We start from the raw sequence: 60,948 nt of genomic DNA on the forward strand, positions 1-60,948 counted from the left end.
CCAATAAAGCCGGCAGAGTATTATGGGATGGCAGCTCCTCGGAGTGGGAATGGGGGGGTGGTTGCTATGGAGCATTTCCCGTGGGTGGCTATTATGGGATGGACTTGCCTTTGTGAACTATTATGGGATGCAGCTGACTGGGTAGGGTGGGGCTGCCCAGGAGGGCTGTTGGCTGCCCTGGGCTCTGCCCGCTCCTCGGAGGAGGGGAGGGTAGAGGTACGGGGGCGGGGAGCTTGGCGGCAGGGTGGAAGTGCAGAGACACATCAGACGCCGGCAGAAAGGAAAACGCGGTGGGGACCATGGCTGCCCACTTCATGCAGACGTTAAAGCCCCCGGCTGGGTCCCCGGGATGGTGAGGCTGTGGTTGGGCACTCCCGCCTCCAGGAGTCGGGGCTTCTGTTTGCTCTCAAAGCAAATACTGTTGCCTGCATAGTTGCGGGAGGGAAAAACGACACAGCCCTTTACACTGGGACTCCAGAGCATCCCAATGACTTGCAGTAAGAAAGGCACTTAAAAGCTTGATCCCGAATGCATCTTTTAATGATTCTGTGGTTTGGTGGTGACCTGGCAGTGCTGGGTTAACGGTTGGACTCTATGATCTTGGAGGTCTTTTCCAACCTTAATGATTCTATGACTTTTTTTTCTTAAGAAAAAACTTGCCATGTTAGTCCAAGTGTTGCAAAGCTAGGAGCTACCACCTCCAAGAAACACCTACGTGCATGGCATAAAGCGAGACCTATCCCTTAGTAGTTCGTCTTGGAGCAGGACCTGATACGTGAGGCACAGCCCCAAAGTTACCTGGCTGGTTGTTGCCTGGTTATGAGACAAGAGAAACCCTCTAGACACTCGTGGTAGCTTTGCAAACTTGCGTGTCCTTCTCTCAAGCAAACCGCAGTCCATGAGCAAAGGGGTTCACACTCAGTCCAATGGGGCATAGAATCCCTGGGCTAATTCACACTGTTCCTGGTAGAACAGCTGTTGCTGGGTGCAGCTGGAGGTAGAAGATAAAGCAGAATTCTGTCTCAGGATGGGGTTTGTTCGTTTGTTTGTTTGTTTGGGTTTTTTACTATCCTTCTCCTAACTGGGATGGGTCTCAGTGTTAGTGTTTGTTGCCAGCATGCACCAGCTTTAATACAGAATGCAAAGCCAGGCACCACAGAACTGCAACCCAGACAGCTCGAACTGGAAGGTCATTATTGCAGTCCCTTTGAGACCACTTGCTGCTTCTCTGACTGGTTCTAACTATTTGTTTCATGAAGAGGGGAGAAGGGCCTCTCTAAGACACATGCCAGCATTTTGAACTTAAAAAATGTAACTGATAGCCATCCATAACTTTTGTTATCACTTCCAGCTTTCATAATCCATCATATAGTAAATTCTATGTTAAAAGACTGGTGATGTTGCAAAGTCACATTTTTACAGTTGCAAAATAAGATTTGTTTCTTACATCTCACTAAATGCCTCCATCATCAAACAAAGAAGGTGAAGATAAACATGGAAAATTTGAATCTGACTGTCATCTAGAGAGGTTCTGAGTAACTGAAAACAGACTTGTGATGGAAAATATCAAGTAACCTTAGCTATAGGTATCAGTACCAAGTATGTCTGTGATGTGTTTTAAAGCAAGCAAACTAGCAAAGCATACAGAGATAGAGATCAACAGTTCAGATTTACAGGGGACTGAGCATCCCCAATCTTTTCTATCTTTTCCCCTCCATTTCAGTTCTCTGCTGCTGGCACTGCCTCATGCACTGTGCATATCTTGTGACACAGCGTGGCTCTAGCTGTGCCGTCATGCCATTCACCCTGCCCCCTCCTTCTCCTGGCAAAACTGGAGACCAGGCTCCTGCTGAGTGCTGAGCAGAGCCTGAACTGCAGTTCTGCTAATGGGAAGTAGATGCAGAGTCATGCTGGCACATGAGCAGTCCTCACCTAGGTGGCTGTTAGAGAGACAGGGATCCTCCACTGACTCTGGAATGTTCGTAACAAAGAGGCACACATGGCCTGCTTGGTGGGACGTGGTCCTGTTCTGGTTGTACATGCCATGTGTGGAGGCTCTTTGCCTCTTGTTCCAGCAGCAGTTTGCTGCAAGAGCAGCTTCTTGGACACTATAGGAGGGGTTCTTACCTATCCTCTACAAGACAAGGAGACTCCTTCTTGTGTAATTTTCTTCCACTGTCTGAGACCAAAGATACTTTCATTGTGCTAAACAAATAAGTTCATGCTTCCCTGTGAAAAGCAAGCAAACAAAAAACCAGAATGGGGGTGGTGGGCATGGTGAAGAGAACAACAATGAACTGGATCATTTAGATTTCCTTAGCTTGCCACAGAGACTTTGCAGTTATCTGGAAGTGGAGAAGAGTGTTTTAGGCAAAGAACTTTGTAGTGTTGGGGAAGACTTGCAGAATTCAGGGCTATTGCTTTGGGTTGTTTGGGACACAGGATTCCCACAAGATAATTTAAAATGTTGGAGGAAGGGGAGAGGAGAGGAGAGGAGAGGGTCGGAGAGGGTCGGAGAGGGTCGGAGAGGAGAGGGTCGGAGAGGAGAGGAGAGGGTCGGAGAGGAGAGGGTCGGAGAGGAGAGGGTCGGAGAGGAGGGGAGGGGAGGGGAGGGGAGGGGAGGGGAGAGGAGAGGAGAGGAGAGGAGAGGAGAGGAGAGGAGAGGAGAGGAGAGGAGAGGAGAGGAGAGGAGAGGAGAGGAGAGGAGAGGAGGGGAGGGGAGGGGAGGGGAGGGGAGGGGAGGGGAGGGGAGGGGAGGGGAGGGGAGAGGAGAGGAGAGGAGAGGAGAGGAGAGGAGAGGAGAGGAGAGGAGAGGAGAGGAGAGGAGAGGAGAGGAGAGGAGAGGAGAGGAGAGGAGAGGAGGGGAGGGGGGGGGAGGGGGGGGGGGGGGGGGGGGGGGGGGGAGGGGAGGGGGGGGGAGGGGAGGGGAGGGGAGGGGAGGGGAGGGGAGGGGAGGGGAGGGGAGGGGAGGGGAGGGGAGGGGAGGGGAGGGGAGGGGAGGAGGAAGGAAAGGAAAGGAGGAAGGAAAGGAAAGGAGGAAGGAAGAAAGAAAGAAAGAATATAGACTGAAAGTTTGCACCAGTTTCATACTATTTCCAAAGTAAAAGTTACTTACCTGGAGTTTGTTACTCCTTCCCTCTCAGAATGGTCTAGGGCAAAACCCTCTGCCTTACCCAAGGGAAAAATAAAAGGCAAAATGTCTCAGCAATTCTGAGACCTTCAAGGTTACTTGGTGGAAGCCGTAGGACTTCAACTTGGGGTCATGGCGAGCATCAGTATGGTCAGAAGAAGCCCTACAGGGTTGCTGAACAGAAAACTCAAGGGGTGAGTCCATTCCCATTAGCTACAAATGATCACAACTAGATTAAAGGAAGAGGAGAAGCATTCCTGCGGCCTTTGAGGAGCAGCAGCACATTTATGGGTACGTCAAATTATCCCAGTTTTACACAGACACTGGAAGATGTTGTCCAGGTTCCCAGTTGTTCATAACCTGGTAACTTGGGTATCACTGTCAGGCTAGAGCAATGCTCTGTCAGAGGAACGGCAGAAGTGAAGAAGAGTCAAACAAGCACATCTGTGTTCCAGAACTCAGATGAAGCCATAACAGTGGCAGCATCACAACATCCAGTATCTAAACCCAAGACCACCTCTGCTTTGTTATTGAAAATGAAAGGAGTCCAATACCAAATAATAACTGAGAGACCATAAAGTGACCTATAAGATCACGTCATCTGCAGCACCAGCAAGTCATGCTTATTGATCTATTGTATATGTCTTACACATGAACAGTTCACAGCAGCCTGGAAACTCTCCCTTCTTTCCAAAAGGCTCTGAAGTCCCTTACCCTCGACACTTGTCTCCCACACTGACATACTCTGGATGAAGGTTTCTGGCCAGGGTGAAACGTTAAAACTCTGCTCTTCCTGTTCCCTTGCAGATACATGTTTCTGTTGAAAGTGAAACTGAGAATGGGCTGCGTGCCTGATAAAAAGCCTGGGCTGGGGAGGCTGCCCGCGAAGTGAAGGAAGGAAGGTGGGGCAGGACTCTTCTCCTGGGTCTCCAGGCTGGGACCTAAACCCTGAGTGACCTGCAGTACTCCTGAAACTACAGAAATAATTCAGAGGCTGTGCCAGCATGGTGCTCGGGAATGGAGCCCACTTCACCCAGCTGTCTTCAGAAGTAGCGCCGGGCAGGAGTTAGTTTGGGTTTCCCTAATGTGGGCACAGTACCAAAGCGAGGGGGTGTTGCAGACATTGTCCCCAATGGAAGGGTGTTGTGGGGTTGTTTGGGACACTGAATCCATTAGCACAGGTCAGGGAGGTTGTGTTACACAGGTCTTGCTTTAACTGTTTTCAAGCAGAACGCTGCAAACTCAGAAGATTCAGTGAAAGGGGTAAATAAGCAAAGCACAGCAAGGTAAGGCAGCTCCCAAGCAGATGGAATTCTGCCTTGTGGGGTTACCAGCAAAGAAGAACATTGAGAAGTCTCATTTTTAAAAAGCCATTTCATCTACTTGGCCCTCCTCACAAATACTAAAAGTGAAAATTAAGGCATCTGCTCACTGAGAAACTTCAAGTGACAAAGGAAAAGGAGTTGGAGGTGAGGTGGGAAACCTTGGGGACATTCATGGTACCAACATGTTCAACAGTGAAAGAGTTCAGGGAAGAGGTGGCTTGTTGGGAAGCTTGGTGCTTTAGCAACTGAGGCCCTGGGGTATATGTTGCCTGACCAATAGTGAACATCTCTTTCCAGATCATAACCCTGCCAAGCAAGAGCATCAGGGAGCTCCTGCAGAGAGAGCCCCAGTAGCTAACTCCCTTGGCAGGGTCTTCACTCCTCTCACCACCTCTCTCACTCCTCTCACCACACTGCCAAAACACTGGAGGAAAGAGGTGCACTCCGAGTCTGGTGATCACTGTTTGGGGACAGGCTGCTCAGCACAGGATTTGGTGTGGGTGTCCACCTGGCTACTGTTAGGGAGGATTAGGGTTGTCAGTGCTAAAGAGTCCTACGGGGGCCCATATGAGTTTGGTGGTGATATTATCCCACTGTTCACTTCAGAAGCACTGGGTATTCCACTATTCTAGATCTCTGTGGAGAATGGATAGCATCTGTGGAAGAGTAGCATGGATCTTCCCTGACGATTTTCCTCTGTGGAGCCGGCAATGTGCCCTCCTGGCCAAGGAGGCCAACAGTACTCTGAGGTGCATTAAGAAGAGTGTGACTAGCAGGGTGAGGGAGGTTCTCCTCCCCCTCTACTTTGCCCTGCTGAGACCACACCTGGAATACTGTGTCCAGACATGGGATCACCAGTTCAAGAGAGACAGGGAACTACTAGACAGACTCCAATAGAAGGCCACAAAGATGATAAGGGGTCTGGAGCACCTCTCTGACAAGGAGAGAGTGAGAGACCTGAGACTGCTTAAGCTGAAGAACAGCAGACTGAGAAGGGATTTCATCAATATCATATTTATTATGTATATATGTATACATATGTATATACACATCTATACACAAACACATATATAAGTACATAAATATATAAATATATAAAGGGTGAGCATCAATAGAATGGGTCCTGTAGCTTTTCAGTGATACCCAGTGACAGGACAAGGGGCAAAGAACACAAACTAGAACATCAGTGTGATGAAAAACTTCTGTACTTTGAAGGTGATGGAGCTATGGAACAGGCTGCCCAGAGAGGCTGTAGAGACTCCTCTGGAGGCTTTCAAAACCCGCCTGGATGCATTCCTATGCAGTCTGATCTGGGCAAACCTTTAGCAGGGGGGTTGCACTAGATGATCTCCAGGAGGTCCCTTCCAACCCCCACCATTCGTGGATCCTCTGTTTCTGTGAGCCGAGATAAATGACATCGTTGTCATTCAGGAGAAGGCATAGACAGGGATAGTGCCTGTGTGTACCACAGCTGGCTGGAGGCATTTCTCTGTAAGCAAGAGGGCAAAGGACACAACAGCGTTTTGGGATCATACAGTTCAGTCTTTTCTGGCAAAGGGGGGAAGGACCTGCACGGTCCAGGGTCGCTCATGCTGTGAAGCAGCTTTGTGTGTGTTTTGTGTTACTGGAGCACACAGTGGCTATGGGCATGTGAACAAGATGGTGGAGATCAATGGCATCTCAGCAGAGAGGTGCCAGCATGGGAAAGTGGGTGACTGGGGGCTGTACCTGCAGGTAGGGGAAAGTTTGCTGATAGTCTGAAACAGGCTGGAATGCGGCAGAGGTGATGGGATGGGGCTGTGGAACACCTGCATGCCTGGTGTATGCACAGGCGTATTTTGAAACAGTTTGGCAGACAAAGCACAGATCGTGTTGCAGGATCTTCAGTGCTCCACTGCAGTCTGTAGCAGTAAATCCTCCACTCGTGTGCCAAGCTGTTTCACCATGGCAGGATGAAACGGACACATGCATCCCCAGGCGCAGGACAGCAGAAGGAGCAAGCGTAGTCACCCACCCCCACGTGCTTCCTGGGGGAGATGGACAGGGCTGTGCCTCTTTGTTGAGATGAATGGCATTATGAGGGTGCTAGACGGGACAGGAGACATTGTGGGATGTGATTTTGTTTAACAGGAAATTCATGATACCGTTGCATGTGCGCAACTAGAGTGTTGTTATACCTACAGATCCTTCTCAGCCATGTAAAGTGCCGGTGAGTGTCCTGGTGGAGGGCTGCAGCAGGGAGCAGCATGCGGTGCTAGTCATAGAGCGAGAGGGACAAATCGGGTACCAGATGCCATTATTGACAGAATCACAGAATGGTAGGGGTCAGAAGACATCTCTTCAGATCACCTAGTCCAATCCCCTGCTAGAGGAGGGTCACCTACAGTCAGTCACACAGGAACACAGCCAGGCAGGTTTGGAATGCTTCCAGAGATGGAGACTCTAGAGCCTCTCTACACAGCCTGCTCCAGTGCTCTGCCACCCTCAAAGGGAAGGATTTTTTTGTTATGCTTACATTGAACCTCCTGTGTTATTCCTGGGGTGCAGGTAGCTCTGTAGGTATCAGGATCCGAGAGAACAAGGGGCCTTTTGTTGCAGGCCTCTGTGTGCATGTGATGAAACAGAAGTCACTGCGGCTCTCCACTTGCATGGTGGCAGGGTGTCAGGGGCTGGGGATGGACAGCCTTGGAGCCCTCCTGCAGCTCTTGAGGCAGTGTGTGGAACAGGGCATCGCGGGCCCCACAGTGCAGTGCATGAAGGCAAAACCATGCCAGAGGCAGTTGAGGTGTGGGATAGGGAAGGGGAGCGAGTGGGGCATCCAACCCCAAGATCGGGGGGCCATCAGCAGAGCTGGGTGGTGCCTGCTGCAGGCGGCCTGGGGCCTATGTCAGTGGGTGGGTGGATGGCACGCACAGACCGAGTGATGCCAGCGCAATGCAGGCTGCATGGCTGGCCCCGTGCCCCAGGACCTTGACGACAGTTCCGAGGGCTGGGGGTGGGGGTGCAGACTGCGGGCAGCGCCCCAGGGGGGCGGGCAGGTGGGGTGTGGTGTGGTGGGCACCCGGGCAAGCTGGGGGGTGGGGGGGATTCGGCAGCCGGGTGGTGGAGCCCGGCTGCCGTGAGTATTATGGGATGCCTGGCTGGACCGTGGCTCCCGGCGACTATTATGGGATGTCTTGCCTGGGCGGGGGAGGGGAGTGACTATTATGGGATGCTCGCCCGGGGTGTGACTATTATGGGATGTTCCGGGGGTTACTACAGTGCGTCCCCCTCCCCCCCACCCCGCTGCCCGCAAGAGGGACGTGCCCGTTAAGGGGCGGCGGGCAGGCGAGGAGGGGACACGCCGCGGGGGGCGCCCTTGCCCCAACGCGAGGTCCCAGGTGGGGGGCGAGTATTATGGGATGCCAGGGCGAAGGGGTGCGAGTATTATGGGATGTTTCTCGCGGAGGGGGGTGTGTGGGGTGTTAGTATTATGGGATGTTCCTGGCGGGAGGGGTGATTATTATGGGATGCCGGGCCCCAGCAGTGAGTGGGAAGTTCTGAGGGGAGGGCGAGTATTATGGGATGTCTCGGGCAGGGGGTGTTGTCAGGGAGCCGGGGGCGGGGCTCGTTGCCGGGGTCCCGGGGCATATTATGGGATGGAGGCGGGAGCGGGGCGGGGCTTCACCGGGGTTTTTTCCCCTTTAAGAGGCGGTGCCGGGGTCGGAGCCATTTTCCCTTTAGCAGCAGCAGCAGCGGCGGCGGCGAGAGAGGAGCTGGGTGAGGAGCCGGGAGGGGACGAGGGTGCGTGGGGCCTTCCGCCGCTTCTCGGGGCGTCGCTGCTGGCGGGCGCCTCTTGCGCCCCGGCCGCGGCTGCCTGCCCCGGGGCCGCGCCGTCCCGCTGCCGCAGGACGTTTTTTCCCCTTTGCCTGCCCGACACCGCGCCGGGGATCCGCCACACCAACGGTCCCCGCGGCCCCTCGCCGCTGCCTGCCGCTCGCCTGGGCGCCTGTCCCCGAGCAGAGACCGCCCGTCCCCGCATGGCAGCCGGACTTCCCTAGCCCCACCCTGCGCCCCCGCCCGGGGACCGTGCCCCGGCGAGACGCTGCCCCCTCCCCGCCCCCCGCGCGCTGCCCCCGCCCTGCGGCGTGCGGCCCCGCTCCGGGCGGGGGCGCGGGTGCAGTGGGCAAGCGGAGCGGGGCTGCCGGCGCCGCCGAGCCTGCCCTGCCTTTTGTGTGGCGCCGGCGGCGGTGGAGCAGGAGGGCGAAGCTGGCCTGGCTCTCCGGCCGCGGCAGTGCCGTTCAGGGGCCGGTGCGTTAAGTTTGGAGACTGCCGGCAGCGCTAGTTCCGCTGCTGTCCGCCGTACCGGGCCCTTCTCAGGCTGTCCGTTACCTTCCTCGGCTCGCTGACAGCCTTCAGGCTGGCCCGAGATATGCTGTGGAAAGCCCAGCTGCCTTCCCTGTTTCGCCAACCTTCTCCCGGCCCAAGGTAGAAATAACCGAGGGCAGCTGGCGGCAGAGGACCGGAGAATTTTGCTGTAGGACAGCTGGTTTGGCTAACTTGCCAGAGATTAGTTGCTCGCTCAGTTTATTTAGTGTCTTCAAAACCTGCTTCATCACAACTCTCGTGCTGATACTTGCTGCCGATGTTGCTATTATCCGTAGGCTCCAAAGCCAGTAGAGCTGCTGTCTAAGCTTTCTCGAGGATCCTCTTGGTAGCACTATTGCTTGGGAAAACGGAGTTTGAGTCGGCTATAACTTTCTCTTTTTCTTTTCGATGAAGTACTGGCTTGGCTGGTGAGAAGATAACACCTTGTAAAAGCCCAGGCCTCCCCCTGCTTGGAGGACATGGCATCGGGCATTGGATCTCCGTCACCATGCTCAGGGGGCAGCGATGATGATGAGATGGAGATCCTGTTGAACAACGCTCTGCCCCAGCATCCTGGTATGGAGACCTTGCAGGGCATGCATGTGAAACGGGGGTGATGCTGGTCTCAAGCTGAATATGTAGTTCGTGATGGAATGGGTTTTGTTGTGTTGTTGGGTTTTTTCCTTACTGCTAGTCACATGTATGGGTTTGGTTTTGATACTCGGCTCCTAGTGTGACTGCAGAGTGCGAGGCTCGCGGCTTTGTCCGATGGAGCTGACTTGGTCCCGAGGCATACCAGCTTGTCAGTGCCCATGCTTTGAGAAGGTGCAAGGGGTGGAGGCAAAGTATCCAGCTCTGACGGGGTACCAAAATGCCTGCGAGTTCCGTGCTTTGTGAATGGGGAGGTGGCAAGGAGGGGGCTGTATGTGAAAGGCAGGGTGCCTGGGAACTCAGACCGGCTGACGTCCAGAGCAAACTGCCCTGGGCTGTTGCGTGACCCACTTTCATTCATCACCACACCCAATTATTGAGGTTTCTTATGGTTCTTGCTCCGTGCTGCCTGCTCACCTTTGCTTTTTTTGTAGTCTTTGTACCTTGCCTTTTCCCTGCTGCTTGCATCCTCGTTAGCAACATGAGACTTGAGTTAGAGCTCTGAGTACTCTCTTGGTTTGTGGTTTTTTGTTGCTGCTGTTGATGCTCTGTGGACCTACCTCTGGATTCTGTGTTTCCTTGTGAGAGGAAATAATATGCTGGATAGTAAGATGAGTTTGAGCTTTCCTGCTAACTCGTGCTGTAGAGTTGTAGCGTCAGATGAGAGAAACGTTGTGGGCTTTTTGGTTTTGTTTGGCCTTTTTTCTTAACTGTTGACTCTAGGGTTTTCTGGCACCTCTGAAATCTTAGACAGAAGGGGACTGTCAGCCTTGCAAGGAAAATTCTTGGTGAAGAAAAACTGTTAAAATCACTGCAAACCAGAGCTGTAGGTAATATGTTGGAAGGGATGGGACACTAGAGGCTTTAAATCAGAACTTGGGGGAGAAGAGGAGGTGGGGTCCCTGAAGGACCTGGTGGGAGCAAAGAGACATTCCTTCCTTGGGAATATGGCAGGGACCAGGTGCGGGACCCTAGGCTCTGAGAGCTCAGCTTCTGCTATTTCACCCCCGGCTGCCGTCGCTGCTGTGACCTGTGGTTTCCTCCGTCCTGCCCAGCTCCTGTGGTCAGGAGGCCATTTTCCCTTGGAGGCAGAAGGAGTGTGTGCGGTGGGCGGGGCGGCGAAGGAGGGCGGCTGGCAGTGCTGCTCCTGCAGCCTGCCACAAAGGGAAGGAAGGGCTGGCTGGCTGCCCCTGCCCCCCGGGCGAAGGGAGGGGGTGCACAGATGGGAGCAGGCGGTGGTGAGGAGCTGGCATGTGTTCCTCTGGGTGGGCAGTCAGCTCGCTAGCGATTGGTGCAAAAGGAAGGGCTTGAGAGAAGGTTGTGTCAAATTCAGGTGGAAAGAGTTACTGAGTAACATCCTTGCCGTGAAGGAAGACAAGTTACTGGGCTGTATTTTTGCGTGTGGGTGGAGGATGCTCTGTACTGCTGAAGAGGCTGGATAGTTGTGGGGTTTGTTTTCTGGAGGCCCATGGACTGAAACAGTATGCTAGCCAGGTTCCCAAATGTACTTGGCCATTTATTCTGTGTTCTTGCCTCTACCTGTTGGGTTACGGTGAACTCCTGCTTTCAGAAGAATGTTATGGAAATGGTGGGGGGAGGAGGCAGAGAGAAAACTGGGGAGGGTAACATCAGTGACTTCCTATGTCTCCTGTGATCCCTAACAGAGTAAGCAGCTGTGTGCTTCTTGCTACATACTTACAAATGTAGAAGTGCTTGCAAGTTGAGTGGTGGCTGTGAGAAGTGGGCTGTGCTATGACACACAGGTAGAGCTTGAATGAGACATGTTGGCTCTTCTTCTCCAGAGCCTGAAGAAGAGCCAGAAGAAGAGCTTCTATCAGAGGCTGAGACACCCAAAATCAAGAAGAAGAAGAAGCCCAAGAAGCTAAAGGAACCCAAAGTGCCCAAGCTCAGCAAGCGTCAGAAGAAGGAGGTAAGGGAAAGGATGCCTAAGGTCATGCTCTAAAATGTGCACACATGGGGTGAGGGTGCTTACATTTGTTGGCCTCTGGCAGCAGTCCTTTGTGTGAACCCTCTTGGATTCATCCAATCTTGGGAAGAGTGGTGGTTAGTGCTTATCCAGGGTATTTTCCTCACATAATGCCTGATCTTCTCTCTCCCTTCCTCCCCAGCTGGGGGACAGCTCTGGTGAGGGGAATGAGTTTGTGGAGGAAGAGGAGGAGGTTCTGCGCTCTGACAGTGAGGGCAGTGACTACACTCCAGGGAAAAAGAAGAAGAAGAAATTAGGGCCCAAGAAAGAAAAGAAAAACAAAGCCAAGCGCAAGGAGGAGGAAGAAGAAGAGGAAGAAGATGATGACTCAAAGGTGAGAAGCTACCCTGCTGACTAACTGCTCACTTCTCATTTCCATTTACCTGATATTGGGGATCACTGTGGTCTTCATTTTTGATGGCACGTGAAATTGGAGCTGTTTGTCCTTTCTTTCTCCATTAGACCTGCTTGACTTGGCCATTTTCCCCACTTTTCATTCCTTCCCCTCTTCTGCCTTTAAACACACAGAATGTCCATTGAATCCAAAGACTTTTCCCTGCTCCACTGATGTTCTGCTGAGGCAGCAATTGATTCCTCACAAAAAATCTCCCAGTCCTGACCCATTGGATCTGTAGATGTGTGGAGGTTCTCTTTCCGAGAGCAGAGCTAGAGCTTTTTCTCAGAGTTGCTGCCATTCTCTTTTGCACAGGAGCCAAAATCATCTGCTCAGCTCCTGGAAGACTGGGGCATGGAGGATATTGATCATATCTTCACGGAGGAGGATTACCGCACGCTCACCAACTACAAAGCTTTCAGCCAGTTTGTCAGGTGAACTACAAGCCTGCACTTGGAAGGTCTCTGAAGCAAAAAAACAAACAAAAAAGATGGGATGGGGACCAGGTTCTGTTTTTTGGGAACCTCAAGGCACTTTAGAGACACTAGCAAAAACTGAAGCAAAATAGTTGAGTCACATCTCTTATGTTGTGTGTGATGGAGATAATGCAAGTCCTCGCTCTTCCTTCCTTCCTGCACTAAACTCCATTTGACTTTCCAAGCCCATGAATATTTGCATTCTCCAGGAAGAGAGCAGGATGGGAGTGGAGACATTCATTGGCCGTTTTGATCAGAGATTAGCAAGGAATGCAGTTTGAGATGGAGGTGCTGACGAGGGTGGCAGTGGGGAGCAATAATGAGTTCTTGTTTAGGGTGGTTTGGTAACTCTTCCTTAATTGTCTGCAGGCCACTTATTGCAGCCAAGAACCCTAAGATAGCAGTGTCGAAGATGATGATGGTTCTGGGAGCCAAATGGAGGGAGTTCAGCACGAACAACCCCTTCAAGGGAAGCTCAGGTGCATCAGTGGCAGCTGCTGCGGCTGCAGCTGTTGCAGTAGTGGAGAGCATGGTGACGAACGTGGATGCTGTCCTGCCGCAGCCTCCTGTGGAAGTGCCACTCAGGAAAGCCAAGACGAAGGAGGGCAAAGGTGAGGTGAAGAACCTGGCAGCATGGTGCAGGGCGAGCGGTGTCAGGGTTGTAGTCCTTCTGACTTGCAGGCTCCTCTGTTCCCAGGACCCAACGCCCGGCGGAAGCCGAAGGCCAGTCCTCGTATTCCCGATATCAAGAAACCTAAAACAAAGAAGGTGGCACCTTTGAAAATCAAGCTGGGAGGCTTTGGTTCCAAGCGCAAAAGATCATCGGTAGGTGACACTGACTCCTGGGCTTGAAGAGGAGGTGGTGCTGTGCTAGAAATGCTGGGGTGCAGGTCTGCGTGCTGCCCCCAGCGTGTGTGCCTGAGCAGCTGCTTTCCCTTGCCTGCCTCAGAGTGAAGATGATGATCTGGATGTGGAGTCAGACTTTGATGATGCCAGCATCAACAGCTACTCGGTGTCAGACGGGTCCACGAGCCGCAGCAGCCGCAGCCGCAAAAAACTCAAAGCTGGGAAAAAGAAAAAGAAAGGTACCCGTGCTTGCTGCCAGTGGGAGGCAGAGGCACAGCTAAGGGTGTAGGAGGATCACTCTGGCCATTTAACAGCATACTTGTGGGAGAAGAGTTGTTTGAGAAGGAACAGCCTGATAATGTACTTAATAAGGAAAATATTTTCAGGAACTCTTCCTGGTCTAGCTAGTGCTGAGCTTTTCTGGCCTCAGCTACACCTTTAATTGGTGAAAGGATGCACAAAGGGGCTGGTTTTACTCCTGTGCCAGATCTTGCTCCCTGCTCTTTTACTTACACAGAGCGAGAGTTTGGCATTCTGGATCTCTGTATTACTGCATAGACTTTCGAGAGGACCTTTCCTTGCTGTAGGAAGCCTGTACCTGTGGCTTGGACTGCTGTAACTCCTCACCACCCTCTGCAGGTGAAGAGGACTCCACAGTGGCTGTGGATGGCTATGAGACCGATCACCAGGACTACTGTGAGGTGTGCCAGCAGGGAGGAGAAATTATACTGTGTGATACCTGCCCTCGTGCCTACCACATGGTCTGCCTAGACCCAGACATGGAGAAAGCCCCAGAAGGCAAATGGAGCTGCCCACACTGTGTGAGTTTACACTGTGTTGTCCTCAACAACTCTGCAAGAGATCATGGAGGGGGACATCAGGTGACTCAAGGCTGCTCTTCCATGGTAATAAAATCACAAATGCTTGATTTTGGGTTTATGGTTTTCCCTTTCATGTAGGAAAAAGAGGGCATTCAGTGGGAAGCAAAGGAGGATAACTCTGAAGGTGAAGAAATCCTGGAGGATGTTGTTGGAGATGCTGAGGAAGAGGATGACCACCATATGGAGTTCTGTAGAGTCTGCAAGGACGGGGGAGAGCTGCTGTGCTGCGATGCCTGTCCTTCATCCTATCACATCCACTGTTTGAATCCCCCTTTGCCAGAGATTCCCAACGGAGAGTGGCTGTGTCCTCGCTGCACTGTGAGTTTCTACCAGTACCATTCTATTGATACAAGAGATGGATCTAATCCCTTTGGAGTATCACATTTTCCCAGAGATGCTTGGGTCTCAGGAGATTCCATCCCCTCTCATGCTTTTCTGGGAGAAATGTCACACTTTTCCAGGAATTCCCTGAAGTAAGGGATTATAAATTATATTAGGTGCTTTGACTAGATGCTAAGGACTCCTAAGATGATGAACAAGAAAGGCTGTGCCAGTTGATAGTTGTACAGCAAAATGTTTTCTGTGTGAACTTCCACTGGAGGTGTGGTTGGATAGGCTGCTGGCCTTGTCAAGCCTACCAGTTTTTGCAGTTCATGTAGAACTTCAGAATTGGTGTGGCCCCTTTCTCAGCTACATTGGGATACTGACTTCAGTTTGGGGTTTTTTCAGCCCTGAGGGAAAAGAAAAAGACAAACTGCAGAAAGCTCAAAGCAATGCTGTAGGTAAGAAGATGAAGTCATCTGAGTTCAAACCAGCAAATTCCACAGGCATAGTGAAACTATAAGGAGGAGAACACTGGCTCTGTTTCTGCTCCTCAGCACACACATGCTAATTAATGTATGCTCTGATGTAATGGGCTCTGTTAACTTTTCAGTGCCCAGCTTTGAAAGGCAAGGTGCAGAAGATCCTGATCTGGAAATGGGGCCAGCCCCCAGTTGGCCCACCACCACCTCGTCCACCTGATGCAGACCCCAATGCTCCTCCCCCTAAACCCCTGGAGGGTCGACCTGAAAGGCAGTTCTTTGTCAAGTGGCAGGGCATGTCCTACTGGCACTGCTCCTGGGTGTCAGAGCTGCAGGTGAGTGGAGGGCTCTGAGCATCACGAGGGTGGGCAGCTGGTGGAAGATACCTTGGGTATTTAAGGGGAGAACACCTCTTAACCGCTTCTGTCACAACCGCAGCTGGAGCTGCACTGCCAGGTGATGTTCCGTAACTACCAGCGCAAGAACGACATGGACGAGCCGCCCTCGGGGGACTTCGGAGGGGAGGAGGAGAAGAGCCGCAAGAGGAAGAACAAGGACCCCAAGTACGCGGAGATGGAGGAGCGCTTCTATCGATACGGGATCAAGCCGGAGTGGATGATGATCCACAGGATCCTTAATCACAGGTAGGGGAGGTGGCAAGGAGGATTTTCAGCTAAGACCTTAAGCGGGGCTGAAGGAGAGCAGATGAGCTAAAGAGCAGCGTGGCTGGGACAAACAGCGGGGCTTCTGTTGTTTGCATGACCAATGTTGTTGTTCTGGTGCTTCATTGAAGGGCTCCTTTCCTTCTCCCCTCACTGATGTGACTGGGGGAGTACAGTCATTTTACTGTGCCTGAGGACTTACTGCAGACTTTCTTCTGCAGTGTGGATAAGAAGGGCAATGTTCACTATTTGATCAAATGGAGAGACCTACCCTATGACCAGGCGTCCTGGGAAAGCGAAGATGTTGATATCCAAGATTATGACCTCTACAAGCAAGCCTACTGGAATCACAGGTCAGAGAAGTATCTAGAAGGTTGTGTTCCTTTCCCTTCCATCACGAGAAAACATGGGGAGTATGTCAGCCTCTAGCACTGGCTGGACTCCTGTATGGAGGTAGCCAAGAAGCATCGTTGCTGCTGGTGCGTTATTCTTTCATATGGGACCTTTGTGTTTCTTTACCAGTTGTTGAGGGATCCAACCCTGTCCTTGAGACTGAGTTGGGTGATTGCCCTCCTATTCTTTGCAAGAATTTCTCCTCCATCTGTTAGAGAAGCCTTTAAATGTGCACATTCTGTCTCTACACAGGGAGCTGATGAGAGGTGAAGAGGGCAGGCCTGGAAAGAAGCTAAAGAAAGTGAAGATGCGGAAACTGGAAAGGCCTCCTGAAACTCCCACTGTGGATGTAAGTCACTTCTCATGGCTTTAAGAGCCTTCTGATGTAGCTGTTTATTCTGGGGACACAGGCAGGAAAATAGGAAACAGGAGTGAAGAGCATGTGGTTTAAAATTGAATAGGTTTTAAAACCTTCAGACAAAGGCCTCCCTTGTCTGTTGGATGGGACACTGGCAGGCACTCGGTGAAAGGCTTTGGTTAAAAACAAGCAAACCCAAACCCCAGAACTTTTTTGGCAGACACCTTTTGGCCACTTGGGACTTTTTTCTGCTGCTAGTCTGGTCTTCATCTGTGAAGTCTCATCTGTGCTGGGGTATAATTGGGTGACTGGAAAAGTAGATTTGGTAGCTGCCTAGCAAAGCTAAAGTATCTCAACTCTTCCTCCTTTCCACTGCAGCCAACGGTGAAATATGACCGGCAACCAGAGTACCTGGATGTGACAGGGGGGACCCTGCATCCCTACCAACTGGAAGGACTGAACTGGCTCCGCTTCTCCTGGGCCCAGGGCACAGATACAATCCTGGCTGATGAGATGGGTCTGGGAAAGACTGTGCAGACAGCTGTGTTCCTCTATTCCTTGTACAAGGAGGTGAGAGCTCAGAGAGCACTACCCAGGGAGATTCTGCCTGTGGTTGCCTTCATCTAATGCTCTTGCTTAACTCTTCATAGGGCCACTCAAAGGGTCCCTTCTTGGTGAGTGCTCCACTGTCCACAATCATCAACTGGGAAAGAGAATTTGAAATGTGGGCCCCGGATATGTATGTGGTGACCTATGTTGGGGACAAAGACAGCAGGGCTATCATCCGTGAGAACGAGTTCACCTTTGAGGATAATGCTATCCGTGGAGGCAAGAAGGCATCCAGAATGAAGGTACAGAACTCTGCTGCAATGGAAGCCTGAACTGACAGAGACTGGCTTTCAACAGCTGAGATTCAGATACTCGGGGAGCTCGAGGGGGCTACAAGAGGGCTGCGAAGGAACTGTTCACAAAGGCTTCAGTGACAGGGCGAGGGGCAGTGGTTTGAAATGAGGAGATACAGATTGGATGTTAGGAACAAGTTCTGCACTGTGAGGGTGGTAGAACACTGCAACAAGTTGCCCAGGGAGGTAGTTGATGCTCCATCCCTGGAGATACTCAAGGTCAGGCTGGACAAGGCTCTGAGCAAGCTGCTTTAGTGGAGGATGAACACTCCTAGAAGTAACTCGGTAGTGGAAAGAGTTGACTAAGATGGTATAGACTGTAGGCAAGTCCCTCTGTCTCTTCTGCTTAATCTGCCCAGACAAGAAGAGCCTGACTTGGGTGGCTGGGTTTTGTAGAATTTGGTCTTCATAGTAAAAGCAAGATGGGAGTTAAAGCTTTAATTGGGGACTTTGTTTCCCTTGAAATGGAACTGCATTAAGTACTGAGAGTAATTTAAAGTTCCACAATAAACCTCTCGAAAAGCTAAGACTTAAAGCTGAGCTGCTCCTTTCCATGTCTCAATTGCTGAATATCTATTTGATAAACTTTTCTATTACAACACTATTTGGTAACTGGGGTGTTGGAGAGAGGCAGAGGTGTGGTGCTGAGGCATGTGGCTTAGCACCAGACTTGGTAGAGTTAGATAATGGTTGGACTCCAAGGTCTTCTCCAACCAGAACACTTGTGACCTGTCCAGAAGCAGGAGGTGCTAACAGGGTTGGGAGACTTGCATGTGTGAAGAGTAATGGTGGATTCTAAAGGCTGGAATGGTGTGGGCAGCATTTTGAATTTGTGACAAGAAGCTGTGGGTGTGAAAAGTGTTTGATGTGCTGTTTGACCAGGGATCATCAACATCATTTGATGGAGAAACACTGCATCTGCTCTGTTTTGGGGCATTGTCCTGTTCCATTACCATGCTTCTCTTTTCTCTTTGTAGAAGGAGGCTGCTGTCAAGTTCCACGTGCTTCTCACCTCCTATGAGCTGATCACCATTGATATGGCCATACTAGGCTCTATTGACTGGGCCTGTCTCATTGTGGATGAAGCTCACAGACTGAAAAACAACCAGTCAAAGGTACATAGACCCGTGGGTGGTGTTATAGGCATGGCATGTGTGGGCAGAGAGCAGTCAGAAGATGAGGTAGCTGCTTGTGATGACATGAATTGGCCACACGTAGCCATTTGTTTAGCAGTAAATCTGTGTTACTTGGTTCTGGTGTGGCCCCAGAGAACAGCAGCAAAGGGTCTGGAGAACAAGTCCTCTGAGGAGCAGCTGAGGGATCTGGGGTTGTTTAGGCTAGAGCAAAGGAGTCTGAGGGAGAACCTTCTTGCTTTCCACAACTCCCTGAAAAGGAGGTTGGAGCCAGGTGGGTGTTGGTCTCTTCTCTCTAGTAACAAATGATGGGACAAGAGGAAACAACTTCAAGTTTCCCCAGGGAAGCTTTGGGCTGGCTACTAGAGGAAACTTCTTAACTGAAAGGGTTCTCAAACATTGGAACAGGCTGCCCAAAGAGGTGGTTGAATCCCAATCCCTATCCCTGGGGGTGTTTGAAAGATGCAGAGAACTGGTGCTGAGGGTATAGGGTGCAGTGGTGCTAAGGGTGCAGAAGTGTGGTTTAGCACTAGAGTTAGCAGAGTTAGATGGTTGTTGGACTTGATCTTAAAGGTCTTTTCCAACTGAAAGGATTCTATGATTCAAAAAACCAAACCAAACAAAACCAAGAAACAAACCAAACCACCTTAACATCCTTCATTTGAAGGTCATCATTGGCAACAATTTCACTTTTATACATGACTGGTTGCATCAGTTCCTCTGTGGTTGAATAGGCAATTGCTGTATGCTGGAACAGAGCAAAACCTAGCTGTCATTGTTGCTCTCAGACACAAGCTGACTTCTCTGAAAGCAGATTATAGATGTGCACTGCCTCTCTTCTGAAAAAGTTTAGCATGCTGAGCATAAAAAGCTGCAGAGACCCAGGAAACCATAGCCCAGTCAGCCTCAGCTCCATCCCTGGAAAGGTGATGGAACAATTCATTCTGGAGGTCATCTCTAACCATGCAGAGGAAAAGAAGGATTATCAGGAATATTTGTCACAGATTCATGAAGGGGAATCATGCTTGACCCATCTGATAGCCTTCTGTGATAGTGTGACCAGCTGGGTAGATGAGGCCAGAGCAGTGGATGTTGCCTGCCTTGCATTTGGCAAGGCATTTGACGGTGTTTCCTCTAACATCCTCATAGGGAGGCTTGAGAACTGGGAGTTAGATGAGTGGAGGTGAGGTGGATCAAGAGCTGGCTGAAAGACAGAGCTCAGAGGGTTGTGGTCAATGGTGAAGGGTCTAGTTGGAGGCCTGTGGTCAGTGGTATTCCCCAGAGGTCAGTACTGGATCCAGCCTTGTCTGACCTATTCATCAGTGACCTGGCTCCATCATTTTCCTCCAGTCCTGGCTCACTGGAGAGGTCCCAGGTGACTGGAAACTGGCCAATGTGGTCCCCATCCACAAGAAGGGACGGATGGAGGAACCTGGAAACTACAGACCAGTCAGCCTGACCTCAGTGCCAGGGAAAGTGATGGAGCAGATTATCCTGGCGGCAATAACTGCGCACCTGAAGGAGGGCCAAGGGCTCAGGTCCAGCCAACATGGATTTAGGAAGGGCAGGTCCTGCCTCTCCAACCTGATCTCCTTCTATGATCAGGTGACCCGTCTGGTGGATGTGGGGAGGCCTGTGGATGTAGTCTATCTGGACTTCAGCAAGGCCTTTGACACCGTCCCCCACAGTAAACTGCTGGCTAAGCTGTCAGCTCGTGGTTTGGACCACAACACTCTGTGCTGGGTTAGGAACTGGCTGGAGGGCCGAGCCCAGAGAGTGGTGGTGAATGGTGCCACATCCGGCTGGCGGCCAGTCACCAGTGGCGTCCCCCAGGGATCAGTGCTGGGCCCCATCCTCTTTAACATCTTCATTGATGATCTGGATGAGGGGGTTGAGTCAGTCATCAGCAAGTTTGCAGATGACACCAAGTTGGGAACAGATGTTAGTCAGTTAGAGGGTAGAAAGGCTCTGCAGAGGGACCTTGACCGACTGGACAGATGGGCAGAGTCCAATGGGATGGCATTTAATAAGTCTAAGTGCCGGGTGCTGCACTTTGGCCACGGCAACCCCATGCAGAGCTACAGGCTGGGGTCAGAGTGGCTGGAGAGCTGCCAAACGGAGAGGGACCTGGGGGTGCTGATTGACACCCGCCTAAACATGAGCCAGCAGTGTGCCCAGGTGGCCAAGAAGGCCAATGGCATCCTGGCCTGTATTAGGAATAGTGTGGCCAGCAGGAGCAGGGAGGTCATTGTGCCCCTGTACTCTGCATTGGTTAGGCCACACCTTGAGTACTGTGTCCAGTTCTGGGCCCCTCAGTTTAGGAAGGACATCGAGACACTTGAACGTGTCCAGAGAAGGGCAACAAGGCTGGTGAGAGGCCTTGAGCACAAGCCCTATGAGGAGAGGCTGAGGGAGCTGGGATTGTTTAGCCTGGAGAAGAGAAGGATCAGAGGCGACCTCATTGCCCTCTACAACTACCTGAAGGGTGGTTGTAGCCAGGTGGGGGTTGGTCTCTTCTCCCAGGCAACCAGCACCAGAACAAGGGGACACAGTCTCAAGTTGTGTCAGGGGAGGTTTAGACTCGAGGTGAGGAAAAAGTTCTTCACTGAGCGAGTCATTCGTCATTGGAATGGGCTGCCCAGGGAGGTGGTGGAGTCGCCGTCCCTGGAGGTGTTCAAGGGGAGATTGGACGTGGCGCTTGGTGCTATGATCTAGTTGTGAGGTCTGTTGGAACAGGTTGGACTTGATGATCCTTGGGGTCTCTTCCAACCTTAGTTACTGTGATACTGTGATACTGTGGCTGAAGGCAGAGTGGAGCCTCAGCCAGTTTGTGATGGTACCAAACTGGGAGGAGAGGCTGCCAGCCTGTCAGGCTGTGCTGCCATTCAGACCTGGACAGGCTGGGAGCTGGGCAGACGGGAACCTCATGGAGTTCAACAAGGGCAAGTGTAAGGTCCTGCACCTGGGGAGGAACAACCCCATGGACCAGGACAGGTGAGGATTTGACCTGCTGGAGAGCAGCCATGCAAAGAAGGACCTGGAAGTGCTGTTGGACAAGTTCACCATGAGCCAGCAATGTGCCCTGGTGGTCAAGAAGATCAGTGGTATTTTGAGGTGCATTAAGAGTGTGACCAGCAGGTTGAGGGAGGTTCTTCTGCTCTGAGGAGAAGCTTCTTTGCTTTGAGGGGGCTGGAGCAATGGAGCCCAAAGAGGTTGTGGGGTCTCCCTCTCTGGAGACTTTCAGAACCTGCCTGGACATTGCAATGCTGGGCAGCCTGTTCTAGGTGACTCTGCTTTAGCGGGGCGATTGGACAAGATGATTTTCAGAGGTCCCTTCCTACCCCTACTGCTCAATGATTCTGTGAGCCCAAGTCTCCTGTTTTTGGAGTAGGATCTCTGTGTTCATCTAGCTTTGTGACAGAACTGATCAGAAGGTACACAAAGGTGAAGATGTGGGAAAAGTTGTTCAAAACTGCCTGGGTAGATGGTGCAAGCCATAGAGCTGCTTTTGTCTGAGTTTGCACCTTAACTGACATTGCTTGACTGAGCTCAATAGATTTGACTGAGCCCCTCCCTTGTCTCTTAATTCTGGTCTTCATTTGTCTGTTCAGCTAGGAACAAGTTTTTACCATGAGGGTGCTGGAGCACTGCAACAGGTTGTCCAGGAAAGTAGTTAAGGTCCCATCCCTGGAGATGTTCAAGGTCAGGCTGGACAAGGCTGTGAGCAAGCTGATCTAGTGGGGGATGTTGCTGCAGACTGCAGGGGGGTTGGACCTGTGGAGGTCCCTTCCAACCCAAACCATTCTGTGATTGTGAAGTAGGCTGAAAACAATTATTACTGGAAATCTGGTTTTATAGCTTCTTGGAGACAAAATTATCTCAATTTCCTCTCTATTTTTTCTTTTTAAAATGGTTTTAGCTTTTTGGATCTTGGCCTGAGGCATCACAGCTGTACTTACAGTCCAGTTTCCAGATCTTTTCTTGGCAGCACTAAGCCTGGATGCCATCCTGTGCTTAGAGTGGAAATTATTTGAAGTACTAATGAATGCTTACTATTAATATTCATTAACTGAAAGAGTATGTAAAGGCTCAAGGTTGCACTGTGACTGATAGCTATAGTTGGTTATTCACCAAAGCTGTGAAATCTGCCTTTATCTAGAGCAGTTTCCTGTCCTGTAAGGACTGTTTGGCTGTCCTGGTCAGCCTGCTCTACTTGGAGGAGTCCCTGCTGACAGCAGGGGGGGTTGGACAAGATGACGTTTGAGGGTCCCTTGCAATCTGATGCAATCTGTGAATCTGTAGACAGGTCAGATGCTTCTTGACAGATTGTGGTTCTCTACCAAAGGTCTGCATCTAGAATCAGTAAATTCCATCTTTGATTCTGAGAGGAATACAGGTTTTGGACTATGTAAAAAAACTAATCCCTCTGGAGGCAACTAGAAGGCTCCTTCTGGTTTGGTAACTGAAACACAAGAGGTGGTGGTGGTGGTTTTCTTTGTTCTGTGGTTTGGTTTGGGTTTGTTTGCAGTCTAGTATGAGCTACTCTCATTGAGTTTGACTTTGTGTTGTGCCAAGTGTAAAACAAGGAAAGAAGTGGCCAGGCTGATAAATAAATTGCTGCTGTATTGTACCATGGTCACCAGCACAAACTGACACTTGTCCTTTACAGTTCAGTTCTTCAGCTGCTTGCTGCCTCTGACTTGAAATGGCTTCATTGTTGGGAAAACCAGCACAAATTACCTTAAAGATACACTGGCAAATCCTGAGCTCTTTCTCCTCTGCTTGTTCAGAGCTCTGGAACGCTGCCAGAGTTGATAGGAATAGGAAGAGTGACTTGGCTATTTCTAGAATTCTCAGGGCAGGGTAATTGTGAGAATGTGGAACACTGATTTAGCAAAAAAAAGGGTGGTGTAGCAGCGTGGACATGACTGGTGATGTGACAGAGCCCATGCCTTAGAGCACAGGACACCTACCAGCACCTGATGGCTTGTAGGATTTGCAGTAGTTCTGGTTTAGCTGTGCAGAGCCATGACCAAATGGGATCAGTCTAGGTGACCCTGAGAGAAGTGTGAACTACGTGGAGCTGTTACCCAAACAGCTGGTGTGATCTACACTGAACACTAGCTTGGTGTCAACCCATTTCTAGGATTTTTTTTTTTTCCTCTTTAGATATAAGCCCAAGGGTCCAGAGGAGGCCAGGGCTGGGGGCTGGTGCTGTTCAGCCTGGAGAGGAGAAGGCTCCAGGCAGATGCAGTAGCAGCCTTCCAGTGCCTCAAGTGAGCTACAAAAAGGCTGCAGAGGGACTGTTTGCAAGGACCTGCAGTGATGGGACAATGGTTTGAAATGAGAGGAGATTTAGATTGGATGTTATGAACAAGTTGTACCCTGTGAGGGTGGTGGAACACTGTAGCAGGTTGCCCAGGGAAGTGGTTTAGGCCCCATGCCTGGAAATCTTCAAGGTCAGGCTGGACAAGGCTCTGAGCCAGCTGCTCTGGTGGAAGATGTCCCTGCTGACTGCAGGAGGGTTTGGACTGGATGACCTTTGGAGGTCCCTTCCAACCCAAACCATTCTATGGCTGAGCCTCTGACATATTTGGGGGTGGGGAGTGTTGTGTGTTTTTTTTTTTCCCCACCATTTCTTCCCTGTTCTCTTTCCAGTTCTTCCGTGTGCTCAATGGTTACTCACTCCAGCACAAGCTGCTGCTTACAGGAACTCCCCTACAGAACAACCTGGAAGAACTGTTTCACCTGCTGAACTTTTTGACACCAGAGAGATTCCAGTATGTCTTGCAGTGCAAGTCAGCTTTGCTTGTCTTGTCACTCTGATCCCCTTCATTGATTGTATTTATTTATTTAACACCCCCCCATGTTACTTTAAAATCTTTTTTTCTTGGTGGCTTTTGCTGACTGTCTGTTTCTCTGCAGTAACTTGGAGGGCTTCCTAGAAGAGTTTGCAGATATTGCCAAGGAAGATCAGATCAAGAAGCTGCATGACATGCTTGGCCCACACATGCTGAGGCGTCTCAAAGCTGATGTTTTCAAGAATATGCCATCTAAGACTGAACTCATTGTCAGAGTGGAGTTGAGCCCCATGCAGAAGTGAGTGGGAGGATGAAGAGAGCACCTGCTGTTGAGCTACTGTTGCCCTGTTTTACTGTTCCAAAGAGGATGCTGAAACAGCCTTATCCTCACTATAGGCCTTTCTACCCAGTGCATGGGAGGAAGATTTCCTGCTGCCTCTGTAGCAGAGGGAAGACTAATCCTGTGCTCTGATGTAAGGGATAAAGATATAGTGAATGCTGCTGGCAAAGCCTAGGTAGCTGGCAGGTAATGCCAGGAGCTGTGCAGAGTTCAGCAGGAGAGTATGTTAGAGACTCTCATGAAGGGTGTTTGAGTCTTGTCTTTTATTTTTCCCCTTTCCAGGAAATACTACAAATACATTTTGACGAGAAACTTTGAGGCACTGAACGCACGGGGTGGTGGTAACCAAGTCTCCTTGCTCAATGTTGTTATGGATCTGAAGAAGTGTTGTAACCACCCCTACCTCTTTCCTGTAGCTGCTATGGTATGTGCAGTCATTTACTCTGTATAAGCAGATTCCCTGCTGGCTCTTATCAGGAGGATAGTTAGCTTTCTAGCAAAGCCTGGAGAGAGTCCCCTTCATCTTTCTGCTTCCATGGTTTCTCATCCTGTTTTATAGACCCTTTCCTTTTCCAGTGTCTTTACATGACAGGTAGGAGCATCTTGTGACTTGTGCAAGAAGGTGAAGACAGTAAGAATTAGGGACCAAGTCAATAAGAAAGATGGGCATCTAGAAGTGAAACTGCAAGAGAAGAGGCACAAGCTAGCTCTGATGATTGTGTGAACAGTGCTACGTGTTATGGCTGTGCCAAGCTAGATGGCCAGGTGTGAGTCAGTGTCTGATGAGCACAGCTAGGGTCTGTAGGCAGAGCTATGTCTCTTCAAGTTGTTTTCATCTCCATGCCTCACCCCTTATTCCCTTTCTCTGTTTTTCTCCTCAGGAAGCTCCAAAAATGCCAAATGGTATGTATGATGGGAGTGCTCTGATTCGAGCCTCTGGGAAGCTGTTGCTGCTCCAGAAGATGTTGAAGAACCTTAAGGAGGGAGGTCACAGGGTGCTCATATTCTCTCAGGTATGTGGGAAAGATCTTGAGGCTGGGAACTTCTGCAGAGCAGAGCCTGCTGATCTGATCTTCCCCTGTGCCTCCTCACCCTTCTGTGATGATGTTTTTCTGATCTGCAGATGACTAAAATGTTGGACCTTCTGGAAGACTTTTTGGAACATGAAGGGTACAAATACGAGCGCATCGACGGAGGAATCACGGGGAACATGCGGCAGGAGGCGATCGATCGCTTCAATGGTATGGGATCCGCCTGCACGGGGAAGCTGTGGCCTTGGGTGTGCTTAGCACTGTGTGCCATGGGTGTGGCCCAAGGCCCTCACTACTCTCCTGGAAGCTTTAATAGTGATTTTCCCCTCAGCTGATGTGGATCAGATGCAAAAATCCTCGTCTGAGTAATGCACTCTCCCTTGATTATTTGTTGTTCTCTCCTTTTTCTCCTTAGCTCCTGGTGCTCAGCAGTTCTGCTTTCTGCTTTCAACCCGAGCTGGGGGTCTTGGTATTAACTTGGCTACAGCAGATACTGTGATTATCTATGATTCGGACTGGAACCCCCACAATGATATCCAGGTGAGTCTGAAGGAGACCACTTGCTGTAGAGTAATCCTGAGGATGAGGGGAAGTGAAATCATCAGGAGGAGTGAAGGAATGTGAGACTTCCCCTCTAGAAATGTGCACAATTAGAGCAGTGAAGCTGGGTAGAGATGGGAAGTGAAGTAGTGGAGGGTTCTTCCAGGGCCTAGCCTTTGCTAATGTTAAGAGCCATCATGAAGGCAGCTGGGAAGCTTGTGGAGGTAGGTGGGGTGTATCAGGCTGCTACTTGTGTAGCTCCAGACTGTTCTGAGCACCTCTGTTTTCTAGGCCTTCAGTCGTGCCCACAGAATTGGACAGAACAAGAAAGTGATGATTTACCGCTTTGTGACGAGGGCCTCGGTGGAGGAGCGTATCACTCAGGTGGCCAAGAAGAAAATGATGCTAACTCATCTGGTAGTGAGGCCAGGGTTGGGCTCCAAGACAGGCTCCATGTCCAAGCAGGAACTTGATGACATTCTCAAATTTGGCACTGAAGAGCTCTTCAAGGATGAGGCTACTGAGGGGGGTGAGTTCCTGGGAGTAGAACTGAGGAAGATGGGGAGGCCTGGGTCCTTATTTAGCAAGGCACAGAGCTGATTGTAGCTCTACAAAGAGATCTAGGGTGGCATTCCCTTTCCTAGTCCCTTGAGATCCACACAGCAGCTATGCCTGTGCTCTTCCCTCAGGAGATAACAAAGAAGGTGAGGACAGCAGTGTCATCCACTATGATGACAAAGCAATTGAGCGTCTCCTGGATCGGAACCAGGATGAAACAGAAGATACAGAACTTCAGGGCATGAATGAGTATCTCAGTTCCTTCAAGGTGGCCCAGTATGTGGTCCGTGAAGAGGAGATGGGGGTGAGTATGAGGTGGATGTCAGCTGGTATCTTCTGCTGACTGATGTAGGATCAGTTAAGTAAACTGAGCTCTGATGCTTTCAAGGGCGAGCAGGCATGTACCTCCTGAGGTTGGGATCCAGAGTGTAGGGCTCTAAGTTTGTTACCTCTGTGGCAGGAGGAAGAGGAGGTGGAACGGGAGATCATTAAGCAGGAGGAGTCAGTGGATCCTGATTACTGGGAGAAGCTGCTGCGGCACCATTACGAGCAGCAGCAGGAGGACCTGGCCAGGAACCTGGGCAAGGGAAAGCGCATTCGCAAGCAGGTGAACTACAACGACGGCTCGCAGGAGGACAGAGGTATGGGCCCCAGCAACCTGAGGGAGAGCTTGGTGTGAGTGCAGGCTGCTGGCAGGTAACGGAGTAGCCTCTCAGGCTCACGTGCTGCTGTTCTTTCAGACTGGCAGGATGATCAGTCAGATAACCAGTCAGACTACTCGGTCGCTTCTGAAGAAGGAGACGAGGACTTCGACGAGAGGTCTGAAGGTAAGTGCTAGTGAAGCCAGAGATCCTGGGTGTGAGGCAGCTGGGATTTGGTTTAGGTGATTGATCCTCTTTGTGATGCTGTTCTGCAAGGGAGGTAGTCACACAACGTGGTGCTGTGTGCTTTCTCTGCTCCTTAGTTGCATTTTTCTCTTCAGCAGCTCGTCGGCCTAGCCGCAAAGGCCTGAGGAATGATAAGGATAAGCCTCTGCCTCCCTTACTTGCCCGTGTAGGAGGAAACATTGAAGTAAGTAGCACCAGGGTAGATGTTGGCATCCTGGCTGTGTCTGTGTGGATCTTGCCATACCTGTCTGACTTCTCCATTCTAGGTGCTGGGTTTCAATGCCCGGCAGCGCAAAGCCTTCCTCAACGCTATCATGCGCTATGGAATGCCACCTCAGGATGCCTTCACCACTCAGTGGCTTGTCCGGGACCTCCGTGGCAAGTCAGAGAAAGAGTTCAAGTGAGTCTGCATTAGGCAGGGATGGAGGACTGGCAACATCTAGTCCCTCTGGGGACAAATGAGAGTTGGTCCTTTTCTGACCTTTCCTTGGAGACTGCATTTCCTTAATGTGTGAGCTGATTCTTTGCGGGGAAGTGAAGCATAAGCTGGAAGAGACTGAAGGGTTGTTCCTAATTCTCTTCTTGGGACTTGACTCATTAGTCACCAGAAGCAAATGCCTGTAGAGGAGTGGCATGACTGTGAAAGTATGTAAAGAATACTCTTCCCAAGTCCTTTGTGGGCTTATGGTTGTTTCTGGCTCCAGACTGAGAAAGCCCTATGTCCTTTATGTATGTAGGAATTGTGTCCAGAAACTTCCCCTTGATGGAGCCTGGAACCCTTGTTCCTGTGGGTTAGGAGTCTTGGAGTGATTTTCCTTACATGGTGGAAGGGCTCTGATAATTCAGGTTGCCCAGTGAGGTGGCTGAGGCCCCATCCCTGGAGATACTAAAGGTCAGGCTTGACAAGGCTCTGAGCAACCTGACCTAGTGGAGGATGTCTGGGCTGATTGCAGAGGGGGTTGGACTAGCTGACCTTTGGAGGTCTCTTCCAACCCAACCCATTCTATGTCTGCAGCTAACCCGTTTTACAGTCTAATTATTTGTCCCTTGACTGCTGCAGGGCCTACGTCTCGCTGTTCATGCGCCACTTGTGTGAGCCTGGAGCCGACGGCGCAGAGACCTTTGCGGACGGAGTCCCCCGGGAAGGCCTCTCGCGCCAGCACGTTCTCACGCGCATCGGGGTCATGTCGCTCATACGCAAAAAGGTGGGTGCCCAGCAGCGGGGCAGCCTTTGCTTTCCATGCAGCTTCTGGTCACTGTGCTCCTCGGCTGGGTCCTCTCCTTCCACACGTTTTCCGTGTGTTGAGTGGTGTGTCTCCTGGTTTGAGGATGATCTTTGTAACTGTGGTGGGTTGAAAATTCCCCCCAACACAAAATTGCCAGACCACCCAGCTGGAGGCAAATGAAGCTGTATTTACAAGCAGAACAACAGTCTGGAATGAAATGCAATGAATACATACAAAATTGACATCTATTTACAATTGATACACAGCACAAGAGCCCCACTGGACAAACCAGGGGAGCTAATTGCTTTCCCCTTCCCTGTACACAGGGGACAAGAGAAGGAGCAGAGTTATTTGTTAGCCACAAGAACAGAGCCAAGGTCAGTAAAGGCCAGCAGAAGCACAAGTTAGTGTCTGCTAGAATGAGGAAGCTGAAAAGAAAGTTAAGGTATACAGACCACATTTGTTAGTAGTCTGTCCAATGGGATTGTTTAGAACTTACAATTATTTTCCTTCTCACATCCAATGGTGATTTACTTACATTCTACCACTTTCTGTTCAAGATCTGTGGAAAATTTTCCAGACACAGCCTGAGACTACCACAGTAACACTCCTCCAAAGAGATGCCTTTCCCTTCCTCTTGTGCAGGTGCAGGAATTTGAGCATGTGAATGGCCGTTGGAGCATGCCAGAACTGGCAGAGATAGAGGAGAACAAGAAACTTTCACAGCCAAGCTCACCCTCTCCTAAAACTCCAACTCCTTCAACACCAGGGGACACGCAGCCAAACACACCTGCCCCTGTCCCTCCACCTGGTGAGAGTTTCTCTTGCACAGCCCTGTGTCCTGACCTCATCTTTGTGCTTCCCCTCACCGGAACTGTGGTGGTGGGGCCTGGGGGTGGACACAGATCAACTTACCTCTCGTGTTAGGAGGGCTACCAAAGATGTGTGCAAGCCCTTAAAGGCAGGAGAGGACACCAGCTTTCCTTGAGCTGACACCAGTGAGAAGAGCCTAGCATGTGTAGTGACCAGTAAAGGGGCAGGGCATCTTCCCTGTGTTACAGAATGATAGGGGTTGGAAGTGATCTCTGAAGGTCATCCAGTCCAACTTCCCAGATAGAGCAGGGTCGCCTACAGTGAATCACATATGAACATGGTCAGGTGACTTTGGAATGCCTCCAGAGAGACTCCACAACCTCTCTGAGCATCCTGCTCCAGTGCTTTGCAGCCCTCAAAGGGAAGATTTCCCCCCCACCATGTTCATGGAACTTCGTAAGTTCTGGTTTGTGTCCATTGCCCCTTGTCCTGTCACTGGACACCACTGAGAAGAGTCTGGCTCCATGCTCCTGCTATTCACCATTTAGATATGATGAGCAGGAATGAGATCCCCCTCAGTCTTCTCCAGGCTAAACAGCCTCAGCTCTCTCAGCCTTTCCTCATCAGATGGATGTTCCAGTCTCCTTGGAATCTTTGTAACCCTTTGTTGGTCTCCCTCCAGTAGATCCCAGTCTCTCTTGAACTGAGGGGGCCCAGGACTGGACACAATACTCCCAGATGTGGCCTTACCAGAGCAGGGTAGAGCAGGAGAACCTCCCTTTACCTGCTGGCTGCACTTTTCTTAATGCACCCCAAGGTGCCACTGGTCTTAGCTGTGAGGAGGGTGCACTTGTGTGGTGTACCAGTACTCAAAGATCCTCTTCTCCAGAGCTGCTCTCCAGCAGATCAGCTGAGTGGTGTTCATCCCACTTTGATGGGCTGAATCTCTGGGAGTAAAGGAGATATATGCTTGGTAATGGTGAGGGGAAGACCTTTCTGATGGTTTCTCTCTTCCTTTTGTCTGCTGTGTGTCTCCGGGGTGGGCAATATACAGAGGAAGGAGTAAAAACAGAAGAAGGAGCTGGTGCCAAGGAGGCAGGAGAGTCATCTGAATCAGAGAAAGAGCTTAGTGCCTCTGCTGCTGAAACAGAGGTGCCTATGGAGGTGAGTGTTGGGTTGCTTGTTTACTTCCTGCAGATGTCTCTACTTCTGCCCTTTTCTGTTCAGCAGCTGAGACAGAGCTGAGTTCTTGGAAAGATATTTAAAGATTCTTCTTGGGTCCTCAGAACTGGTCTGGCAGTTCTGTGTGGGTTTGCTCTCCAGACTGCTGTGAGTCTCTTCTGTTCACTGCAGTGCTTTACCTTACCTCTCATTGATTTCTGTCCTCAGCAGTGTGCCCAGCCTGCGGAGACACCACCGCAAGAAGCAAAATCCCCAGTCAACTCCACAGAAACAGATGAAAAGAAAGAGGAACCAGAGGTGAAGGAAAGACCAGATGAGCCAATGGAAGTGGAAAGCAAAGGTATTTCTAGGGAAGTTGTTTAATACCTTGAGGAGCAATGAACCCCCTTCCCCTTCAAGTATTCTTCCCCTGCTGTTGCATCTTCTCTGCTTCAGCGCTTCATCTTAAATGAGCATAACTGCAGACAATCAGTGCTCCACTACTGTAAACAGGGGGTTAGGGAACAGTATTAGCTTTCACAGGCTGCAGAACAAAACTTTGGACTTTGTGTTCCCCTTCTCCCCTGCAGCTGACTTGGAGAAAGTGGAAGACAGGCCACCAACTGAGAATCCCTCTGAACCTGCTATAATTGCCCTGGATGAGAAAGGCAAGTCAGGATAATTCCATTCTCCTCAGCCTGCTCTTGCAAGGATTCCTCGTGGGTCTGACTTGCTCTGGTATCTGCCACATTCTAATAATTTGCTGTGTGTACAGATGAGAAGAAGGAGGATGACAAGAGAGATGTGGTGATGCTGCAGAACGGAGAGATGCTGAAAGAGTCAGCAGACGAAAGGCACAAGAAGGCAGTGAAGCAGCGCTTCATGTTCAACATAGCAGATGGTGGCTTCACTGGTATGAGAAATCTTTATGGACTTGAACTCCTTGGTTTGCTTTGGTTTGTGCTCATGAAATAACCTCCAAGGCTTTTGGTGTCTCTTGCCTTTCCAGAGCTGCATTCACTCTGGCAGAATGAAGAGCGGGCTGCAACTGTTACAAAGAAGACCTATGAGATCTGGCACCGACGTCATGACTACTGGCTTCTTGCTGGGATCATCAAGTATCCTTACCCTGATGAACCAGTTCTCTCTCCTTATGCATAAACTATCAGAGTGAAGGTGACTCTCCTGGCTCTGGTCTACATTAAGAGAAAATGCTTTGTTGTCTTTTCACAAGAGTGAAAGCTGTGGTGGGAGGAGGACATAGCTCTCATTCCTTTCCCTTGGCTCCTCTTCCTCTCCTCACTGCACCCCCTTTTCCCCACTCCCTTGAGAACTCTATCTGCCTGGGCTGTGTCCTCCCTTGTTCTCACTGCCTTTGTTTGCCTGAGCTCATCCCATCTCAGTCATGGCTATGCCCGTTGGCAGGATATTCAGAATGACCCACGTTACGCCATCCTCAACGAACCCTTCAAGGGCGAGATGAACAGGGGTAACTTCCTGGAAATAAAGAATAAGTTCTTGGCAAGGAGATTTAAGGTAAGGATATGTCTCTCCAGCTAGATGGACTGCTTAAGAAGAGCTTGATGGGTTGAATGATGAATGTTTCTGCAGTACCTTTCATTTTCAGAGGGGGAAAGAGTAAAAATCCTAGGATGATGCAGTAGCTCCAGGAGAGGCTCTTCCTTTACTCTAGAAATGGGGACCTTTGGTCAGTGTGTGCTTTCCTAATGGTTGTTGAACCACTGGTGTGCAGAAAGCTTCAATTTGTTCTCATTACAGCTTAGTGTGCCTAAGAACTGGGGAACACAGTATGGATTGATAAAAGGGTTGCCCTCAGTCTCTGCCTTGGCCTATTGTGGTCAATTCCAGACTTAGTTTTGGGAGTGATTTTAAGACTAACATGAACAAGGGCCATGTGGTTCTCACTCTTGGGGCAAAATGGTCATTTTAGTCTGGCTGATCAGTTCTGCACGACCTGATGGATTTGTCCAAATGTCCTTGACATGCCCAACAGCTTTTAGACTCTTCCTATAAGTAGCATGGGATGTTTCTCACTTGAGTTCAAAGAGAGTAAACTATCAAACAAGTTGGTCTGAGGAGATATGAGAATCTTCAGAGTCTTCTGTTAAATTGGAATGCAGCCTGGTTTTGTGTACCTGGCCTAGCTCATGGAGCTCTTAACTGGTTTGGGCAATTTAGGCTTTACTCAGTATAAACAGAAGCTGCTGAAAGGTTCAGCTGCACAATCTCACTAATCAGGAGGAACTAATCAGGAGAAACTGGATCCTTATTACTGCCTCATCTTTCAGCTCCTGGAGCAAGCACTGGTGATTGAGGAGCAGCTGCGTCGAGCTGCCTACCTGAACATGTCAGAAGACCCATCTCACCCATCTATGGCTCTGAACACACGTTTTGCAGAGGTGGAATGCCTGGCTGAGAGCCATCAGCACCTATCCAAGGAGTCAATGGCCGGGAATAAACCAGCCAATGCTGTGCTGCACAAAGGTGATGCAGGGTGTGGGATAGGTGCTTAGCATCTCTGCCCACTCTAGACTTTTCCCTCTGGGGTTGCCCCCTTTCCCATCCTAACAGACGTCTTGTGTCTCTTCCAGTTCTGAAGCAGCTGGAGGAGCTTCTGAGTGACATGAAGGCAGATGTCACCCGTTTGCCTGCCACCATTGCCCGTATCCCTCCCGTGGCAGTGCGCCTGCAGATGTCAGAGCGCAACATCCTCAGCCGGCTGGCCAACCGCAGCAGCGAGCCCCCACCCCCACCTCCCCAGCAAGTACGTACCCTCTCTGCTCAGTGAGAGCTGTTAGGGGAGGACTGGAGGCTCTCTGGGGAAAGCCAGGCTCCCTTGACCAGCCCTTGACTCTCAGATCATCTGTTCTCACCTTACAGGTGGCCCAGCAGCAGTGAGTCCCTGGCCCAGTGCTGTTGACCTTTTGGCCAAGCTGAAGTGACCCCTGTCCCCCTCTCACCCTATCCCTTTCACACTCTACCCCTCTGCCTGACATTCCTGACTGGGTGCTGTTTCCCTCCTGGAAGCTGCTACACAAGTCTCTGGGAGGAGAAGAAACTCCTCCCTCTGCAGCCAGCCTGTTAGAGCGAGGAGTGTGTTTAGGAGAGAGGGGGATGGATGATGGACTCTGTACATAGTGACTGGAGGCCCCAGCGCCCTGTCTGTTACACGGAGAACCTGGCTGTGGTTGCTTGCTGCCTCCACCTGGAATTCCAGGTTTTGTTTTGGTTTTTAGGTTATGTTTGGTGTTTGTTTTTTCTTTTTTTTTTTTAATTTGTGCTGTTTGGATTTGATTTTATTCTGTTGCTTCGTGTGTTTTTTTTTTTTAATTATTTTTATTATGTCTGAGTTTGTTTACTGAGATGAGTGTGCAGGCAAGACCAAGTAACAGCCAGGACTTGAGACAAAGCTACCTCCATCAAGATCCTTTTTAATACAAAAACTGACTCGATGTGTCCACTAATAAGCAGCCTGAAGACAAAAAAAAAAAAACGACAAACACAAAAAAAAAAAAAAGAAAAAATATAATAAAAACAAACACACACCTGAGAAAAACCTTGGTAAAACTGAAAAAATAAAGTTTCCTTGTATTTTATTTTGTTGCAGGGGTGGTTTCTGCTAGGGGGGGGAGTGTGACCTTTTGCCTCTTCCTGTCTTATTCCTTATGGAATCCTGTGCCTGCCTCTTGCCTGGGGCGTAGCAGCTTTCTCCTTGCATAGGCACAGGGGCAGAGTCTGGGCTGCAGCCTCCCCTCGGGCCAAGTCAGGAGCTGGGACCTCCTTTCGGGCGGGACCCCCTGTTTGGCCCCCGGCAAGCTGCTCTCGGCGGCTACCCCACGGCCGGCTCAGTCCTGCGCCGCCCGCTGACGCAGCGCCATGACGCAGCACGCCGGGCGTCTGACGTTGCCGGCGCGGCCACTCAGGCGGCAGCCGCGGCGGCGCTAGCCAGTGGGCGCGCGCGGAGGGTGGAGTCGGGGCGAGGGGGCGGAGTCGGGAGCTGGGACCGGCGCGGCGCGGCGCTGAGGTCTCCACGTGTGGTCGTCAGCCTCTTGCGGCCGGAGAGTACCGCGGAGCCATGGGGCGGAAGTTGGACCCCACCAAGGAGAAGCGCGGCCCTGGGCGCAAGGCCCGAAAGCAGCGGGGGGCCGAGGTGGAACTGGCCCGTTTCCTGCCACCAGGTAAGTCCGGCCTGGTCTGGCTCGGTGCCGCCTCGCCGCGGCCGGTGCCACTGGTGCAGGCTGCCTGACCACCGCCTGTCTTTCCTTAGAGCCAGAGACCGGCAAGAAGAAGCTCTCCAGTCACGGGCGGAAAAGGTGAGGGTGGCGAGCCGGCGGTGGGGAAGGAGGGGGTGCCAGGGTGGCCATGCAGGGGCTCACCGCCGCTTCCTCTCCCCATCCATCCAGGGCTGCGAAGAGGCGACTGGGAGCGCGCAGTACCTCGGCGGGAAGGAGGCCGCTTGGAGGAAACCGGGAGCCAGCGGGTGAGTGCTGGGGCTAGTGTGGTCTCCCTTGTCCTGCAGTCTCCCGGGGATTCCGTCCGCCTCCGCTTTTTTGGGGGGGGTTTGTGGTGGTTTTTTTTGGGGGGGGGGGGGGGGGGGGGGGGGGGGGGGGGGGCGGGGGCGGAAGGGTGCTGGGTAATGTATAATAGCTGACAGGTAAAATTTCATTATTTCAAACGAATTCTTCTTGATTTCTGGGCCCTGCTGTGCCGGGTGGCAGTGCTCCCTGAAGAACAAACCAGCAAAAGATCTTTTTGCTATACATTAAACCCCCTTCTGTTCCTAGCAGGCAGATTTAAAGCTCACTGTGTTATGAGCTGTGCAGCCTGGGAAGCTGTAGGAAGAAGGAAGATCAGATAAAGATGTAGGAAAAGAGGGCATTGTAATGCCTGGGAATAAATGCCATAAGGATTTTGTAGCTTTGGTTTTTCTTTATCAGTTGTAGTTAACTCTCTTTCAAGTTTCATCATGGGAGAGGTGAGAATATCTCTGTTTGTGGTGCTCTAAATTGACATGGAGAACAAGCAGTCACTTTTCTTGGACAGGTAGCTCAGGACCAGGTACCTCTTCTGTAGAACAACTGCTGCTTTTGAGAACAAAGCCTAACTTTGGACTATTTCTTCTGCTTGTAGCTGAGAAACAGGTATCTTCTCGGAAGGAGAAAGGTGCCATAAAGGCAGCAGGACAAACCCCTCGTGGCCGGTCTGGCTTTACTGATGGCAACTCAAAGTGGTTGGCTCCAGCCAAAGCCAAGAAAAGCCTGTCTAAAGGAAACAACGTGGAGTTATCCAGTGATGGTGAGGTGGAAGAGTGCAGCTGGGAGATGGAGGAGGATGAAAATGGGAGCAGTGAGGAGATGGTGGATGATTATGGTGCTTCATCATCAGACGAGGAAGAGGTAAGAGCTTTTTGCTTGATTTTGCTGGCTGAAGGGACCCATCAGATCTGAGGGAAAAGGATGACTTTAGAGGGGGTTGGATGGGAGTGGCATAGGGCTTCTCCCTTCACAGGAAGTCAAGCAAATGATCCCAGCATGACATTAGGTGCTTTTGTCTGTAGTCCTTTTTAATCAGAGCAAGTAAATTTCATAGAATGCAGGGAGTAAGGGGTACTGAGCTGTTTTATTAACCTTTTGTCTCTGTTTAGTTGCTGCCTATTGAAAAAGCTGCCCTGAAGCAGAAGTCTGACAGGTGAGGATCTGAGTACATCACCAGTCCACAGAGTCCTTCCTTGTTTGAGGAGGAGGCTGTGTTTGTTCTTGTGTGCTCTCTGCTGCCTAAGAAATGGTAGTTGTGAGGTGCCTGTTCTTGTCTAAAACATCCGTCCTGCTGTTTGTCCTTAGGGGAGACCTCAGTGAGGAAGACAGTGAAGAGGAGGAGGAGGAAGAGGAAGAGGAGATGGCAGAGGAGGAGAGAAAGCAGAAACCAGCACAGAAGGAGGAAGAGAACCTGGATCTGCAGCTCAACCTGGATGAAGATGAACAATTTAAGCTACCAAGTGATGAACAGATGGAGAAGGAGGATATCCTTTTTGTCTGTGACATCTGTGAGCCTGTGTGTGCAGGAGCATGGGGCCTGGGTACAGCCAAAGAGCTTCATCTGGACCTTCCCACAAGCATGACTTAGCAAGTGTTTTGTGCACAAGGTATTTTTAGATGAGCTGCCCTAATAGACAGCATACAACACAGGAAAGATGTTGTACCCTGTATGGAGCTTGGAGTTTGCCCCAGTTTCCTTGCTGGTTCTATTTTCATAGAATCATAGAATTGTCAGGGTTGGAAGGGACCTCAAGGATCAACTAGTTCCAACCCCATTGCCATGGGCAGGGACCCCTCACACTAGATCAGGTTGCTCAGAGCCACATCCAGCCTGACCTTAAGAACCTCCAGGGATGAGGATTCCACCACCTCCCTGGGCAACCTGTTCCAGTGTCTCACTACCCTCATGGTGAAGAATATCTTCCTAACATCCAATCTGAATCTACTCGTTTCTATTTTTTCCCCATTCCCCCTAGTCCTACCTGACACCCTAAAAAGTCCCTCCCCAGTGTTCTTGTAGGCCCCCTTCAGATACTGGAAGGCCACAATAAGGTCTCCTCAGAGCCTTCTCTTCTCCAGACTGAATAACCCCAACTCCCTCAGTCCTCAAAGCAGAGGTGCTCCAGCCCTTTAAACATCCTCGAGGCCCTTCTCTGGACACGTTCCAGCACCTTTAGATCCTTCCTGTACTAGGGGTTCCAGAACTGGACTAACTACTCCAGGTAGGGTCTCACCAGAGCAGAGTAGAGGGGGAGAATCAACCTCCCTCGACCTGCCAGCTATGCTTCTCTTGATGCAGCATGTAGTGTGTTCCTCTTACCTGATTTTCCTGATGGTGTGTCTAACGATAGCAGTTCCAGCATCCAAAGCTCTTGCTCTTGGGCTTTGGGGATTTGAATTTCCTGCTTCCCCCCCAGTACAACTTAATCTTGCCTCTTCCCATTTTCATTTGGTAGTTGGACTTGGAGGGTTTTTTACAACCTTGATGATTCTACTCAGTACTCCTTAGTTACCCTTAGAGGACTTGTCGTCTCCTTCCTGCCGTGGGGAACGTTTCTAGTATAAAAAGACTTCTTCTTGTCTTTTTCCTATTTTTATTCTGTTTATCTAAAAGAATTTTTTTTAATGCCTTGTAGCTCTGAGGCCTTTTGGCTGCTGTGATGCAGGAAGCCCTGCATGCCTGGTCAGGCTTGTAGAGAGCCTACGTGCCAGTGTGGTGGGTTGAAATTCCCCCCAACATGAAATTGCTAGACCAGCTCAGCTGAAAGCAAACAAAGCTCCATTTACAAGCAAAAAACTACACTTTAAAATGTGAAGGCTGATGAATATGTACAAAATATGCAATATTTGCAGGTGTTTGCAATTTATAAACAACACAAGAACCAACAGCTTCCCCCTCCCTGCTCCCTTCCCCCACTTGTACATGGTAGAAGAGAGAAGAGCAGAGAGTAGCTTGGTAGTACTTAGCCACAGCAAAGAAACCCAGCCAAGGTCAGCAAGCCAGCAGAAGCACCAGCTAGGGCAAGGAAGCCAAAAAAAAGGCGAGTTCCTGTACACAACTGACTTGATGTTGGATTCCAGGCCGCTGGGATGGTTTAAACCTTATCATTATTTTCCCTTGTCCATCCAGTGGTAATTTACTTACATTCTACTGCTTTTCTGTCCGAGATCGGTGGAAAATGTTCCAGGCGCAGCCTGAAGCTACCACAGGCAGTTTCTGGGCTGGTTACGATTCCTTAATGGTCTTTCTACCTGCTGAGCCTCCTGACCTGCACACCGTTCACCAGCGCATCAAGGGCAACCTGGAGGTGCTGCAGGACTTCCTGGCGAAGCGGGAGGAGGGCCGCTCGCGGCAGGAGTACCTCTCCGTGCTGCGCCGGGACATGGCTGCCTACTATTCCTACAGCGACTTCCTCTTGACGAAGCTCATGGATATCTTCCCACTCCCAGAGGTAGGCTACCGTGCTGCCCACAGCTCTGCTGGCTGATGAGTGCTTGGCTGCCTCCCCAGGTCTTCATTTTCCTCCCTGTTCTCTGTGCCTCCTTTCACCCAGCTGGTAAACTTCCTGGAAGCCAACGAAGTTCCTCGCCCCGTGACCGTTCGCACCAACACGCTCAAGACCCGGCGCCGGGACCTGGCGCAGGTGAGCAGGAGCCCGTGGCTGTCCCCTGTGCTTGCCTGTCACACGGGGCAGTGTCTCAGTCCTGTCTCCTCCTCCTCTTGCAGGCCCTGATCAACCGTGGTGTGAACCTCGATCCCCTGGGGAAGTGGTCGAAAACAGGGCTTGTTATTTATGACTCCTCCGTGCCCATCGGTGAGATCCCCGCTGCTGTCAGAGGGCTCAGCTGCTGGCTCCCTTTCCTTCCTGTGCCACCTTCTTTTCATACAATCATAGAATGCTTTAGGTTGGAAGGGACCTTAGAGATCATCTACTGCAACCTCCCCACTATGGGCAGGGATGCCTCTTAACTAGACTCAGCTGCTCAAGGCCTGATCCAGCCTGGCCTTGAACACCCCTAGGGAGGAGGCATCCACAGCCTCCCTGGGCAGCCTATTTGCAGGGTCTTATCACCCTCATACTGGAGAAATTCTTTCTAAGATCCAATCTAAATCTATTCTCCTTCACCTTAAAACTATTCCCCCCCCCTTATGCAAAGTCTCTCTCTAGCCTTCCTGTAGGATCCCTTCAGGTACTATAAGTACCAATAAGATATCTATAAGGTCCCCCTGGAGTCTTCTCTTCTCCAGGCAGAACCACCTCAGCTCCCTCAGCCTGTCCTCAAAGCAAAGGTGCTCCAACACTTCAGTCCTCGTTGTGGCCCTCCTCTGGACCTGCTCCAACAGCTCTGTGTCCTTCTCAAGATGGGGACACCAGAACTGTGATGCTGTATTCGAGGTGGGGTCTCACAGGAGCACAGTAAACACTTCTGTTCTGCTTTCCCTGCCCAGGTGCCACCCCCGAGTATCTGGCTGGGCACTACATGCTGCAAGGAGCCTCCAGCCTCCTGCCTGTCATGGCTTTGGCTCCACAGGAGAACGAACGCATCCTAGACATGTGCTGTGCCCCAGGGGGCAAGACCAGTTACATAGGTACCAGATGCAGCCTTGTGGGGGGATGCTCTGTGGTGGGGTTCCACTGGTCTCTACGGAAAGGGGCAACGGAGGAGGACTGGACTGCCCGGAAAGGCTGGGTGGGGGTGGCTGTCCTTGCAGGCAAATGCATGGTGGGGAGGGTTCAGCCCCTTGCTGATGTGTGTTGCCCTCTGGCAGCTCAGCTGATGAAGAACACAGGGATGATTTTGGCCAACGACAGCAACGCCGAGCGGCTGCGCAGCGTGGTGGGGAACCTGCACCGGCTGGGGGTCACCAACACCGTAGTGAGCAACTGCGATGGACGCCACTTCCCCAAGGTATGCTCCTGCCCTGCTCTGGTGGGTTGGGAATTCCTCCCCCACCCCCAAAACCAAATTTGCCAGACCAGCTCAGCTAGAAGCAAATGAAATCTGTATTTACAAGCAAAGCTACAATCTATGATGAAATGCAACGAGCAAGTACAACACCCACAGGATTTACAATATTTACTGGTATTTACAAGTGATGAACAGCACACAAGGACCCCCCTGGCCAGAGATCAGGGGAAGCTAATAGCTTCTCCCTTCCTGCCTCCTCCCTACCTCCTCCTTACTCCCCTGTACACAAAAGGGACAAGAGACAGAAGCAGAGAAGTGAATACCAGTCACAACAAAAGCACTGCAGCCGAAGTCAGGCAGAAGCTAGTTAGTATCTCCCAGCCTGAGGAGAGAAACAGATTTTGTACAACTAGTTTAAGTCCCTTGTCTCTCCAAAGGGATTGTATGGAACTATCATTATTTTCCTTTTTACACCCAATAGTGATTCATTTACATTTTGCCCCTTTCTGTGCAAGATCTGTGAAAAGTTTTAAAGGCATAGTCTAAAACTCCTGCACCTGCCGTGGGCTGCCCACACCCTGCTTGCCTCCAGCTGCTGGCCTTTCAGCAAGGCTTTCCTTCTCAGTAGCTGCTTGTCACAAGATGAGCAGAGCTGCTGTGGTGTGTGTTTGTTGTCTGATACGGAGGCAGGAAGGTGGGCAGGGAGGAGTGAAGGATCTTTCCTGCCTTCCCAGTCTTTTGGTTTCCCTCCTGGTCTTGGTCTTGCTCCCAGTCTTCACCTGTGAGTGTAATCCCGGCTGTACCTCTGCCTGCAGGTGCTTGGAGGGTTCGACCGTGTCTTGCTTGATGCTCCTTGCAGCGGGACTGGTGTCATTTCCAAGGATCCTGCTGTCAAAACCAACAAGGTGAGTGACCAGTGGGGACTCAAGTGTGAATTCTGAGAGGAAGGACTTGAGGGCAGCTCTGTTCTTCAGAGATGCCTGCAAGAGGCATGCTGATGTTTTTCTTCTTTCCTGCTCTGCGTGTTGTACCAGAAATAGGTTCTCTGGGGTTAGTTGTGCAGAAGACTCCAGAACCTGCAATGTCACACATGCTTTACTCTCCTGCCACCCCCCCACTAACAGCAGAGATCTGGGATGCTTCCCTGTGCCTCTGGCATCACATCCTTTTCCTTTCAGGATGAGAAGGACATCCTGCACTGCGCTCACCTGCAGAAGGAGCTGATTCTTAGTGCTATAGATTCAGTCAATGCTGCCTCAGAGACAGGAGGCTACATTGTCTACTGCACTTGCTCCATCACAGTAAGTCCCTTCCATGATCTTCTGTGGTCATCTCCTACTCAGGGTGCTGGTGAGGTTTGGATCCTAATGTTTGGTGTCTGGCAGGTTGAGGAGAATGAGTGGGTTGTGGACTATGCCCTGAAGAAACGCAACGTTCGCTTGGTGGCCACGGGCCTGGACTTCGGCAAGGAAGGCTTCACCAGGTGTGTGCACAGGGGATGCTCCCTTGGTGGCCAGGTGTGAGCTGAGGCACTCTACCACTTCTCACCCCATCTCCTCCTCAGGTTCAAGGGCCGTCACTTCCACCCCTCCCTCAAGCTGACACGGCGTTTCTACCCCCACACACACAACATGGACGGCTTCTTCATCGCCAAGCTCAAGAAATTCTCTAATGCCATCCCCCAGGCACCAAAAGGTAACTTGGTGCTGGAGCTCAGCTCAGCTGCTCTCGCAGGCTGCTTCCCCTCTGGAAGCCATGTGGGGTCTGACAGCACTTTCCTCTCCTTTTTTCAGATGAAGAACCTGCTGTGGAAGCAGCAACTCCGTCCGCTGTCCCTGATGCCACCACGGAGCCTCAGGCAAAGAAGAAGAAACTTGAGGGATCAAAAGTTGAGAAAGAGCAGAAGCTGCCACAGCCTGCTTTGAAGAAGAGACATTCAGCACAGGCACAGAGGAGACCTGTGAAGGCTGGCCGGCCCGCGCCCAAAAAGATGCATTCTCAAGTCCCTGCTAGGAAGAAGCACAGAGTGAAACCAAATGGACAGTGAGAGGAACTGCTTTTGCAGGTGCTGCTCCCCTCCTTGGAGAGCAAAGGCCAGAAGCTGCTGCAGCTGTGCATGGACCACCTCATCCTTCCTGCTCTGTGCAGGTAACCTCTGCAGCACTGAATGCTTGGGACAGCTGTAGCCATGTCTGCTCCTTTCCCTCTGCATCAAGGACTGATGCTCTGACCCATTAAAAGTTTTGTACTCTGCCCACAGCCTCACGTTCCCAGCCCACGCAGGATACAGAATTCACAGTCATAGAATGGTTTGGGTTGGAAGGGAACCTAAACATCATCCAGTTCCAACCCCCCTGCCATGGGCAGGGACACCTTGCACTAACCCAGGCTGCTCAAGGCCTCAGCCAGCCTGGCCTTGCACACCTCCAGGGAGGGGGCATCCACAACCTTCCTGGGCAGCCTGTTCCAGTGTCTCACCACCCTCACTGCAAAGAATTTCTTCCTAATCTCCAGTCTCACTCTGCCCTCAAGCTTCAATCCATTCCCTCTCATCCTGTCACTACAAGCCCTTGTCAAAAGTCCCTTCCCAGCTTGCTTGTAGGCTCCCTTCAGGTACTGGAAGGCTGCTCTAAGGTCTTCCCAGACCCTTCTCCAGGCTGAGCAGCCCCAGCTGTCCCAGCCTGTCCCCATAGGAGGAATTCTTCAACACAGCAGGTATCCCAAGCCAAAAAGAAGGAGGCTCCACAGTGCCCTCTCCTCTCCAGGAGACAGCAGCAGTGTTAGTGGGGAGAGGTGCTGGGTCCTCTGCTTTAAGCAGGCCTGTCCTGGCACGGGGTCACATTGTTTGCATAGACAGAGCCCTGAGAACCACCAAGGATGGAGATGCCATCACCTGCTCCAGTGTTGTGCTGACCTCCCAGAACAAAAGCTTTTCCTGATGGATAGCAATGTCTTCCTCCACTGGCATTCCATTAATCAGCTCCTCTTGCCAGGATTCCCCAGCAGACCAGCAGCTGGCCCAGCAAAGCTTAGCAAAGTGCTTGCTCCATGGTTTGTGGCATTGCTCTCACCTGTGCTCCCCACTGCCTTCAGACAGCAGCAGATCACCTTCAAGCCTGGCCCTGCTTGCCTCTCAAAAGCATTGCTGCTCAACTTCTCTGGTCAGTGGCAGAGCAGGGGAACAGCTGCTAAGGAGGATGAAAAATGTTTAAAAGGAGGTGACAGAAGGAGAAAGAAAAACTCACCTAAGCCCTTCTGGGACTGAGACCTGGCCAGGCTGGATTGATGGGCTGTGACTAATTATATGAGATTCAGCAAGGTCAAGAGCTGGGTCACAACCACCATGAACACTCCATGCTTGGGGCAGAGTGGCTGCAGACTGCCTAGCAGGGAAAGACCTGGGGGTGCTGGTCAACAGCTGGCTGAAGATGAGCCAGGGTGTGCCCAGGTGGCCAAGAAGGCCACCAGCATCCTGGCCTGGATCAGCAGTGGTGTGGCCAGCAGGAGCAGGGCAGGGATTGTGCTCCTGTACTCAGCACTGGGGAGGCCACACCTTGAGGACTGGGTTCAGTTTTGGGCCCCTCACTACAAGGAGGACATTGAGGGGCTAGAGCAGGCCCAGAGAAGGGCAGTGAAGCTGGTGAAGGGTCTGGAGAACAGGGCTGGTGAGAAGTGACTGAGGGAACTGGAGTCATTTAGTCTGAAGTCAAGGAGGCTGAAGGGAGACTTTCTGTCTCTCTATAACTCTGAAAGGAGGATGGAGCCATGTGGGTGTTGGGTCTCTTCTCCCTAGTAACAAGTGATAGGCATCAAGTTGCATCAGGGGAGGTTTAGGTTGGATATTAGAAGAAATTCCTTGACTGAAAGGCTCAAAGCATGGCACAGGCTGCCCAGGGAGGTGTTTGAATCCCCATGCCTGGAGGTGTTTCAAAGAGGCAGAGGTGTGCTGAGGGATATGGTTTATCACCAGCCTTGGTCAAGTTAGAGAATGATTGGACTCAATGACCTTCAAAGCCCTTTCCAATCAAAATAATTCTATGAAATCCAGTTATGGCTTCCAGTGGCCATTTGTGTGCCAGGGAGGATGCAGCCAGGTCACTGGTGGCAGAGGAGGTGGTGTGGGCAAGCCAGGGGAGACAGGCCAGTTAGAGGGCAGAGCTGGTGCTGGACACAGCAGGGTAGGAGAGGGGAACAAATCTGATATAATCTGCTTGCTGATGTGCTCTCAGGGAGTGGAGCTAGAAGGGTACTGGGAGGATGGAGGAGCCCTGCAGGCCTGGAGGAGAAGCAGCAGGGAAAATGCAGTAGGCAGACTCCTGGCCAAGGCTAGCAAAGCTCAGAGGGTCTGGGAACTTTCTGGAAGTGTAGACTGAGCCATACCTCAGACATCATCCCACTGGAGCCTGCCCTCCTGACAGAGTTCCATGTAGCTCAGGGCTGGGCATCTCCTTTAACTGACAGTTCAGGCCTTGGAGACCACACTCAGCTCTGCAGTGGAAATCCCAGGGGAAGGGGCCATGGGCACACAGCCAGGCAGGTAACACAGGTGCCCACTTCCACACCTCTTTATGTATCAACAAATTGTGCACAGGGTCCAACAGTTAAGGAATGGGGTGGGAGACCACACCCACCCTTTGTGCACTGTGGACCTGGGGCTGATGGTTGGACTAGGTGACCTTCAGAGGTCCCTTCCCAGCCCCTCCATTCTGTGAGGTCAGACTGGAAGGGAAAGACTGTAGGAAAATGCCTAAAGAAGACTAAAACAAAAGACAAGGAACCAAGACCCAAGGCTGCTTTGTGAATGCTGAAGGAGAAATGCAGCTGCAAGCCAAGCATGATATTTGAGAGGCTGGCTGCCCCCACACAACCTCCTCTGCCCTCTGGCTCGACATTGTCCGGCGGCAGCTCCCTGTAGGCAGGCTGCTGATGGAGCAGGGGCAGGGTTCCCTTTGGAGTGAGGACAACAAGGGAGGCTTTGGGAGTACAAGGAGAATGATGCCACAGTGGGGTCAAAGTCAGCTTTACGAGGTTTAACAAGGCTAAGTGCCAGATCCTGCCCTTGGGTCACAACCCCATGAATATTCCAGGCTTGGGGAAGAGTGGCTGGAAAGCTGCCTAGCAAAGCTTAGCAAAGTGCTTGCTCCCTGTTTTGTGGCATTGCTCTAACCTGTGCTCCCCAGTGCCTTCAGACAGTATCAGATCACCTTCCCACCTGGCCCTGCAGGGGCCCCAACACCTGGGGGTGTTTGTCAACAGCTGACTGAAGATGACCTGGCAGTGTGCTCAGGTGGCCAAGAAGGCTACCAGAATCCTGGCCTGGATCCGCAAGAGTGTGACCAGCAGGACCAGGGCAATAATTGTCCCCCCCTGTACTCAGCTCTGGTGAGGCCACCCCTTGAGGACTGGGTTCAGTTTAGAGGCCCTCACTACAAACAAGACAGTGAGTTGCTGGAGCATGTCCAGAGAAGGGCAATGAAGCTGAATGGTCTGGAGAACAGGGCTGGTGAGGAGTGGCTAAGGGAAATGGGGTCATTTAGTCTGGAGAAAAGGAGACTGAGTGGAGACCTCCTCACTCTCTGTAACTCCCTGGAAGATGTTGGAGCCAGGTGTGGGTTGATCTCTTCTTCCTAGTAACAAGTGATAGGATGAGAGGAAGTGGCCTGAAGCTGCACCAGGGGCAGTTTAGGTTGGATATTAGGAAAAATGTTCTCAAACACTGGAACAGGCTGCCTGGGGAAAGTGGTGGAGTCACCGTCCCTGGAGATGGTCAAAAGTCCTGTAGACGTGGGACTTCTGAACATGGTTTAGTGAGCAGGGTGGTGTTGGGTTGATGGTTGGACTTGGAGGTCTTTCTCAGCCGTCATGATTCTACGGTTTGATGCCGTTTTCCAGGGGAGCAGCACTGGGGAACACACTAAAGGCAATGCAACCCCACGAATGACTTGAAAGCTACCGCAAGCACAGGCACAGCGGGAGCGGGCCGGGTTCGTGACGGGAAACGGTGCTCAGTGGGACTTAAGTCTGCGGTGCGGGGGGACACACACCTCCCCAGCCTTTTGCCCCGGGGACCCCCGAAACCCACCGGAGCGGAGAACGGCGAAACGGAGCCGCTCTTCCACGCCCCCCCGACCGAGGGGCCGGGTGAGGGAAGGGCGGCTTCCGCCTTGTCCCCTCCTCTGCTCGCTCCGCCCGGAGCCGGCCAGCGGGGCCGGGCTGGGGAGCAGCTCGCCGGCCCCCTCGCCGCCGCCAGCGCCGCATCCCCGCCGCAGCGGAAGCCGCACCCCCGCCTCCGGGGCCGGCCGGGTGCAGTCATCCCCTAGCCGCCCCCCCCGCCCCGCTTCAGGCGCATCCCGCCTCCGCTGGGCCCCTGATTGGCGCCGGTGGCCTCGGCTCCCCCCTCCATCTCACTCCCCGTCCCGCCGCCGCCATGAACCCGCTCTTCGGCCCCAACCTCTTCCTCCTGCCGCAGGAGCAGCAGGGGCTGCCGGGCTCCGAGCTGCCGCCGTCGCCCACCCCGCGTCCCGCCGAGACCCTGGGGGGAGAGCTGGGCGCCCCGCCGCCCGCCAGCCCCTTCCCTCCACCGCCCGCCATGGCCCTCCGCAACGACCTGGGCTCTAACATCAGCGTCCTGAAGACGCTGAACCTGCGGTTCCGCTGCTTCCTGGCGAAGGTCCACGAGTTGGAACGGCGCAACCGGCAGCTGGAGAAGCAGCTGCAGCAGGCACTGGAGGAGGGGAGCCGGGGCCGTGGACCCCCGCGCCGGGACCAGGCGGTGCAGACCGGCTTCGTCGGCCCCATCCGCACCCTGGGGCTGGGACTGGGGCCGGGCCGGGCGCTGGGTACCCCCGGCTGCCGCCCCGGGGCCCCCGGCCAAACGCTTCCTCCTTTCTCGGCCGGCTCCCGCTTCATGCCCGGCACCATCTGGTCCTTCTCACAAGCCCGACGGTTGGGGCCGGGGCCGGAAACCACCCTGGTGCAGGGGCCGGGGGTCTCCTGGGTCCACCCGGACGGGGTGGGTGTGCAGATCGACACCATCACCCCGGAGATCCGTGCCCTGTACAACGTCTTGGCCAAGGTGAAGAGGGAGCGCGACGAGTACAAGCGCAGGTGAGAAGGGGCCAGCGAGCGCAAGGGGGCCGCGGGAGACCACAACCAGCACCGGGGAGGCTGCGGGGCTCTACCCGGGGATGCTGTTGTGGGAGCGGCGGGCAGGGGAGGGGAAGAGACAGCCCTGGCCTGATTGCCTGAGCGTGCGGTCTCTAGGCAGCGTGAGGTGAGGCTGTTCGGCAAAACCGAGGACCCCCGAGAGCATTCGCTATGCCTGGGTCTCCTCGCTTGGCCTCTTGGTGTTTGAATCCTCTTGGCATGCTCCGTGCGCCTTTTCCCGTCTTATCAGCCCAGCGCAAGAGGCAGAAAAGGTTTTCCAAGCAGGGAAGAAATAACATGACTCCAGGGACTGGCTTTTTAAAGGGGAGGGGATCTAGAAACGTTCAGGAAGGAGGAGCGGTCAGAAAGTAGGTAAGGAAGGTGTGCAGCAGACAGTGAGTTAGGCTTGGAAGGGGCAGCTGGGAGGAGGAGAGTGCTCAGGACACGTAAGAAAGGTGCCAAGAAGCCCCTCAATAGGGCAGCTGGCTCCTCCAGGCCCTTCCCCAGTGCTCTCCCAGCCGGTGCCTCATCGGTGGCAAGCCATGCGTGGAGCACCCTGCTCTGAGGCTTTCCTCCAGACCCAAAGCGGCCGCAGCTTGGCACGTGTCTGGGTGTAGGGCGAAGCAGAAGGCCAAGCCGATCTCTTGGCCCCTTCTTCTTTCCTATTCACAGGCTGGGTGCTGCTCTCTTGCATCGTGCTGGTGGTGCTTTTGTTTCAAGCCAGTTTCCAAGGCTGCTGCCAGATCCGCGTGTGGGATGACATCAGGCTGTGGGTCAGGGTGTGGGGACTGGGTGAGGCTGTCACTGGTGACTGACACTAGGATTTACTTTGTTTGTTTGTTTTGAAGGAAGGTTACTTTATGATGCTTTAGAAGCAATTAGAAAGTAACTGCTAGGTACCTGCAGGAACAAAGTGGTGTGCTCTACCTACCAGAGCCATGCACTGACCTGTGCTCTAAAGCCATGATTTTTAGTGCTGAGACCAAGGCTGGGAAGCTAAGCTTTCACCTGATGGTTTTGGCTTTATAAGGCTTTGGCTGAGCAGAATTAGCTGGTGGATGTTCCAAAGGCACCAAGCAAGGCATACAGAAGAGAAGAGTTGTCATCTCTTCTTTCCCACTGTCTGTTGCCTGTACCTTAGGCCTTTCCTTATTAAGCTGGGGGTCAGGCTCCTTCTCTAGGGGTGGGCAGCTGTCCTTGCCTTGGATTTCAGGTCAGAGCTGGAACGACCTTTTTGACCCAGAGGAATCAAACCTCATCTGTTCAAAGCCAGAGGGGACCAAGCTGTGTTTGTCAGGGCTGGTGAAACTTTGGGAGAAACCAGAGCTTCTCGGGGTTGCCCCACTCTGGCTTCGGGGAAGGCTGCGAGGGGGGAGACGGAGGGAGCTGGGACGCTGCGGGCAGACGGGAGGGCACCACGAGCTGCTGCAGGCCAATGTTGGTGGTGGGATCTATTTTTGGACTGTGTTACCAGGAGCTGGGGGAGAGCTGACCCCACCCCCAGACCTCTTCCAGCACTGGGAGCTTTAATGGGTGCAGCCAGGTCCCAAGCAGGGGAATGGGATAGAGGGATCCCATTTCCAAGCCCTTCCCTGTGCTGTGGGCTGACACTGTCATCCCCTGGGAGTGGAGACCTTTCTTCCACGGTGAGCTCTGATCTGCCATGGTGACAGTGCAGTGTCACCAGCGTCATACCTCTGCTACCTGCCTGGTGGCAGAGGGAAGAGATTGTCTTAATGGTCTGTAGGCCTCCTGGCGCTCTGACCCATGTCTTGGGTGCTTGAGCTTGCGCTTTGTGCAAGGCAGTGTTGCCACTGTGCACTCAAAATGATGCAGCAGGAGGAGCTGCTCTTCAGATATGCAAGGCCTGGAATTCAAGTGTGGGAGCTAGCAGGGATGTGGGGTCAGGAGGGAGAGATGAGAAGGGATGCAGCAGCAGGAGAAGGGCTGGTGCTGTCTGCTCCATCTGTATTCCCAAGTAGTTTTTATTTTAGGTGCTGCAAGGGCATGCTGGAGATATAGGGTGAGTAGAGTTATGGCGCAGCATTTTAGAGGCACAGAATGGTTTGAGTTGGAAGGGACCTTTAAGGATCATCTAATACACCCTCTGCTGTGGGATTTAGCTAGATCACGTTGCTCAAAGGCCTGACCTTGAAGACTTCCAGGGGTGGGGCACCTACAATTTCTCTGGGCAACCTGCTTCGGTATTTCACCACCCTCATCATAGAAAGCTTCTTCCTTATATCCCATCTAAATCTACCTTCAGTTTAAAACTCTTAAAACACCTTTGCTCCTTTGCCCTGTCACTGCAGGGGGTACAAAAGTCTCTCTCCATCTTTCTTATAAGCCTCCTTTTTATATTGAAAGGCTGCAAGAAGGTCTTGTGTTGCAACTGCCCTTCAAGGAGGTGCACCAGGCTACAAGGCGTTCCCCATTAAGGTGAAGTTCAAACACGGTTCAATATGGCAAGAGAAGGGAACAAACAGCTTCAAGGCCTGAGTGGCCCAAAGGGTGCCCCACAGCACCAATGTGCAAAGAGTAGGGCAGCTTGTGCCTCTTGCAGTGAGGAGGACTTTTAAAGATGGGGGGCAGAGGGTTGTTTTGCTAAGTGAACTGCTTGAAGGTAGGAAGGCTCTGCAGAAGGACATGGCCAGGCTGCATTGACAGGCCAAGGGCAATGGGATGAAATGCAGCAAGGCTAAGGGCTGGGTTCTGCACTTGGGTCACAGCAACCCCGTGAATGCTCCAGGCTTGTGGCAGAGTGGCTGGAAACTGCCCAGCAGAGAATGACCTGGGGGTGTTGGTCAACAGCTGGCTGAAGATGAGCCAAGGTGTGCCCAGGAGGCCAAGAAGGCCACCAGCATCCTGGCCTGGGTCAGCATGGTGTGACCAGCAGGAGCAGGGCAGAGATTGTGCCCCTGTACTTTGAGTTTTACAGCCCTCACTACAAGGTGGACATTGAGGTGCTGGAGTGGTCCACAGAAGCTGGTGAAGGGTCTGGAGAACAGGTCTGGTGAGGAGTGGCCAGGGGAACTGGGATCATTCAGTTGGGAGAAAAGGAGGCTGAAGGAAGACCTTCTGGCTCTCCGTAACTCTCTGAAAGGAGGTTGGAGCCAGGTGGGGGTTGATCTCTTCTCCCTGATAACAAGGGATAGGATGAGAGGAAATGGCCTCACCTTGCAGCAGGGGAGGTTTAGGTTGGGTATTAGAAGAAACTTCTCAACTGAAAGGGTTCTCAAAGCCTGGCACAGGCTGCCCAGGGAGGTGTTTGAGTCCCCATGCCTGAAGGTAAAAGAGGCAGAGCTGTGGTGCTGAGGGCCATGGTTTAGCACCAGCTTTGGTCAGATGGAGAATGGTTGGACTCAATGACCTTCAAGGTCTTTTCCAAGCAAAACATTTCTATGATTCTATGAACTTCTTGAGGGGACTCACCTTGGGTTGGGGGCTCAGGGTGGAGCTGTGGGGACAGCGCTGCATCTCGTCACCACTCCAGCTCTGGGAGTGCTGCTGGGACCTTTTTGCCCTTGCTTGCTCCCTACTCCTTTGGCAGATTGCTGCCTTGTGATGGTGTGGGAGGGATGCATGTCCCCCTTGGCATGTGCTAGGGGCCGTGGGGCTGTGTCCCATCCTTGCTTGCAGCCAGCAGTGACTTGGCAGCGGCCGTGGCGGGCTGCGGGAGCCGTGCTGTAGGCAGGTTGTTATTATTAGGAGTGGTGCATTGCAGGAGAGGGAGCAGGGAAGAGGGAGCCAGGCGAGAGCAGAGAGGTTCAGGATGGATGGGGCATGCAGATTCCTCACTGCTAGGGTGGATTGCTGTCAGCAGCCCACCTGTAAATGGGTGGTTTTGTGCACTGAGCTCTGTTCTCCAGAGCATTGGTGTGAAATGAATTCTTCCAGGGATCTGCAGCTTCGCTTCACTTCCCCAGTAAGTCTATGGGGACATGGAGGGAGGTGGGGACCCAGCAGGAGGGGAAATGTCATACCAGGAAAGATGCTGACAGTATTTTCTTAAGGTGGAAGATGTTTTTCTCCCTGGGGAGGGAGGCTTTGTTTGAACAGCTGCTATATAAGGGTGATTCTATCCTTTCACTTTCTCTTTCCCTCTCTTCATCACAGAATGTTAGGGGTTGGAGGAGACCTCCAAAGACCATCCAGTCCAACCCTCCTGCCAGAGCAGGAACACCTAGAGTAGGTCACACAGGAATGTATCCAGGTGGGTTTGGAATGTCTCCAGAGAAGGAGACTCCACAACCTCTCTGGGCAGCCTGCTCCAGGGCTCTGGCACCCTCACAGTGAAAAAGTTTCTCCTTAAGTTCTTGTGGAACCTCCTCTGCTCCAGCTTGCTCCCATTGCCCCTTGTCCTGTCAGTCATCTCCCTCTTGCCCCAAAGGGGTGGGAGCCCCCTTTGACTCCCCTTCTGGAGTTGCAGTGTGGAGCCACCACCAACACAAGGACTGCAGACTTTGCCCTGTTTGAGCAAGGAGCAGCATTGCCAGCCCAAAGAGCTCAGAAATTCATTCAGCCAGGATTTCTCCCACCTTGTCAGCTTGTCCTGATACCCCAAAATAACAACTGTGAGGGCTTTTCATACCCTTTCTGGTCTCCTAGAACTTAGGGTTTATTTTCTAAACTTGTGAGAGAAATGATGCTGTTTAATATCTTGGTCAGTGACAGGGACAGTGGGGTTGAGGCAGCCTCAGCAAGTTTGCACATGACACCAAGCTGACACCAAGCTGTGTGGTGGGATCCATCCAGAGGGACTGGGACAGGCTGGAGAGGTGGGCCCAATCCAACCTCATCAAGTTCAACAAGGCCAAGTGCAAGGTCCTGCACCTGAGTCAGGACAATCCCAAGCACATATCCAGGCTGGATGAGGAGTGGCTGGAGAGCAGCCTTGAGGAGAAGGACTTGGAGCTGTCAGTTGGTGACAAACTCCCCAGGAGCCATCAATGGTCACTGGCAGCCCAGAAGGCAGCTGTGTGCTGGGCTGCATCCAAAGCAGGGAGAGCAGCAGCACAGGGAGGGGATTCTGCCCCTCAGCTCTGCTCTGCTGAGACCCCACTTGCAGCACTGCCTCCAGTTCTGGTGCCCTTAGCATAAGAGGGACATGAAGCTGTTGCAGCAGGTCCAGAGGAGGCCACAAAGAGGGCTGGAGAACCAACCTCCCCATAAGGACAGGCTGAGAGGGTTGGGGCTGTTCAGCCTGGAGAAGAGAATGCTCCAGAGAGGCCTCAGAGCAGCCTTCCAGCAGCCTTTTTACAAGGGCTTGTAGTGACAGGACAAGAAAAAAATGGATTGAAGCTTGAGGAGGGGAAATTGAGACTGGAGATGAGGAAGAAATTCTTTGCAGTGAGGGTGGGGAGACAGTGGAACAGGTTGCCCAGGGAGGTTGTGGATGCCCCCTCCCTGGAGGTGTTCAAGGCCAGGCTGGCCTTGAGCAACCTGGGCTAGTGGAAGATGTCCCTGCCCATGGCATGGAAATGGATGGTCTCATACTGCACCAGGGGAGGTTTAGGCTGGAGGTGAGGAGAAAGTTCTTCACAGAAAGAGTGATTTGCCATTGGAATGTGCTGCCCAGGGAGGTGGTGGAGTCACTGTCCCTGGAGCTGTTCAAAAAGGGATTGGACGTGGCACTTGGTGCCATGGTCTGGTAGTCATGAGGTGTTGGGTGGCAGTTGGACTTGATGATCTCTGAGGTCTTTTCCAACCTTATTGATTCTATGATCTTCAATGTCCCTTCCAACCTAAACCCTTCTATGAATCCAGCAATCTATGCGAGGTTTCTCATGCCCTCATGCAGGGCTGCAGTGCCTGTGTTGGTGTTTGCAAGGAGATCATGCACCAAGCAGGGCCCAGCTCTGGTTGCTTTCCCAGAGAAATGCCACTTCTGGGAGAAATATGACTCCCAGAAGAGCCAGGAGCCAGGTGAGACTGAAGCAGCCCTGCCTGGTGCTGCACCACAGCACTGTGTCAGCCAGCTTGCTGTATAGCATAGTCATTGAACAGAGCAGCCTGGTGACCTCCCAGCAGACTGTGGACTGGGCCAACACTGCAGTGTGGCCCAAGATGATGATCTCATGCAGTGAAATATAATAATAATGGTGTTTGTACAGCAAGGCTGGGCACCTTGCAGCTCAGCCTTCTGCAGAGCTGTGGAGCTTGGTACAGTACCCACTGGCTAGCCTGGCACCAGCTGAGACAATCCATCCTGCTTCCTGTAGGATAGGAGAACGTTCTTCACTTCAACCTCTTCCGTGGCAGTAGAGCCAAGCAGACTGGGTCCCTGCCTGGGTGGTGTGGCCCAGTGCAGGGCAGCCCTTTGCCTCAGGATAGGCAGAAGAGCAGCCCCTCATGGCCACTCATGCTGTAAAATGGGTTGGGGTTTGTGCTTGTGGACAGCCTGAACTGCAGCACCGCAGATGCACCTCTGTGGTCACAGATGTGATAGGGGCAGCTCTGCAAGAGCTGCAAGCCTGGAGCTGAACTAATGTGACCCATGGTCAGGGGGCGTGGGGCAGATGGAGAGGCCAGTGGGGTGCTTTGAGCCACGGGCCAGCCCCAGCACGGCAGGGCACACAGCTCAGCTGCTGCCTGGAGCCTGTGGCTGGTGTCCCCAGCTCCCCCTGTTGTGGAGCAGGCAGCTGTTGCCAGCCCATGTCAGGGACAGTGCAGAGCAGGGTCCAGCAGGGTTTGTGCCCAAGGGGCTGATGGGCGTTTGGCAGCTGCCGTGGTCAGGAAACGAGCAGTGATGCATTCCTGGACACGTTCTCCCTCCCACCCTAGCACTGTCATCACTCCCTCTCAGATGGCTCTGGGGGGAGCAGCTGCCACTCCTTCCTCTCTGTTTGGCAGCTGGGAAGGGAGGCTGGTGGGGTCTGACCAGCAGGTTTGTTTCCCTAGATGGGAAGAGGAGTACACAGTGCGTGTCCAGCTGCAGGACCGCGTGACTGAGCTGCAGGAGGTGAGCATCTCTGTCCACCCCGTTCCCTGCACCCCAGCTGCCTCTCACTGCTGCTGATTTGTACATCTCCCTCTGCCCGGCCCAGGAAGCTCAGGAGGCCGAAGCCTGCCAGGAGGAGCTGGCCATGAAGGTGGAGCAGCTCAAGGCAGAGCTTGTTGTCTTCAAGGGACTGATGAGCAATGTGAGTCCCTAACCCTTCTTTGACCTGGCTGCACTGTCTTTCCTGAGTGGTGGGGCCACATAGAAAAGCAGTTCCTTGGTGGGGCATATCCAAGCACAGAGGTGGCCTGGCAGGCTTGGCCCAGGCTGCAGTAATCGAGGTGCGGATGCAGATGCGGTCCAGCGGCACAGGGCAGGATATGGGTGCTCTGACCGTCCCCTGCTTTGCCTAACCTTCCTGCTTTATCCCCCTCCTGCGGTGCCACGGATTCAGAACATCACAGAGCTGGACACCAAGATCCAGGAGAAAGCCATGAAGGTGGACATGGACATCTGCCGGCGCATCGACATCACTGCCAAGCTCTGCGACGTGGCGCAGCAGCGCAACTGTGAGGACATGATCAAGATGTTTCAGGTGAGGAGCACCTGCTGCTGCTCTAGGCTCAGCTACCAGCTCTGGGGAGGAGAGGTCCCAAAAGAGGTAGAAGAGACAACACCATATCCCCCTGCCAGGGGAGACGCTTGGTCACCCTTACCCTCTCTCTTTGTGGTCCCTCGCTCTCTGTCTCTCAGAAGGACCAGACAAAAGGGTAGGGAGAGGAGGTGGAAAGCTCCATGTGTTGCTTTGAACATTGAGAGTCCCCTCAACCTCTCACTGACCTGTTGTGTTGGGCCCGGGGACCCTGCAGTGGTAGGGGAGCAGCTACAGGAGGGAGATGAGTTGCTTGAGTGTCTGTCTCTAACTCCATCTCTCTCCTTCCCCTTCCCCTCTCCATCATCTTCTTTCTGTCTCTCTTCTCTGTCTCTGTCTCTTTTCTCTTTCTGAATGTTGCTGCCTTTCTGTCTCACTCTCTTTGTCCCTGCAGAAGCAGCTGGTTAGTTCCATTCAGTTTGGAGAGTGTGCACAGTTTGAACTTTCAGTTAATAAATGGGACTTTACAGATGGACATATTTCACCTTGCTCAGATTCTGTCTCCTTTGTTCCTCTTTCTGTCACTGTGTTTCCCCGTCTCAGGACTGGGGTGGTTGGGTGTTTTGAGATTTTCTGCAGTAAAACCTCATTGGTTTTTGGCTTGGTTTTGATTTTGGTTTTTCTCATCAGACTCATAGATTCCATCCTGAGTTGCTTAGTTTTTATTTCAGAGAATGCTAACCCCATGTTTTATCCATGGCACCATCTTTAACCTGACCATAACGAGCTTTCTCTCTCTCTCTTTCTCTCTCTCGCTTTCCTTCTTTCCTTTCTGTTGTTCTTTCTCTCTTTCTCTCTTTCCCCTGCCTTTCTGTCCCTCTGCCATTCCTTTCCCCTCCATCTCCTCCCAACTGCCTGCTCCCCACCTTGGACCCGGCCTCGTTTTCTGTAGTCTCTGCACTTGTCTCCTGTTAAGGTGCCCGCGGCGGGGGGGCGGAAGCGGGAGCGCAAGCAGGTCAGCGACGACGACACCTCCCTGTCGGAGAGCGATGCCTCCCGCAGGCCCGAGGAGGAGGAGGAGGACGAGACCACAGCCATGAGTATCAATGAGGAAATGCAGAGGATGCTGAACCAGCTGTGAGTGTGGCTGCTCCGCGCCGCTGCTCCGCAAGGCTAAGCTCCCTGCTGCTGCCAGGGATGGGGTGGGCGAGGGGCGAGCTGGGGGCTCCGCTTCCCTGGGGAGGCTGAGGTGGCAGCTGCTGCTGGGGGGCATCTGCACCCTGTGCTCTGTGCTGTGGTGATTCTGAGCCCTCAAGAGACCTGAGTCCAGCTGCGCTGTGGGTGGAAGCTGCTCCAGCTCCCCTACTCTTGCCCCCCCTTTCTGCCTTTTGGGAATCCTTGCCTACGTTTTCCAGGGCTCTTGAGCACAGAGCCAGGTCCTTCCTTCATTAACTTGGGTTTGGGCACACTCGAGCTCACCCTGGCCAGATCTCCAAGAACTGCAGTCCTGCCTGCGAGTGGAGGCAAGGCTTTTGCTCACAACACAGCCCCCTGCCTGCTGGGGTTTTCCTGCTGGGTGCTGACGTCCTGTTTCCTTGTCCCCAGGAGAGAATATGACTTTGAGGATGACTGTGACAGCCTCACATGGGAGGAGACAGAGGAAACACTGCTTCTCTGGGAGGACTTCTCTGGATACGCCATCGCAGCTGCAGAGGTGCAGGGGGAGGTAACAGTGGTGTCAGGTCCCCTCCAGGATCCAGCCCTGGGTTGGCACACTTGGTCCTGCGTGAGCCTGGGAAGGTGCTCTCTTGAAGACCAGACTTCAGCCTCTTCATCCCTTGCAGGCCTGCACAGATGCCTCCCCTCCACACCCCATCTTCACTACATGAATGTGTTACCGCATCCTTGCAAAGGTCTCCTTATTGGACAGGCTGGAGACCTATAGCTGAGGACATGGCCCACACATGTGGGGAGAGCCACAGCCCTGCCAGAAAAGATGTCCTCTGGCTGGGATGGTCCCTTGCTCAGGCTCTCCAGCAGCACTGCCTGAACAGAGGCCTCAATGTTTGGCCAAAGCCCTCACTATCTTGCATCTTCAGTGCTCAGCAGTCCCCTGAAGATGTGTCACACAGGGAATGGTCTGTGTCCTCCAAAACTCCTCTGCATTGCTGGGCTTGCTCTAGGCTGATGTGCTCACTGCTCAGTGTGAACAGCCCTGGGCCTCTGCCCTGTGCTGGCAAGACTGACTGGGTGCTCACTGCCCAGTGTGAATAGCCCTGGGCCTCTGCCTCATGCTGACCAGACTGACTCGTGCCTTATTTATGCTACACCACTGACATTTCTTCCTCTTTCCCCATTGCTGCAAGCTCTTCCTCTGATTTCTCTCTCTCTTGCCTTTGGTTCCTTCTCCTGGCCTCTAAACATGCTGCCTGCTCTCCCCAACAGCAGGATGACAGCCTGGAGAAGGTGATAAAGGACACGGAATCGCTGTTCAAGAGCCGTGAGAAGGAGTACCAGGAAACCATCGACCAAATAGAGGTGAGAGGGGGAGAAAGTGGGGAGGACATGGCACAAAAAGGGGTGAAATCATAGAATTGTTAGGGTTGGAAGGGACCTCAAGGATCACCCAGTTCCAGCCCCCCTGACATGGGCACCTCAGAGCCACATCCACCCTGGCCTTTAAAAACCTCCAGGGCTGGGACTTCTACCACCTCCTTGGGCAACTTGTTCCAGTGTCTCACCACCCTCATAGTGAAGGACTTCTTCCTAACATCCAATCTGAATCGACCCATTTCTATTTCTGTTCCATTCCCCCTAGTCCTATCACTACCTGACACCCTAAAAAGTCCCTCCCCAGCTTTCTTGTAGGCCCCCTTCACATACTAGAAGGCCACAATAAGGTCTCCTTGGAGCCTTCCCTTCTCCAGACTGAAAAGCCCCAAATGCCTCAGTCTGTCCTCATAGGAGAGGAGCTTCAGCCCTCTGCTGATCCTTGAGGCCTTCTCTGGACACGTTCCAGCACCTCCAGGTCCTTCCTGTACTAGGGGCTCCATAACAGGACACAGTACTCCGGGTTGGGTCTCACCAGAGCAGAATAGAGGGGGAGAATCGCCTCCCTTGACCTGCTGCCTATGTGGGTCTGGCCGTGACCCCTGCCCTGCCCCAGGCAGCGCTCTGGGCTCATCTCTGCTGTGCCTTGTGCAGCTGGAGCTGGCCACGGCCAAGAACGACATGAACCGGCACCTGCACGAGTACATGGAGATGTGCAGCATGAAGCGGGGCCTGGACGTGCAGATGGAGACCTGCCGGCGCCTTATCACCCAGTCTGGGGACAGGTGAGCTGCGGCAGCAGGGCTGGCACCCCTGCCCTGGGCAAGGACTGGAGCCAAGCTGGTGAGGAGTGGGAGCTGAAGCACAGGGACTGCTGCCCTGCCCTGGTGTGCCGTGCCCAGCGGCTCTTGGGTGACCAGCCTTGCGGTGGGTTGAAATTACCCCCAGCATGCAATTGCCAGTTGAAAGCCAATGGAGCTGTATTTACAAGCAAAACTACCATCTAAAATATGGAATGCAATGAATATGTACAAAATACACAATATTTACAGGTGTTTAGAATGATAAACAACACAAGAACCCCCCCTGGACAAAACCAGGGAGCTACCAACAGCTTCCCCCTCCCTGCTCCCTTCCCACCCTGTGCACACGACAGAAGAGGAGAAAAGCAGGGAGCTTAGTAGCAATGTGGTAGCAGTGCAGCCAAGGTCAACAAGCCATCAGAAAGCCAGAAGCTAGTATCTGCTAGAGCAAAGAAACTAAACAGAAAAAGAGTTAGTGTACAAATGTGTTGATCTATTTTTTTCAGGCAACCAGCAACAGAGCAAGAGGACAGAGTCTCAAGCTGTGCAGAGGGAAGTTTAGGCTTGATCTTAGAAAGAAGTTTTTCACAGAAAGAGAGATTGCCCATTGGAGTGGGCTGCCTAGGGAGGTGGTGGGGTTGAGGTCCCTGGGGGTGTTTAAGAAGAGGTTGGATGAAGCACTTAGTGCCATGGTCTGGTTGATTAGATAGGGTTGGGTGATTGGTTGGACTTGATCTTGGAGGTCTCTTCCAGCCTGGCTGACTCTGTGATCAGAGCAGTAGGATTATTTAGAACCTACCATTGTTTTCCCTTTTGCATCCAATTGCAATTTATGTACATTCCACTACTTTCTGTTCCAGATGTGTGGGGAAATTTTCTAGGCACAGCCTGAAACTACCACAAACCCCCACACAGGTTGTGCCACCCCCTCTGAAGAAGGTGGGCTGCACACAGGGGTCAGTTTCGACAGGCAAAGCCAGGCACTCCCAATGGAGACAAGAGCTGCTCTTGTGAAGGGATGTTGTATAGGTCCCCACAGGCTTGTGGAGCCAGGGTGCCTCCAGGCTGGGGACCTTTGGGCTGTCACTTGGTAGGGTCTTGCTCCGAGCGGGCTCCTATCACATATCCCCCAGTCCTCCTTCATGCTTTGGGCCTCTCACCTGGTATCTTCTGGGACACCCTTCTCAGAACCCAAGGGTTCCCCCAGACCCATGCATGCCCCAGAGGAGCGAGACAGCCACTGCATCTTCTCTCCTCCTTGCTCTGGTGTCCTCTGCCCACACTGAACTGGGTCCTGTCCCTCTCCCTGGGCAGTTCTGTGACTGCTGCCCTTTGCTTTCCTCTGCAGGAAGTCTCCTGCCTTCACCCCAGCCTCCAACAGTGACTCAGCCCCGAACGAGGAGAGCGAAGAGTCCGACCGCGACCCCCCCAGCGACGCTTCCATCAGATAATGAGGGAAGGCACAACTCCCTCCGACCCCTTTCCTGGCACAGGGGTGCCTGAGCCATGCCTGGGAGAGACTGTGAGGGATGTGGAGCCACTGGTAAACACCTGCTGCCCAGGCTGGTTGCTGCTGTGGGGTACCTGGCAGGCTCTCACCGCCAGGATACCTTGCAAACGCTAGACAGACCTGGGCGCCCTTGCCTGGGCTGCTCGCACTCCAGCCCTTTCTCTATGCCCTTCCCCTGCTTTGGTTAAACCATAGTTCAGGCAGGGAGGCTCCAAACCTGCTGTGGCAGCGCTCTCCAGGACCCGTCCCCAGCCCTCCGAGACCCACCTCCTCTGGCCTCTATCCTGGTGCACTTGCCTGCTGCCCTCCCTGCGCCACACGGAGCCACACGACAGATGTACCTCCCTGCAAACTGGACCTCACACTGGTGCCAACTGGACTGAGCCTGGTGCTCTCTTTTGCCTTGCTTCTGTCCAGGGGCCTGACTGGTGCCTGTGCTGTGCTGGGCACCTCCCGTGCCCCTCACTGTGCACTGTGCTTTGCCCGCACGCCAGCGGCATGCCCGGGTCCGTGTCATGGGGCGAGGGGACATTAAACAGGACAGTTTCCTTTTCTACAGCTTTGCTGGGTGTGGGCTCTCCCTCTGCTGCTGCAGCCACCACCTGGCTTCAGGCTGTGGGGTGTCCTCTACTGGACCCAAAGCCTACATCAGTGGGGGTCTCCCACAGGGCACTCCTGTGCATTGAGTATGTCTGATGGGACTGGCAGATGGGACAGCAGTGAGATCCCTGTTTTGGGAGCCGCTGGTCCATGATGGGCCATGTGTGGCATCAGTGCTGCGTGAGCTACCTTGTTCTTAACCTGGGGTCTCACTGATGCTGAGACTGAGAGACCGGAAATGAGGCTGAATGTGGCTCATCACTTATGGACCTTCCTCCCCCAGCACCTGGTCTCCTCTGCCACACCAGCTCATCCCAGAGCACCTTCTTGCCTGCCCCCAGTCCCACATCCAGCCTTGGCATAACTGCAGCAGGGGTTCCCCTGCCCCACCCTCTCTTGCAGCATTTCCCCAGCTGGCTGCTGCATGTTCTGCAGTGGCAGGAGGCTGGGTCCCACCAACGTGGCAGGAGAGGTTGAGCAGCCTGCTGAGAGGCTCACCCACAAAGCAGTGGACTCAGGTTGCACAGCCAAGGCAAGTGAATCTCTGGAGGAAAATGCTTCTCACTAAAGGTCCAGAAGGGAGAGAAAGTAGATGGCAGGAGAGGTTTTGAATCATCTCCAAGGTTGGGTAAGGTGTGAGGGATGCAGGAGTTGGTCTCTGTGGGTTTGGCTTAGGCAGCTAATGCTGCTGCACG

The 60,948-nt window shown here is 52.5% G+C and overlaps 3 protein-coding genes and 1 non-coding gene across 7 annotated transcripts; all 4 read left to right on the forward strand.

The window, feature by feature from the left end:
- Nucleotides 1-9,216: 9,216 nt before the first annotated feature.
- Nucleotides 9,217-33,985, forward strand: CHD4 (chromodomain helicase DNA binding protein 4). Its single transcript, XM_054168204.1, has 38 exons — nucleotides 9,217-9,378; nucleotides 11,256-11,383; nucleotides 11,583-11,774; nucleotides 12,150-12,268; nucleotides 12,680-12,921; nucleotides 13,008-13,135; nucleotides 13,260-13,395; nucleotides 13,796-13,977; nucleotides 14,116-14,355; nucleotides 14,972-15,175; nucleotides 15,279-15,484; nucleotides 15,724-15,855; nucleotides 16,148-16,244; nucleotides 16,632-16,823; nucleotides 16,904-17,104; nucleotides 18,133-18,270; nucleotides 23,947-24,068; nucleotides 24,214-24,387; nucleotides 24,712-24,853; nucleotides 25,311-25,442; nucleotides 25,553-25,670; nucleotides 25,876-26,000; nucleotides 26,292-26,529; nucleotides 26,690-26,862; nucleotides 27,019-27,199; nucleotides 27,299-27,385; nucleotides 27,541-27,629; nucleotides 27,712-27,845; nucleotides 28,506-28,650; nucleotides 29,317-29,482; nucleotides 30,539-30,648; nucleotides 30,877-31,006; nucleotides 31,236-31,313; nucleotides 31,421-31,558; nucleotides 31,655-31,763; nucleotides 32,049-32,181; nucleotides 32,955-33,150; nucleotides 33,258-33,985. The coding sequence occupies exons 1-38, from the start codon at nucleotides 9,282-9,284 to the stop codon at nucleotides 33,452-33,454; spliced, it is 5,751 nt and encodes a 1,916-aa protein (XP_054024179.1). The 5' UTR covers nucleotides 9,217-9,281; the 3' UTR covers nucleotides 33,455-33,985.
- Nucleotides 29,508-29,647, forward strand: LOC128897891 (small Cajal body-specific RNA 11). Its single transcript, XR_008462629.1, has one exon. It is a non-coding gene; the product is annotated as a small Cajal body-specific RNA 11 (non-coding RNA).
- A 706-nt stretch (nucleotides 33,986-34,691) lies between the features above and the next one.
- Nucleotides 34,692-42,505, forward strand: NOP2 (NOP2 nucleolar protein). Its single transcript, XM_054168031.1, has 16 exons — nucleotides 34,692-34,844; nucleotides 34,934-34,979; nucleotides 35,070-35,146; nucleotides 35,797-36,062; nucleotides 36,311-36,354; nucleotides 36,507-36,685; nucleotides 38,454-38,653; nucleotides 38,756-38,845; nucleotides 38,929-39,016; nucleotides 39,652-39,792; nucleotides 39,973-40,112; nucleotides 40,928-41,017; nucleotides 41,291-41,413; nucleotides 41,498-41,595; nucleotides 41,677-41,807; nucleotides 41,906-42,505. Exons 1-16 carry the CDS (start codon nucleotides 34,742-34,744, stop codon nucleotides 42,157-42,159), a joined length of 2,070 nt encoding a protein of 689 aa, XP_054024006.1. The 5' UTR covers nucleotides 34,692-34,741; the 3' UTR covers nucleotides 42,160-42,505.
- A 3,807-nt stretch (nucleotides 42,506-46,312) lies between these two features.
- Nucleotides 46,313-60,385, forward strand: IFFO1 (intermediate filament family orphan 1). 4 transcript variants are annotated; one of them, XM_054167927.1, is made up of 10 exons: nucleotides 46,313-47,219; nucleotides 54,159-54,219; nucleotides 54,305-54,400; nucleotides 54,653-54,793; nucleotides 55,245-55,305; nucleotides 55,741-55,927; nucleotides 56,396-56,522; nucleotides 57,239-57,328; nucleotides 57,995-58,125; nucleotides 59,492-60,385. In XM_054167927.1, exons 1-10 carry the CDS (start codon nucleotides 46,540-46,542, stop codon nucleotides 59,592-59,594), a joined length of 1,677 nt encoding a protein of 558 aa, XP_054023902.1. In that variant the 5' UTR covers nucleotides 46,313-46,539; the 3' UTR covers nucleotides 59,595-60,385. The 4 variants fall into 4 exon arrangements, with proteins under 4 accessions (XP_054023902.1, XP_054023900.1, XP_054023899.1 ...); XM_054167925.1 differs by lacking the exon at nucleotides 55,245-55,305 and having other exon boundaries at nucleotides 46,314-47,219; nucleotides 55,743-55,927; nucleotides 56,396-56,504; nucleotides 57,236-57,328; XM_054167924.1 differs by lacking the exon at nucleotides 55,245-55,305 and having other exon boundaries at nucleotides 46,315-47,219; nucleotides 55,743-55,927; nucleotides 56,396-56,516; nucleotides 57,236-57,328.
- The last annotated feature ends 563 nt before the right edge of the window (nucleotides 60,386-60,948 follow it).

The sequence above is a fragment of the Dryobates pubescens genome, chromosome 15 (assembly GCF_014839835.1).
Source record: "Dryobates pubescens isolate bDryPub1 chromosome 15, bDryPub1.pri, whole genome shotgun sequence".
Classification (NCBI taxonomy): domain Eukaryota; kingdom Metazoa; phylum Chordata; class Aves; order Piciformes; family Picidae; genus Dryobates; species Dryobates pubescens.

What these genes read in the sequence shown, in the direction of transcription:
- CHD4 (XM_054168204.1), top strand. Translation starts at nt 9,282, where the DNA reads ATGGCATCGGGCATTGGATCTCCGTCACCATGCTCAGGGGGCAGCGAT. An exon ending in TCCGTGAAGAGGAGATGGGG is followed by an intron (nt 26,863 to 27,018) that starts GTGAGTATGAGG and finishes CCTCTGTGGCAG; the next exon opens with GAGGAAGAGGAGGTGGAACG. An exon ending in AAACAGAGGTGCCTATGGAG is followed by an intron (nt 30,649 to 30,876) that starts GTGAGTGTTGGG and finishes TGTCCTCAGCAG; the next exon opens with TGTGCCCAGCCTGCGGAGAC.
- NOP2 (XM_054168031.1), top strand. Translation starts at nt 34,742, where the DNA reads ATGGGGCGGAAGTTGGACCCCACCAAGGAGAAGCGCGGCCCTGGGCGC. An exon ending in GGCGCCGGGACCTGGCGCAG is followed by an intron (nt 38,846 to 38,928) that starts GTGAGCAGGAGC and finishes CTCCTCTTGCAG; the next exon opens with GCCCTGATCAACCGTGGTGT. An exon ending in CTGCTGTCAAAACCAACAAG is followed by an intron (nt 41,018 to 41,290) that starts GTGAGTGACCAG and finishes TTTTCCTTTCAG; the next exon opens with GATGAGAAGGACATCCTGCA.
- IFFO1 (XM_054167927.1), top strand. Translation starts at nt 46,540, where the DNA reads ATGAACCCGCTCTTCGGCCCCAACCTCTTCCTCCTGCCGCAGGAGCAG. An exon ending in ACATGATCAAGATGTTTCAG is followed by an intron (nt 54,794 to 55,244) that starts GTGAGGAGCACC and finishes TTGTCCCTGCAG; the next exon opens with AAGCAGCTGGTTAGTTCCAT. An exon ending in CAGAGGATGCTGAACCAGCT is followed by an intron (nt 55,928 to 56,395) that starts GTGAGTGTGGCT and finishes CCTTGTCCCCAG; the next exon opens with GAGAGAATATGACTTTGAGG.